The 72089-nt window shown below is 38.2% G+C and overlaps 1 protein-coding gene and 1 pseudogene across 2 annotated transcripts; one reads left to right on the plus strand and one right to left on the minus strand.

Moving 5' to 3' along the window:
- The first annotated feature begins 17387 nt into the window (after nucleotides 1–17387).
- Nucleotides 17388–20849, plus strand: LOC143566024 (protein TIFY 5A-like). Its single transcript, XM_077052815.1, has 3 exons — nucleotides 17388–17505; nucleotides 19108–19207; nucleotides 20588–20849. The coding sequence occupies exons 1-3, from the start codon at nucleotides 17432–17434 to the stop codon at nucleotides 20765–20767; spliced, it is 354 nt and encodes a 117-aa protein (XP_076908930.1). The 5' UTR covers nucleotides 17388–17431; the 3' UTR covers nucleotides 20768–20849.
- A 24105-nt stretch (nucleotides 20850–44954) lies between these two features.
- LOC143566030 (cell division cycle protein 27 homolog B-like) lies at nucleotides 44955–54283 on the minus strand (annotated as a pseudogene). Its single transcript, XR_013141172.1, has 16 exons — nucleotides 54170–54283; nucleotides 53779–53851; nucleotides 52709–52817; nucleotides 52471–52517; nucleotides 52017–52114; nucleotides 51130–51434; nucleotides 49904–50065; nucleotides 49628–49829; nucleotides 49340–49554; nucleotides 48536–48601; nucleotides 48343–48462; nucleotides 47366–47442; nucleotides 47146–47265; nucleotides 46820–47039; nucleotides 45883–46163; nucleotides 44955–45268 (listed from the first exon to the last, which is right to left on the minus strand). The product of XR_013141172.1 is annotated as a cell division cycle protein 27 homolog B-like (transcript).
- Between the last annotated feature and the right edge of the window lie 17806 nt (nucleotides 54284–72089).

Here is a 72089-nt window from a genome sequence, read left to right on the forward strand (position 1 = left end):
ATCAGGTACCACAATAAACATCAGTCGCCGTCAGCTTTCTTCCTCAACGAGTGACTATTTTTCATTCCTTCAATCAAGCGAAACCATCATGTAATCCAAGTTTCCATGGCTGGAATTGATCAAAATTATCTGTAGTAGCATTTACCAAATGTTTATGATCTTATATATTCGATCTTCAACCACCCCGTCTCGAATCTGAAAACTAGACGGATGGATCTAGGGTTTGGGTAGATAGAAGGAGTATAACTTCAGTAGCCCAGGTGTGGTTACGTGGAGGCCATGAAACCTTAAGATGGTGATCGTGTCGGTAATGAATAGGAGACCTGGTGGTTGGCCGCCGACACAGATCTGAAACAGAGACATCGACCGTCAGATATTTGTGTTATGGTGGTGCCGGCCATGGCTGTTTGGTGTTTGAGGAGTTGTGTTGGTGGTTGTGTCAGGGGAAGAGATGGTAGGTGTGAGAGTTAAACAGCAAATGTTAAGTGGAGGGCTACAATTGGGGTGAATCGTCACACGTGGCGTTTAGTCAGTATGGAGTGGAAATTTGTTTTTGGATGTAATGGTGTAGGGCTTCAAGTTGGGCCCACCGTGTGTTTTTTTATTATTTTCTTTTTATAACTAAACTAATTATTAAAAACCAATTTATTTAAATAATTAAATAAAAATGCATTAAAATTAAAAAGAAATACAAAAAAAATTAAAAAACATAACTAATAATGCATTAAAATTAAAAAAATACATAACTAAAAATATTAAAAAAACATAACTAAATAACATACTAATATCCATAATATTTGCGCATTTTTTCAATTCGTTGTCGTTGCAATAATGCGACCTCTTCGTGTGACCCGGCCGCTTCGAGGAATTCGTATTTTTCACTCAATTCCCGCAATTCCAACATTTGGTCAATCTTTTCGTGTTGTTTGTTGGTTTCGTTCATGACACCGTTGAGTTCCTCGACACATTTTTTTGTTTTTTGATGATTTCTCTCATGATAGCGGCGACTTCCACCAGTGTCGGTTGGTTCGGGTTGTTTGTAGGATTCATTTTGCTAAATTTTTTGAAGAATTTAGGTATGAATTGTGTATGAAATGGATATAAAATGAAGAAGAAGGGTGTATGTTTATACATATATATACTTATATATATTGTTTAAATTAAATAATTATTTTTTTTATATTTGTCCGTCGATTAACGGTCATAATAATATTATATTATTATTTTTCACACATAATAATATTATATAATATAAGTGAATGGATTAACATCTTTTTCTAAATAATTTAACTTTTTAACTATAACTTGCTTATATTGGTCACGCTTTACAACATCAATACGAGTTACGAGTTTCTTTTTCCTCCTTAACACATGCATTTTTAGCCCCGGACGAATTTCTTTTTCATTTAACACGTGCATTTTCAGCCCCCGCAACGCGGGGGTCAAAAAAACTAGTTGGAAATAAAATAATCTTTCATTATGTGTATTGTTTGACAATAATCTCACTTTTAAACATCTCTGCCAGCGGTCCAACATTTCGACTATTTTACTCTCAGTGGACTTACGTTGTAAATACTTTAACGCCATTTACTTTTTTTTTCGAATTTCAAACCGATATTTTAGGGCATTTGATCAGAAGAATGATACGAATTGACTGATGTAAAACTTATCTCAAAACGGTGATCTAAACGACAAAACATTGTTTTAATTCGGGTGTGAGATTTTTCAATTAACAAAAATCAAGCCATTTGAATAACCATTTCGAGATAAGTTTTACATCAGTCGACTCGTATATTTCTTCCGATTAAAAGCTCTAAAACATCGATTTGAAATTCATAAAAACACTTAACGACATTAATTTCTTTTTATGGAGGTCCCTTGAGAAAAAAATAGTCGAAATGTTGGACCGTTGATAGAAAATTTTAAATGTAGAATTATTTATTTTCAATTTGCCTACTTCGTACACGAATGTCTGTAATTATCTAGAGTAAATTACACTATAGTAGGTTAAATTTTGCTTTTAGTCCAAAACCTCAAGAAATTACTTTTTTACGTGTTATTTCTCAATCATCCTTTTTTTTGTTGTTCATGTGAGTTTTTGCGTGGAATTGTTATGCCATTCACAAGTCAATAATAATCATACCGAGAAAAATTTTACTATTAGCTTTTAGGAAATTGCTTTTAGGAAGACTCTCATCTACATAAACCATAAATGAAATTGCTTTTTTTAAGTTGAGACGTCGTATGCGCACCATATCTCCATTTTAAAGTATAGATAAATTGCTTTTAGGAAGACTCTCGTCTACAGAAACCATAAGACTATAAGGTGTGGCTACCATTTTGCTTTCTATTTTACACTGTCACATCAACGTCACATCACACCCCATCTCACCCCGCTATACAATAGAAATGGTTACCAATTCACCATTTCACTCCCTTGCTAAATAAAATAATAATATTTATATAACTAAAATTAATTTAATAAAATTAACATTTAATATACTAAACTAATATCACATAAAAATACTAATTGATAAAAAAACAATGATTTATAACTAGTATATATGAACCGAAGTTCTTTTTTATACAGTTTTAGTCTAAAACAAATAAATAAAAGGCCCAATTAATTGATAAATAAAATTAAGTGAAAATACAAAATAGGCCACTATTCAGCCCAGCCCATGAGACCTCATTATATTCTTCATCTCTTCACTACAAATCTTAACAGGTACCAAGTACCAACCCTAAAATATCCAGCCGAAACAAAGACAAGATCTGGTTGGAATATCATATTTAACTTAACACCTTTTTCAACCACCACATGCATCTTCTTCTCTCTCTATGATTTGAGCGGTGTTTTAGCCGGTTATTCACCACTTTCTTCACCGATGGGCGGCACCAACAAAGGCGGGGTGGTAATTGCCGGCGGCACCGCCCGCCACCTCAGCTTTTCAACGGCAAAATGGTTTCCATACCACATAGCCTAAATAAACCTGTAAATAATGATTAGAAACATAACCCTTATGCAAAAGTATAATGAAAACAAATAAACTATATATCATAAAGAAACAACGGCAAACGGATGGAGAAAAAAAAAGGTATCTGAGCCAACTATTAATTATTGTAGCTCATTTGGAGCAACTGGATTCTATCTTGTGCTGAATCCAAAGAGCGTTGGGTATACATTAAAAACGTTTTCTCTTTAATTCTCTATTATAAATAAAAGAAAATATGTAATAGTAGTTTATCACTTTATCTTTTACGGGGGTGTTTGGTACAAAGAATGGAATTGTAGAGAAATGGAATTGCAGAGAAAGGGAATTGGTCTGGAGAATGAGAATTGACTGTTCTGTTTGGTAGTACAGAGATTTCAGTAGAGAAATATAGCTGAGAATCATTTTTCTTGTTTGGTACATAGAAAATAAACAGAGAATTATATCAACTTTATCATTAGCACAAGTATTTTTTTCATAACAAATATTTATTAAAAAATAAAAAACATATAAAAAAATGCATAAATTCCAACCAAAATATGCATTGATCAAACCAATTCACATACAAAACATAGTTTTTAAGCAAAAAACATCAACCATAGTTAAAACCAATTCACATACAAAACATACTTCAACCATACACAACTATCCCATTGAACCATCGGTATACAACTCGACCATCTCAATTTTCTCTTCTATTGTCAACGCAAGAAAAGAACGTCCTAGATCCACATCTTTACCAATCAAATGAGCTGCTTTGAACCGTTTTTTCGTAGTGATACCTGGTAAAGCTTTCAACTCATCACTAACCTTTTCATAGATTTCACGAGCCTCCATACCTTCTTTGCTAAGTTGTTCACCCACCATCTCCCCAAATCGAAGCAAAACTTCCTTGATATCTTTGCAAGACTCTCGATATATCTCATCTGCATCCGTGCTTCTACCTCTTTTGCGCTTGCTTGTTACACTTCCTGTTTGTCTTTCAGATCTATCAACATTTGGAAAGGCTTCATCAACAAAATCAAAGTCTTCAATATCAACATGTGAGCTTTTTTGCGTCTCTTGAACAACATCTTCTTCTCCAAGGTCAACTGCTTTACTACCAGTAGCTCTATCCTTACCAATATGGTACACAATTTGTCATAGAAAGGAAATGACTTGTCACGAAAATTCACAGCACCTTTGTAAGACTACAAGACAATTACAAATAAATTAGACTAAAATTTTAAAATCTAAAAAATATATTTTTTAGAATATACCTTCACGTATTCATTCCAAACACTATCATCGACAATAATACAACATTTTTGTTCATCCCAACCAAACCCACTTGTATGCACCATATCATATACAACGCTAAAGTGTGTCTTCCATGTCTTCATCCTAGACTTTATATGTGGTTCTGCTTTGAGGCCAGAGTTAGGAAGACTTACATCTAGCAATTGTTGAACACCATTTAAATAACCTGGTTTGAATCCATTGTCAGCACCAGCATACTTTCCGGATGCATGTATCTCCATTAATGCATCAATTAGCTTTGCATCTTCATCATTTGTCCAGGTATGCTTGCTCCGAGTAACTCCTCTCACTATATTTGAATCTGCCATGTCTACGTACAAATGCATAATTATACAATTAAAAATCATAATTCATGTAGGATTGAAGGAGAACTCACAGGTTAGGTTTGGTGATGATTAAATGATTGATAGAAGCTGATTCCAGGTACGGCGGCGATGCTGATGGATGTTAGTATGATAAGCTAAAACACCATAACCGAACTCACAGTCATGTTCGAATTCACAGGTTATATAAAATGTGCGACTCCAAACATGACACATTATATCACCTCTATCTACATGTTGCATGTACAAAATTATCCCAAACCACCCATTTATCAAACAATTCGAAATCAACAATTTTTATCTTTATTAAATTAACATTCTTAAGATAACTATAAGTCTATAACACACATCAAATACAAAAGTATGAAATCAATAATTTTTATCTATGACTCATACCTTTAATTGCAAATGCTGAATTTTCTCACAAATACAAGCTTAAATGAAACCTGCATAATGCAACACAAAGAAATGAATAAAGAAAAAATTAAAGGAAAACAAAAGTTAGACAGAAATATCAAAACAGTTAACCTAACAATTAGTATAAGAGGGAAATGGACAACTACTCAAACAAAAACCCCCCATAAAGATATTACTCATGTGCATGTTACATAAAGTAAATAACAGTCAAGCTGTGACAGATAAGAAAAATAGTTTTCAAACACGATAGTTTATACATTAAAGTAGCCCATTCCCTTCTATGTTCGATTCAAACCAACGAACCCAACTTTTGCTTAGCATCATGTAGAGCCATATAGACACACTACTTAAACTGAATCAAAATTAGCATAACAAAAAGACCCATGCTTCCCTTCTATGCACAATTTTAAGTTTTAACCCACTTTACCCAACCCTTTACAAACAATAGATACCATTCTTTAGTTACATTGCAGGGTAATAAAGCTGGAAAATCGTAAAAATAAACCATAATTGAACAAAATTAATTAATTAATTGCAAGTTAGTTGGAATAGTTGAAGAGCGATACAAGTTGTTTGTCAAACACATTAGTGGAACTATTTCTAAAGGGCAATTTGCCACCACGAATCAGTCTTTAAAAAATTAAACTTAATGATATTATCAAAAAAAGTAGCAATCTATCAAAGGAAAAAATCGACAATTAGCAATCAAACTCAGTATGGATTCAGATTGAAGATAATAACATACAGAAACATTAAACCTAACTTTACCTTCTTTTGAAAACTGCTAGCGAACAACCAACGGTGAGAGGGACGAGGGTGAATGGAGCGTCGACGAGAAAAAGGCGACGATGACTGACGAAGAGGATAGACATCAGCCAAAGCTGACGGCGAGAAGAGAATGGGCCGTCGAGAGGCAGTTTTTTATTTGAACCTACAGGTGACTGCCGCTGTGTTCCTGAGTTCTATACACGGAGAGAAAAGAAAGAGTTTGAAAGGAAAAGGAGGAAAATGGGAGAAATGAAACCCTAGAAATCCAATTCTCCGCTTTTTTTAGAGAAACAAAATCAGAGAAATGGAAATGGTTTATTTCCATTTCTCACCTCTTTCTTTCATAAACAAACAAGAGAATTCTTTCCAATTCCATTTCTCACCCCTCAATTCCCTCTACCAAACACCCCCTAAGTGTTTTCCTTTACGATGGAATAAGAACATGTTTTTATCATATCTATCTTACCTTGTCAGAAGAGTATTGGAAACGCAAAGAGTATGGTCAAAGATTATGCATAAACACGTTTAATCTAGGACATAAACACAAAATGGTCAAAGATTATGCATAAACACGTTTAATCTAGGACATTAAAAACTAAATATGATATATTTTAAAGTAATAGTTTTAACCGAAGAAACTTTATGCTATAATTAGAATTGCTAATTATGAGATATTTAAAGCGTGTTTACTATTAACACACAAAATACAAATTGCATTAAGAAACTACCTCTAAACTTAATTAGAGTGATGAAACTAAACATTACGATTTATATAGACTAATCCAAGACACGTTATACTATAACTTATCCTAACGACTTAAACCCTTGATAGGTTTAAATAGTAATAGCCTTCCATATAACTCGTGTTTGGTTCGCCAAGTTATCTTGTCTTTCACACCAAGACACTAATTCGAAATTGCCAACAAACTCAAGTCATATAATAGTTTTCATTATTGTGAAAGATCTTCCACATCGATTTGTTCGTTATGTGATGATGAAGTTCAAAGGTTCGGTAATTTTCTTTTGTAGTATCTTCTCATATTCCCTAGAATTAAAAAAAAATCAAATTCCAATCAACCTAACGATGTGTTCTCAAGTCTCATTAACAAAGATAAAGGAAAGGACATGGAGGTGTTTCCTTTCCTTTTTTTTTTCTCTTTCTTTTCCCATCTCTTTCATTTTACTTTATCTACTTCCGATTCTTTCCAAATTGAAAAGAAACCAATCTCTTCCATTTTACTCTTTTATTTCTCTTCTTTTTATTTTCCTTTTTTTTTCTTTAACGAAATTCGTGAATATTCTTCAATCTTTACCTTTCTCTCCTTAAATGGAACTCGGGAACACGACCATCTCATTCTTTCCATCCATTTCCTCTAACTGAAACTCGAAATGATTCAATCAAGTATCAAATTAGAACTATCAAATAATCTACACATTCAACAATAATCAGCATTCAAGTTAAATTTGGACAAGGGAAAAATACACAAAGAAAGAGGTCTTTAGTGAACCTTTGAGCTTATTTAGATGTCTCTGGGTTATTGGTGATGAAAAATGGGCTTATTTGCTAATTTGAATATGTTTAATAGTATGTTTATTTGTTTTTTTAATGTGTTTAAATTTGTAAAAATGTTAAATATTCTTTTTGTCACTGGTCATAGGTTGTTTTCATGAGTGCCATGTTATAAAACTAGCAAGTAACAATACTATGAATTTTTCGGGTCTCATATGGCAGTGGTAAAAATAGTAAGAAAGACATCTGAGTTTTCATGTTCATTTTCATTTCCCTCATGGGTTGGTACTTTTTCCGTTCAAAATCATGTGTAATCATGTGTAGGCCTTGCTTTTAATTTCCCTCATGGATAAGTGCTTTTTCAGTTGATTATACACTGGTTGGATTCTTGAAGGCTGCAACCTTCAATACATTTCCTTTTCTCAATAAGCCAGTTGTAAAAGTAGTAAGAAAGACATCTGAGTCTTCATTTTCATTTGATCCAGGATTAATTTCTGTCTTCACCATTTAGTTTCGGTGGCACCTTTTGATGATGGAAGACTAGACTAATACTCAATGATCATTAGTTCGATTTTTAAACTGAACGAGTTTTATCTCACTGCATTGTCGTGCATTCGGACGAGTATATCTTGATATGGTAATTATGGGTAGCCTATTTAAAAAATTTGTTGATGGTTCATAAAATAATAATATATAAATAAATAATAAAGTTAATTTTATAACGTTAAAGAGATTATAACAAAACTGAGCGCCGCTTTCCCAACCTTTTGTTTGCTCACATGGCATTATATAAATAGTTCATATGGCTTTTATTATTTTAAAATTTATTTATTTGTACTTAACATTTTTATGGTATTCATTCTACTAATTTCATTTTATACAAAATGATTATGTCTTCCAAAATATGCATTCTAATGATATTATTTATAGTTAAAACATTATCATATATAAACAAAATTAAAAAATAAAAACCAAATATCATTTGTAGCTGAAGAGGTAGGTCCCAGCAGAGCCCAGTTGGACCCGTAAGACTCACCTCAAAGAGAGACGTCTGCGCAGTTGGACCCGCAAGACTCACCTCAAAGAGGGACGTCTGCGCTAAGACCAAACTCGCAAGACTCACCTCAAAGAGAGACGTCTGCGCAGAAACCAACTGGATCGGCAGGACCCACCATGCTCAGAGACGTGACGTCCTTACGCGCAGTACGCAAGCTGTTCCCGCAGGAAACGCCTCCCAATGGTTTCCAAGTACTCCGCCTGTTCCCGCAGTTACGGATACCAGCCATCAGGGAAGGCTACCCGCACAGCAAGGCTACACGCACAAGGCTTAACTCATAATAATTCAGTAGTCACCTGAAGAAGGAATGAGCAAGCCGGGAATACTCCCGCCCAAATGAGCCAGTCCGTACGATACTGGAAGATCTTTTGTACTGTACCTGACGAGGTATGGGCAAAAGATCTGACCAAAGATACGACAGCTCATTGACAATAGTATGGCGAGCAGCATGCTCTTGTACTGTATGTCACTATTAGCCGCTACCTACTCACCAACTCCTGTCATACCACGTGCATAGCCTGTAGTTGGTGGAAAAGGAATAGTACACAGCAGGCCTGGTCACTGTCAGCCGCTGCCTACCCACCAACTACCAGCATGGCACGTGCGTAGGCCACAGTTGGTAGAACAGGAATACTATTCAGCCGGCTATACCTTCTTGGAAACCTACATTCGGCTATAAATACCCCAAATGGTATGATCATCTCATCTTATCTTGTATCTTACATCTTATACCTGATATCTGCTCTAGCAATCTCTTAATATACACTTATATTCAAGAGCAATCTAGTCTGATTCTCACGCCGGAGGGTGGTCACAAGGAGGTACCCCCCCCCTTCTCAGTGACGAGCTCACGGTGTCTGTTTTGCAGGTCATCAGAAGAACCATCTTTTCCGGACCTAACCCCTCGTGGGAAACATCTATTTAACCCCCAGATTATCCGTAATCTGCCCGGGGTCGATTAGTGTTTCTTCATTGGCGCCATCCGTGCATAAAAGCTAGAACTAATTTTTCTCCAGTTTTTTCAAAACTTCTGGAAAGATGGTTAACGTTACTCCGGTCCCAAGGCCAACGAGTTACCAGGAAGCCCCGGTAACCACAACCCCAGCTACTGGGAGGAACACCGGCGAGCACACAAATTTTACGAACACTACCCCGGTTACCCAAGCCGGGGCAAGTGCAGTAACTTTTACGAACACTACCCCGGTTACCCAAGCCGGGGCAAGTGCAGTAAACAACCATCCCCTGGGATTCAATAATGCCCAGGCGGAAAGACAACAGACGAGACTCCCCCGCCAAACACTTGAACAAGTTAAAGCGTGGGCGGAGGCACGTCAGAAGGAATTCCAAGCTGAGTTGGACGAACGCTTGCGTTCCGTCCAACAGGCTGACGAATTTGGAAGCACTCAACAGCTCAACATGAGCAGTGAGTGCGAGTCCTCGGACGATGATCGGGAGGAATCCGACACCGACGCAAACCCTCGCCTTAGGGCGAAAGGGAAGCGTAAGGAAACGGACTTCCAAACGAGAAGGAATTTCGGAGAAACCTTCAAACAAAGGAACACGGGGGGAAACCCACGTGACTTCTCCAAAACCTTCAGACCAACTGCTGCAAACGCGGGAACATCCAAGTTTGCAAGGGACATTGCGGAAGCAATCGCCCCGAAAAGTGCCAAGCAGATGCCCAACATCGGCACTTATGATGGTATATCCGACCCAGATGATCACCTGAACAGATTCATAGCGGGGGCCACCGTCAGCAACTGGACGGAACCCATGTGGTGTTATATGTTCCAGATGACACTGGTTGGAGCGGCTAGAGCGTGGTTTGACCGTTTACCGGTCCACCACATCTATGATTAGGCGGACTTCCAACACAAGTTCAGCCAACACTTCAGTCAACAGAGGAAATATATTGAAGAACAGTGGACGATCCTCAACTGCGTTAGAGATAAGGATGAACCTTTACTAGACTTCATCACTCGCTTTAACTCGAAAAAGCTGAGTCTGGGCGTTATAAGCGAAGACCTTGTTCGCACCACTTTCATCCAAGGCGCCGAATACCCAGAGCTTATCCGCACGTTGACGGGTAAAGATGGCATGCCATCCACATGGGATGCCATCATGACGGCAGCCAAGCGCTTTGCCGAAACAGAAAAGCAATTGGGTGGGGATCTGCCCCAGACTACAAACTTCTACACGCAGAGGACTAGAGAAAACAACGTCCAAACCGCCCGGCAAAACAAAAGGAAGAAGCCAAGCATGTGGCAGTCAAGGGTAAACTTTGACACCTCATCCAGCTCTCGCTCCCTAGTATGCGGAAGGGGTAATACACACCCATCAAGCCGACACCCCAGGTGGACGCCGCTCACCAAAAGCGTCACGGAGATATTTGCCATTGAGAAACTCCCATGGTCAAAAGCTCCAACGGTCCGGCAACGACCTGACGCGGATCAGAGCAAATACTGTGACTTCCACGGCACAAAGGGTCACACCACTGAGAAGTGTTCATCCTTGAGGGATATTATCGAAACATTCGTCAAGGAGGGCAAACTTACACACCTGGTGGCATCAATCAGGAATGGATGGAAGAATGACAACCGATACAAAAGCAACGGACGAAAGCCCGTTGACATCAGCATTCACATGGTTCGTGGTAACATCAGAGGAAGAAAAAGACGGACGACAGAACCATGCGCATGGAAAGAAGCTGAGGTGCGCTTCCCGCGAGTGCCAGGAGGACCCAGCAAAGAAGGCCCTATCGTCATCAAAAGCCAGCTGGGGCACTACATCACTTCCCGAACTCTTGTTGACAACGGCGCCTCGTCAACGGTTATGTACAGGCAGTTCTTCGACAAGCTAGATGATGAAGACAAGGAACGCCTGGAAACGGTCTACGCCTCGATGGAAGGGTTCGACGGCAGCACAAACACCCCTCTGGGTATCCTATCTTTCCCCGTCACTCTCACAGACGGAAAACACTCCCGCACAGAGGATGTGGACTTTGTCGTAATGAGGAAGCCACACCACACGTACGACATTCTCTTCAGGAGAGACGGGATGGCAAGATTCAATGCCGTGGTATCTTCAGTCCACGGCATGATGGGATGGCCAACAGCTGAGGGCGTGGCGATGGTCACCGGTATTCCCCAGGTATGCATCGCATCTGTCTCATCAACACCCAAACCAAAGATGGCTAAACCCACCATCACCGAACCAGAAGAATGGGCTTTCAATGGCAAATACCCCGACCAGGCGGTTACCATTGGCCCAACAATCACTGATCCTGCACGCACATTAATCAAACGCTTACTACAGAAAAACGCTGACATCTTCGCATGGAAACCAGCAGACATGACTGGTGTACCTCGAAGTAAGGTAGAGCATAAGCTCAAGTGTGACCAGGCTTTTACGCCGGTCATACAAAAGCGTAGAGTAATGGGGGCGGAACAAGCTAACGCGTGTAGAACCCAAGTCAAGGAACTCCTTGACGCGGGCATCGTACGCGTTAGCAGATATCAAACTTGGGTTGCAAATCCCGTTATGGTACCGAAGTCTAACAAGCAATGGCGCATGTGCATAAATTTCAAAGACTTGAACAAAGCATGCCCCAAAGATTGTTACCCGTTACCCGAAATTGATCTTAAGGTAGATTCGTTAGCACCGTTTCGCTTAAATGCTTCCTTGATGTATAAAGGGTACCATCAAATCCACATGGCCGTTGACGATCAGGACAAAACCGCATTTCGGACGCCCGATGGCACATTCTGTTATCAAATGATGCCATTCGGACTTAAGAATGCCGGGTCCACATACCAAAGCCTGATGGACAAAGAGTTTCATGCACAAATTGGGAGGAACTTGGAAGTATACATGGATGACCTGGTCATCAAAAGCCTTGACCCAGAAGCGATGTTGAAAGACATCGAAGAAACATTCAACACACTCAGAAGGATAAACATGAAGCTCAACCCGAGCAAGTGTTCCTTTGGGATGGAAGAAGGGAAGTTCTTAGGAGTCATTGTTACAAAAGATGGCTTCAGAGCGAACCCTGAAAAGGTCGAAGCCATTATCAAAATGGAATCACCTACTACCATCAAGCAAGCTCAGACACTGAACGGACGCCTAGTTGCACTTAACCGCTTCTTGGCAAATCATGCGGATAGGTCGTTCCCATTCGTGTCGACGCTGAGAAACTGTCTAAAGAAAACGCACTTCCGCTGGACACCAGAAGCGGAAGCAGCTTTTCAGGAAATTCGGTCACGCTTGATCGAACTCCCAACGCTCACAGCACCAGAAGCGGGAGTGGAATTAATCCTATACCTCTCCGCCACAGATAAAGCAACCGGGGCCGTCCTGTTAGTCGAGTGAAAAGGCATCCAGATGCCAATCTACTATGTTAGCCGTCTCCTAACAGACGTCGAAACTCGGCACTCTACCCTAGAAAAATTAGTCTTAGCACTTGTACAGGCTTCACGCAGACTAAGACGATATTTCCAAGGTCACCCAATCACTATTCTCACCAACTTCAAACTTGCAAACGTTTTAGGCAAACCCGAACTTTCGGGACGCCTAGCCAAATGGGCAATAGAATTGGGAGAATACGCGATAAAGTACAAGCCAAGGCCAGCCATAAAAGGTCAGGTCTTGGCCGACTTTATTGCCGAAGTCCCCGCATCGCGGGAGAAAGAGTGCCAGGACGAGGCTCAACCCTCTCCAGCACAAGACATCGATAATGTCTGGCGACTTTACACTGATGGAGCGGCCAGCAACGAGGGCTCAGGCGCAGGGTTAAAACTTACCAACCCAGCAGGCCAAGAATACACTTACGCTATTCGACTAGACTTTCCAAGTACGAATAACGAGGCTGAGTATGAAGCATTCTTGGCCGGGTTGAGGATTGCACGTAAAATGGGAGTAAAGAACTTGGAAGCCCATGTGGATTCCATGTTAGTAGCCAATCAGATAAACGGGACGTACACGGCCGTTAACGACACAATGGCCCTGTACCTCGCTCAAGCAAAAACCCTCATGCGCGATTTTAATGATTGTAAAGTCATACACGTCAAGCATAGCGAAAACAAATCTGCGGATGCGTTAAGCAAGCTTGCGTCATTAGCTTTCACCCACTTGGGAAAGGACATCCGCATTGAACTCCTTGGAGCACCATCAGTCCCACACAAGGAAGTCTGTGTCATCCAAACCGGCACAGAAACATGGATGACACCAATAATAAATTACCTTGCGGCGGGTATACTACCAGAGTCAAAAACACAGGCAAGAAAACTACGCTGTAAAGCACTGAACTATCAACTCATCGATGACATCCTTTACAGACGTAACTTTCTTGGCCCCCTCCTCAGATGCGTTGACGACCAAGATGCCAACTACCTCCTAAGGGAAGTACACGAAGGCATCTGTGGGATATATGCAGGTCCACGCGCAGTTGTAGCTAAGCTAAACAACGCGGGATACTTTTGGCCGGGGATGCATACGGATGCGCTGGCGTACATCAGAAAGTGCAGGTCTTGTCAGCTCTACGCACCCAACACGCATCGCCCGAAGAATGAACTTGTTCCAGTCACCTCTGCATGGCCATTTCAGAAGTGGGCAATCGACGTGACAGGCCCATTTCCCACAGCTGCAGGGAACGTCCAGTTTCTAGTGGTCGCCATCGACTACTTCACCAAGTGGATAGAGGCAAAACCCTTAGCCCAAACGACCGCAAAACATATCAAAAAATTCATTTGGGAATTTATTATTTGTCGTTTCGGGCTTCCACAGAATTTGGTGAGCGATAACGGCACCAACTTTGCTGACAAGAAGCTACAACAATGGCTTAAAGAACTTCAAATCACCCACACCTTTACCTCAGTGGCGCACCCGCAGGGTAATGGTGAGGTGGAAAGAGCAAATAGGAGCATCGTCGACGGCATAAAGAGAAGACTATTGGAACATAGATCCGGCTGGGTGGACGAAGTTCCACACGTACTTTGGGCACACAGAACGATGAAAAAGGCAAGTACGGGAGAAACCCCGTTCAGCCTCACTTATGGCACTGAAGCCATGGTCCCGGTCGAAATTGGTCTACCCTCACCAAGGGTCATGATTCAATCAGAGGACAATGATGCGGAAAGACGGTTAGACCTTATGCTAACCGAGGAACGCAGAGAGTTAGCCGCAGCGCGTGAAGAGAACTACAAACGACAAATGCAAAAGTACTACAACACGCGGGTAAAACTCTGCAACTTCAACGTAGGAGACTACATATTGCGTAACAACGAGGCTTCGAACCAAGAGCGCCCAGGAAAGCTGGTCCCTGTCTGGGAAGGTCCGTACGTTATCAAAGAAGTTCTGGGAAAGGGCGCATACCGGCTCAAAAGGCTCGATGGCACTCCCGTCCCAAGAACATGGAACGGAGCTCAATTACGCAAATGTTACATGTAGATCAATTCCAAATTCGTAAAGAAATGGCCCAGAGCCACTTCTATGGAAATGATTCTCCTTAGAACATCGACGCTGATGATTTTACATTTATATTTTTAACTTTCCACACGGATATGCCGGTCTTCACCGAATACATAAGTGTGAAAGCCGTTGCGTGGGGAAGGCGGTAAAACCCGCATAAACCCAAAAAACGGCAAACCTTCACGCAGGTCAGTTAAAGGTAAAGTTCAGTCATCCCACTAAATGAAAGTGCCGGTCCTAACCGCACAAATCATGAGAGGAAACCGAACCTATTGACAACCGCGCGTCGAACGGTTAACTTATCCAAAACACTGGGAAAATTGCTAAAAAAAAAAATATATATGCATGCGCAAGTCATGTAACGTTTATAACGCAAGTCCCAAAGATTCAAAAGTAAGCGGGAAAATACCCCTTACCTTGGCAACCAAGTAACTATAAGACGGGTGCGGGTACAGTGTTAAGGCAAAACCCTTCACATACTTAGCACCCGCAGGGAATTGAAGCCAAGAATACCTCAGCAACCAAGTAACTATAAGACGGGTGCGGGTACAGTGTCAAGGCAAAACCCTTCACATACCTAGCACCTGCAGGGAATTGACGCCAGGAATACCTTGGAAGTAAAGTAACTATAAGACGAGTGCGGGTACAGTGTCAAGGCAAAACCCTTCACATACCTAGCACTCCGCAGGGAAATGAAACCAAGAAGGATCTTCTGGGCCATGCTTGCGAAAACGGGAATAACATCCCCGCATAGCAGGAACGTCGAGAACTAGATTGTTTGAAGCTTCAAGATGGAATTGGTGGTTTTAACATAATTGATCACTATGTTCAAATTTACTAAAACCTCATGGAGAATCCACACAACTAGGACTCAACGCTCCTGACTTGCGAGGAGGTTACAGACCTACCCGCATCATACCCAAAGATCAAGCAGGAAAGTCGGGAATTTCTGCAAGTGACATTAGGACTTCCGCGGGAAGAATCCCCATGGAAAACCTTAAAACTAAACCCTTTTCAAAAACCCTTTGCTTAAGTCCAAAAGTTCACCTCACTTTATTAAACATTCATGAGAAGAACATGGACTGGGGGGACTTGAAGAGGTAGGTCCCAGCAGAGCCCAGTTGGACCCGTAAGACTCACCTCAAAGAGAGACGTCTGCGCAGTTGGACCCACAAGACTCACCTCAAAGAGGGACGTCTGCGCTAAGACCAAACTCGCAAGACTCACCTCAAAGAGAGACGTCTGCGCAGAAACCAACTGGATCGGCAGGACCCACCATGCTCAGAGACGTGACGTCCTTACGCGCAGTACGCAAGCTGTTCCCGCAGGAAACGCCTCCCAATGGTTTCCAAGTACTCCGCCTGTTCCCGCAGTTACGGATACCAGCCATCAGGGAAGGCTACCCGCACAGCAAGGCTACACGCACAAGGCTTAACTCATAATAATTCAGTAGTCACCTGAAGAAGGAATGAGCAAGCCGGGAATACTCCCGCCCAAATGAGCCAGTCCGTACGATACTGGAAGATCTTTTGTACTGTACCTGACGAGGTATGGGCAAAAGATCTGACCAAAGATACGACAGTTCATTGACAACAGTATGGTGAGCAGCATGCTCTTGTACTGTATGTCACTATTAGCCGCTACCTACTCACCAACTCCTGTCATACCACGTGCATAGCCTGTAGTTGGTGGAAAAGGAATAGTACACAGCAGGCCTGGTCACTATCAGCCGCTGCCTACCCACCAACTACCAGCATGGCACGTGCGTAGGCCACAGTTGGTAGAACAGGAATACTATTCAGCCGGCTATACCTTCTTGGAAACCTACCTTCGGCTATAAATACCCCAAATGGTATGATCATCTCATCTTATCTTGTATCTTACATCTTATACCTGATATCTGCTCTAGCAATCTCTTAATATACACTTATATTCAAGAGCAATCTAGTCTGATTCTCACGCCGGAGGGTGGTCACAAGGAGGTACCCCCCCTTCTCAGTGACGAGCTCACGGTGTCTGTTTTGCAGGTCATCAGAAGAACCATCTTTTCCGGACCTAACCCCTCGTGGGAAACATCTATTTAACCCCCAGATTATCCGTAATCTGCCCGGGGTCGATTAGTGTTTCTTCAGTAGCCGTGGAAGTAAATAACCTTGACCGAACCACTTAACTTCTTATGTCATGTTTATTGCTTTCGTCTGTGTGAGAGATAATGAGATATATACAAACGGATTTATTTCTATACTTTATTAATGTTCTCATTGTATTTAGTAATCAATTAATGAGTTAAGGTTAGAAAGTAATGAGAATAATAATAATAAGATATTAATTGTAGTTTGTTGACTTTAATACGAGAAATTGGTCGACTAGAAGGATAACAAGATTGGTCTGGGAAGTTGCAAAAAGGTGGTGGCGGTGTTACCAAAATCATTTTAAACGTGTTTTCTTATTTTCTTTCTCTCCACGTACACCACACCCCACCACAGCCGCTTTCTTCTTTTTCGTTTTTTTTGGCATGCCATATGTATTTATATATATACATATATCATCTTCTTCTTTAATTCCTCATCTGTACGAATAATTAATATTTTCACATAATATGAGCAACAGCTGCAACTTGGAACTCCGCCTTGTGCCGTCATCCCCGATTCACCTCCCGCGACAACATCCAAGGTAATTAGATATATGTTCCTGATCGAACGGTTTGGTTTATGGTTTGACTGGAAACGACCATAACAAAAGCAAACTACAGACGAAAAACATTTTTTGCTATGTTTTTTTATGTTAATTTATTGTTTAATCTTCAAAAACTTTACCACATAATATTTGTGAAGATTAAGCATTTCACATGAGTACATTGTTGATGATCAACTTGTTTAATAATTGTTGATTTTGGAAAAAAATATTTCCAAACTTGATTCTCTGATTCGTTTTGATTTTATAACTTTATCTTTCACCATAAGGCTGGAGCCCGACCTTGGTTCAATTTGGTTTGGTTTTATCTTTCAACGGTTCAATTTCGTTTTTGGAGATAAACATTGTTACTAACTGTGTGTGGCTCACGCTATGACTTAAAACTCGTCAAAACTGGACTATGAACTACATGTAGTGATTCAACTTATGTTAAAAGTTCAAACAAACTTTAAATCCTCCATTTATTTTTAGCTTTTCCAACCATATAAAGACAATGTTAATTATAATAACATATACAGTGACCAGTCTCAAGATTTTATTTTATGAAGGGCAATAAAAGCTTTAGCGTATGAATAATAATATTTTTTATGGAGGGCGGTTGCACCCAATGTTTTTAAATGGTCCACCAAGTATAATGCCGCGACAACAAACTTTTCTTGAGTCGGGTTAGGGGTGTGTTTTTAGACCGTACCCGAATACCAAACCTGACCTGAGGCAACCCGAGAGCCGAATAACCCGACCTGAATCTATCCAACCCGTTTAAACATCTAACCTGAACCCGAACACGGGGATCAATTTTTTGGGTTGGTATTTGGGTTGAAATTCTCACATTCAGGTTGACCCGAATAAACTGAAGTAGGGTTAACCAAGGGACGCAACGTTGTTATAACTTCAGCATGTGTATATCACTGTACCACCATTCAAGTTAGTATTACTCGATATACATTAATCAACGTCACAAACAATTGAATAAACCCTAAATACTAAATAGTATTTACATCAATTTACAAGTATTGATAATTAGTCGTTTATTTTCATTTCCGCTAGAAGCAACACAATCACATTAGAAATTTCATAGAGGCTTTGATTGGTCGTTCTAATTGATTCAATAATAATAATAATAATAATAATAATAATAATAATAATAATAATAATGTATTCAGTTATGTTCTATACTAACTATATATGCTAACATGTTTTATAAATGAATATCGGATGTTCTCTAAACTATAATATATTATTGATTTTATATATTTATGATATTAAAGCTGAATAAATATTTTTTGTACTTGTTAAACCGGAAACCCGACCTGAATTTACCCGACCCGTTTGACCTGAAACCCGAACAAACCGAACTTATTTGGGTTGGTTCTCAGGTCAATTGCCTTTAAGTTGAAACCTGAATAACCCGATCCAAACAACTTGAAACCCGAGAAAAATACACGAAGAACACCCCTAAGTCGGGTTACCATAGCTAATAAAATCCAGTAACGCAGAAAGTTTAAAATATAGCTTTGAAATATGAGAAGTTATTTCTAGGTAAATATTAAATTACTAATTAATATTTGTTTTGAACATTAGTTACGACATAAAGATGTCTGGTGAAGACTTGAAGGAGAAGCAAAAACTAACGATTTTTTATGACGGAAAAGTCAGCGTTTGTGACGTTACAGAGCTTCAGGTAATTAATTAATTAATTTTCATGCATTTGCTTCTTTATTTTGATTTCCTCTTGTAAACTGTCGTCAACTAATTAAATACCTGCCTAACTTATGCTTTATCACTATTATTATTAGTATGAATTTAGCAAAAAGAACTTGAAAACTATATTTTTTTAATATATATTTTTTTTCATTTTTATGTTATTAATATGAATTTAGCAAAAACAAAAGAAAAAAAAAATGTGTGTAGTTCGCAAAATTACGTATATGTCTATCTCGCAATCTACATATACTTACCTCGGATGAGATACATATATATGTGTAACTTTGGAAAATACATGCGTACTTCCGCATGTCAGTCACATATACATGCGTACTAAAAATATATTAATTTAATACTGTCGCAAAATTGATCGCAGAATATTTTTTTTTCTAATATTAGGAAACCAGCCACGAACGATTTAGAAAGAAATAGATATACTCAGGGGCGAAGTTCTTTGGGGACCAGGGGTGGCCCCGGCCACTGCCGTTTTCTCCGTTAGTAGGGTAAAATTCGCGATTTTTCTCAAAAGTTTTTATAGGTATTACATGCGGTCACCCCCGATATATTTTTTCAAAATGCTACCGGTCACCACTGATTGTTTTCTTTAAATATAATACCCCATCATTTGTTTTTTTTTCTAATACCTCGCAGTGTTTATAACAAAAGTTACACAATAGTAGTCGAATAGTAAAATATTTGTTTTTATAAATATTTTAGGTCTTTGCAATTCTTCTTCTAGGTATTCACCCTTATGGATGAGATCGGTACCGTATCGGTACCGGTACCGGTACCGATACCAAATTATTTGATTCGGTACCGGTATTTAAGGTAAAATTTGAGATATACCGGTACCGAAACTCAAAACTTTGGTATTTATTCGGTACCGGCACCATATTTTGCTTATCCTTACTCACCATTCATCTTGCATTATTATGAATATTTTAGGCATTTGTTGGTTAAAAAATTCGTTTGTTTTTTTTTATTATAAAACAGTTGTTTAAATAAATGAAGAAAAAATAGATATATAGATATCATATTGTTTGATCTGACCCGACCCGAATCACCGACACGAACCGAATCGTCGATCCGAAGGTTTTGAGTCCGTGACTTCGGTCACCCCGTGACTAAGCCCAAGATTCGCCACTGAAAATACTCTTGTCACATAATCGGTTGTGAACTTTTTAAATAAAATAAATATATCTCCATCTTAAGAATTATCACGTTTTTTTACTTCAAAATGATTCGGCTCCAAAACTTATATGAAAAAAGCTAATATACAAATACTATAATTGTAAATGGTTGCTTTATAGTAATGTTTATAGTGATGTTAAGCATTTGAAAATATATTTCATGGCAGGCAAAGACAATCATAAAGCTAGCAAGTGAAGAGATGGATGAAAAATGTAGAAGAACACCAGGCTCAACGCCGTCTTCATCGCCATTAATGTCCGGTGGGCTTTCCATGAAAAGATCTCTGCAAAGTTTCTTACAAAAGAGAAAGCACAGAGCTCAAGCAACTTCTCCCTACCATCCTTAGCTTTTTACTTCAATTGTATGTCATGTGAATTATATGTGTATCACTCCATGGTATTAAATTGGTTTCTTTGTTTGATTTTTGTGTGGGGAGCTTAAGAAGTACAAGTCTTTGTTAAATTAAAAGTGGTTTCAGACTTACTATTATTATGATTATTGGTCGAAGGTACCGTTCTTATGATCACGCGTCATGCCTAGACAAGTTGTAGTTGAAGAAACGTGGATCGACTCACTGGTAGACGATCTACTTTCCTCGGGTGTGATTATGCTATTTCACCGATGGTTCTCTGGGATCTGGGTTCTTCCACCTACAAAATGAACAGCACCGTAAACTTACCCCTCAGAAAGGGACAGAGGGGTCCTCTTTGGGATAACCCTCCGGTGTGAGAATAAGAGTTTGTAGGAGAAGATAATAATATGAGAGTAAGGAAATTGGAGTGTATTGCTTAATATAGCTGAATACTGTGTAATTGAGTGTGTCTCCTTGTGGAGTTGATGTGGTATTTATAGTGCTAGGGTTTCCAATGATTGGGCTCAGACCCAATTAGGGCCTTGTTGGCCTCCTCCAATTGCTTTGCGCCACGTGTCCTTGGGACACCTGGTGCTTTTTCATTGGTTATAATCACGTGGTAGCACATGGGTTTTGCTGAGTTGTCCACCTTTCACTGGCAGCTGTCAACATCAGCATATTCTTATTCCTTAAAAAGATACCTTCTGGAAGGTTGTCTGACGTGCACAATCAAGGTTGCCCTAATCCTGATTTGGATAAGGACGAGGTTGATTATGTGCATGTGTGATATGCGCCTATCCTGAGGATGCGCGAGGTCTTCTCTTTATTCTCACGCGCAGATGTTTCATGCGCAAATGTGATATGCACGAGCATGTGATATGCGCCACGCGCGGATGCGCCACGCGCATATGTGATATGCGTGAGCATATGTGATGCGTGAGCATATGTGATGCCTGAGCATCTGTGGTGCCTGAGCATATGTGATGCCTGAGCATGTGATGCATGAGCATATGTGATATGCGTGAGCATATGTGATATGCGCCATGCGCATAGGTTTTGGCTTTGTGCCTTCATAATGTCTTGATTTCAAGCCTCTTGTCTATATCTTGTGGGTTGACCCGCCTCGCTCGGTGTTGAGGCGGGTACATACCTCTTCAAGCCCCCCCAGTCTAATGTGTGTCTTGTCTCGCGCGAGCGAGATAAGATAGATATTAGACTTAATAGTTTGCTCTTTTAGTAGGGGTTTGTCTTTTTCTTCTTATTAATCATCGTTGCGCGAAATTCTATCCTTTTGGTTGAAAACGAATCGTCCCTGTACGTGGTTGGTCGTTGCTGACATGCGTCAGTGATGGAGACGTGTCAGACCTTTCGTGTGCTCGAGGTGCTACAGTTGCCTTTCATGTCCCCTCACATAGTGTCAGGAACACGTGTCGCGCTCGCGTTGGTCCGTACCTGCGAGTGGTGGCGCGTGAACTCTGGCAGCACCTGTATCGTTTCTTTTCGTGTCCCCTCACACAGTGTCAGGGACACGTGTCGCGCTCGCGTTGGCTTACACCTGCGAGTGGGGGCGCGTGAAGTTCGATTAGTACCAAATTTTCTCTCTCCTGGGCCTATAAAAGCAAGCCCTTAGAGTTTTTATTCTTCATCTTCTTTGTTGTTTATTCGAAGCTTTCCTTTCTTTCATTCTATTCCGATTAGCTGTCTTCTGCTTCCAGATCTCTGTTCTTCAGATCATCCTTTGTCCGTTTTTACAGTTGTATGTCTGATAGCTCAGACAACACAATCTCCCCTATCCATCGCCGTGTTAAATCGTTAGTAATGTCTACGTTGAAGAAGACCGGCAAGGGGAAGAGGGCTGCTGAGGCCTCATCGGAGGAGGTAGGGAGGACCAAGGAAGTGAAGAAGTGGGATGAGATCCCCTGCAAACTGAGGCAGGCCGATTTTGACAGCCTTATCGCCTCTCAGGGTTTTCTCCCTGAGTATGGCTGCATGCTGCCGGCGGCCGGGCAAACGGCGGCGGACTCGTCTACCGGCTATATATCCCTTTACTGCCATTTTTTCACCCACTGCAACCTTCGTCTCCCGATGACAAGGTTTGTGGGTGCGGTGCTTAGGTTTTATGGGATTCATATATCCCAAGTCCATCCGTTTGGACTCGTGCGCATGACTCATTTTGAGTTTATGTGCAAATCTCAGCGCGAGGAGCCCACCCCTCGGCGCTTTCAGTTTTTTTAGAAGCCCAAGATCCAAGATTCTTGGTTCTCATTTATTCCTCGCAGTCAGAAGGTCAAGTGCTGCACTGTTTCATTCAAGAGCCTTCATGACTGGTCTGAGAGATTTTTTTACATTAAGGCTGGTGTGATCCCCATCCGCATGACCATGCGCGCGATCTCTTCTGCGCCTGCGGATGTGGGTGTCTTCAAGAACCCAACTGGCGCCTGGGTAAAAAAGTTGTCTGCCGAACCATCCCCCGCCAAGAACATTTGCGAGGAGGCGCTGGTGGGGGTTGGTATGAGCAGGAGGTGGGCCGACAGCGCGACTGAGCCCGTTATCCAAGTTGACGGCTTGTGTAAGTTAATCTCATTGCCTTACTTCTGCGCGAATATAATTCGTTTTGCTGATATCATTTGACTTGTTTTGTGCAGTCAGCAAGGAGTATGTCCACGCCGCCTATGATGAGCATATGGAGGGTGGCTCCGTCGCGCTGGGCGCTGGGGAGGTTGGCTTCCCCGATCGCTTCGATGACATGTTCATCCCTGTTGATCTGGGATTTCTCTTTGACAGCGATGCGCCTGGTAACCCTTTGTACTTATGCTTATGCCTTTATAATACCAGATTTGGCTAACCTTTCTGTTGCGTGTATTGTAGACGCGCTTGAGAACTACGAGCTGGAGCTCGCGGAAGAGGAGGAGGAGGAAGAGGCGCCCCAACTAAAGCGTAAGGCTAAAGGGAAAACTGGCGCAGGGGCCAGTAAAAAACAGAAGAAAGGTGATGCCCCTGTTGTTCAGGATCCTCCTACTCAGGCGAAGGGACTTGAGAAAACCCAGGGGTTTACCACCAAGTTTTCCCTGTCTTCCCTGCCTCAAAAAGTGGGCAGACCTCCTGTCCACACGAGGTATGGTGCCACTACCTCCTCCCTTCGCGCGTTGGAAAAGGGAAGCGGCGTTGCGCCTTCGACAGGTATACTTTGCTTATCCTTTGGTTATCTTTTATGGTTTTATGAGCGCGATTCTGATAGAATTACTAATGAATCTTTGCTCACTCAAATGTTTGTAGAGCCGGCGACCTTGGTGGATCAACCTCAAGCGCAACAAGATGCCGAGGCTGCGCCGGAGGTCGCTTCGAAGTCCCCTGTTTTACCCTCGAAAAAGGGTAGAATGGACTTTATGGCGATGTTTGCCTCGCGAACGGAGTTGCGCCAAGGTACGTATTGTGCTTTTATTTTCTGACTTTTTTCTTTTAGATCAAGTCATGAACCATTTCTTTTTGTTGATTTTTTCATAGGAGTCATAGCTGGCGTACAAGCTGCTGGCGGCACTCCTGGCGCCGGTGCCAGCGCCGTTGGTTCTGCTCCTGCTCCTGCAAGCGCTGAATCTCCCCTCATCGGGATTACTAAGGAGCAGGAGGCCGTTTTACGCGCCGACCTGGCGGCGTCGAGACCTCCCTCACCTCCTCCTGCGCACAGCCCTCCTCGCGAGACTGATTTTGGTTCTAGGTCGCAGGAGAAAAGGCCTGTTTCAGAGGAGGATGAGGAGTTTGATGTTGAAGACTCCGACGGCGGCCGCGCCAGCCCTGCAGCGCCACGAGATCGCGCACAGTGTGTGCAGTGTGAACAGAATGACCATCTTCCGGCGCGCGCGCCCTTTTTGTTCCATGAACGTTTTGCTTGTCAAACGCTAGCCTTTGTGTTAAGTCGGCTGACTTTTTGTGTTTGACCAGCTCATTGTACTTGTCCATTAGACGTCGTTGCTCGTTTATGAGCCATTCTTTGGGGTCATTGGTTTCATCTTCTGGACCCATTGGTCCCTTTTGTTTCGCGCCGGCAAGATTTTGGAACGTGAGATCGTCTGGAGGAGTTTCAGTCTGGCCATGAGGAGTTGTGATGAAGGGACGGTTACTGGTGGTGCGCGTAGAATCACGCGGCACCCTCAGAAACTGCTGTCCCTCATTAACATCCTCACGTTCAATATTCTCCAGAACTTGATCAAAATTACGAACGCCAGAAACCATGGTGAAAATTTGTTTTTTTTAGAGATCTGATGAGATCTTGTTGCCGTTGTAACAGGTGATGGCGCCAATGAAGAAACGTGGATCGACTCACTGGTAGACGATCTACTTTCCTCGGGTGTGATTATGCTATTTCACCGATGGTTCTCTGGGATCTGGGTTCTTCCACCTACAAAATGAACAACACCGTAAACTTACCCCTCAGAAAGGGACAGAGGGGTCCTGTAACGATTCCGGCAAATCCAGGTATACCCTAGCCGGAATATACTATTTACATGTCATTTAATACTGATTATATGGGTTATAGTACGTTTAAACGAGTATATATGATTCATAGTACGAATCATACTCGATTATATAGTGAATCGTATTGGAATTACAATTAACCAATGAACGATTATTGAAACCCGAACGAATCGGGAATTTCATTATAGACGATGTATATAATGTTTAGTGATATTTACGAAGTATTAATGCTTCGGGATAGGTGAATTATAGCACAGAAAAAGGATTTCGATTTAATGGTACGTCGGTACGCTAAACGAAACCTTTAACACCAAACCAAGCAAGAGACGATCAATCAAGCCGAAAAAGATGCGTAATTATTAATAATATGATGTTTTAATGTCATGGGATAAGTTTTTTAAAGTTTTTAAATCAGTTTTATATAAATTTTATTTTAACCCGAAAAACAACCATTTTAGGCTCGTTTTAAGCCGAATTACGAGTTTAAACGAGAAACGAACTGAACCAGATTATCCACAACACTATCCAGATTGTGTAATCTAGATATGTGGCCATGGTTTGAGATGTGGGGCCCCCCACACCCCCTCACATGGCCGGCCATATGGTCAAACACACACACACTTCATATTTTTTTCTTTTACACCCAAAAACACAACAAATTCTCTCAAAATCTCTAACTCCTTCAAGGGTTCTTGCAAGATCATCCATTTCCTTTAAGTATTAACCAAGATTTTGAAGGTATAAACATGTTATAATACATGATCTTTGGTATTATTTACTTGGTTTGATTTGTTTTGCAAGAACAAAAAGGTTCCAAGTGACAAATGGGTGAAAACCCGAGATGGAACCGGTTCTTGTGTGATCAAAGGATGTATACAAGTTATACAAAGGATCTTGATCCAAGTAATTAGTTAAAAGTGTTTAGAATAGATTTTTACGGTTAGAATCTTTGTTTTTACATAAAAACCGACACTAGGAAAGAAATGGCTTGATTGTTGGTAAAGTTTGCTTGGTGTGGTGTTGTTGTGCTTGAAAGTGTTGTATCTAGCGGCTAGCAAAGGCTAGAAACCGAGATCCTTGCGATCAAAAGCTAGAAAACACAAGATAGTTCGGTTTTTGTGTGTTTATGAAAAATGGACAGATTGTTGTGTACTTAGAGTTGGGTCACGAAATTTCACAGAGATGATCTACACATGAAAATATGAGATCTGTGAATTTTTGGTAATTTTTGGATAAAAGATGAATATTTGGTGAATTTAATGCTCGGTTTTGGCCAAAAATAGTGAAAAATAGCAAAACATGATGAAAAATTCCGGAAAATTTAAGATAAGCTTTTTATAACATATAAAAGTCACCCACAAAATTTGAGCTCAGTTGGAAAAGTCTAAGTAGGCTTTTCGGTGATACGAGTTCTAGGGCTTTCTAGCTCGGTTTTGGGTGAAAATGGCTTGAAAAATAAGTTTTAAAATCTGGGAAAATTCCAGAAAGTTATGAGGATGATAAAGATCATCCCAGAAAAATTTGGGATTTTTCTAAAAGTGTTTTGGTATTTTTGATATATTTAGTGTTTTAACAAGATTTAAAAATAGATAAATAAATGTAAATGTAGGAAAATAAATCTGGGAAAATTCCAGAAAGTTATGAGGATGATAAAGATCATCCCAGAAAAACTTGGGATTTTTCTAAAGTGTTTTGGTATTTTTGATATATTTAGTGTTTTAACAAGATTTAAAAATAGATAAATAAATGTAAATGTAGGAAAATAAATCTGGGAAAATTCCAGAAAGTTATGAGGATGATAAGGATCATCCCAGAAAAATTTGGTATTTTTTCTAAAGTGTTTTGATATTTTTGACATATTTAGTATTTTATAAAGATTTAAAAATAGATAAATATATGTAAACTTACAAAAATAAATCTGGAAAAATTCCAGAGAGTTATGAGAATGACAAGGATCATTCCAGAAAAATTTGGGATTTTTCTAAAGTATTTTGATATTTTTGATATTTTTAGTGTTTTTAATGAGATTTAAAAATAGGTAAATAAATGCAAATATAGGAAAATAAATCTGGAAAATTTTATAAAATTTTCTTTCTGTCAAAATAAGTTTTGAGTAAAATTTCAAGACCCGAGACTAAACGGGTAATTATTTGTGCTAAAATGAACATAAAAACAATTATTTAAAGCTTAAAACGTGTAAACCGGCAAAGTTCGCATAAGCGAGCTGACTGGTACACGAAAACTTTAAAATAGACTATTTTCATAAATCTAAGTAACTTAAGTAAAAATAAATCATCCGAAAATAATTCGGATGATTTGGGTAATTTTACCCGATTTTACCGTTTTCGGCACCGAAAGACCGGAAACGGGCCCCACGGCCAAAACGGGGTGTCAAACCGAGCTATAATTTCATCACTTTAATTGACTATCAAACTCTAAGCAATGTCATAATCTGAGTCCTTAGAAGTGTCACGGGGTTAACATTGTCCCCGAATCGAGTACAGTACTGGGTTAACAGTGTTCCCAGATGTACCGATTTATACATATTTAAGTTATGAGAATTGTATAGTAATGGCTAGATATTATATTACAGATCCAGGCACGTAGCTGTTCCTTATATTACTCATCGACTCACCAAAGGTGAGTTTTCACGAGCCCCTTTTAATGAATTGTTTTAATTATATTTTCCCGGGGCGGAAAACATGTCTTATTTAAAGTATTTAAGTACATACCGATCGTATGGAAATACTTGTACATTTATATATATATGGACTGATGCATAGAATATATAAAATGTTTATAATGTGTTATTGTTCTGGGGTAACATAGTTCCCAGGGGTTATATTGTTCTGGGGTAACATAGTTCCCAGGGGTTATTATTGTTCTGGGGTAACATAGTTCCCAGGGGTTATATTATTCTGGGGTAACATAGTTCCCAGGGGTTGATATTATGCTGGGGTAACATAGTTCCCAGGGGTTGTTATTATTCTGGGGTAACATAGTTCCCAGGGGTTGTTATTGTTCTGGGGTAACATAGTTCCCAGGGGTTATTATTATTCTGGGGTAACATAGTTCCCAGGGGTTATTATTATTCTGGGGTAACATAGTTCCCAGGGGTTATTATTGTTCTGGGGTAACATAGTTCCCAGAAAGTTATTGGAAATGTTCTGGGGTAACTTAGTTCCCAGCATGATTATATGGTTAATAAATGATTATTAAAAATGATTTGTCAGTGTTTATTTAAATTAGTGAAACTCACCAACTATTCGTAGTTGACCCGTTTTCTTTACATGTTTTCTAGGTATGCCCAAGTTGGAATGATTGATATGTGCTTAAATATCTGTGCTACCTGTTGGAAGCTTGCTGCTCTATGTTTTGTAATGAACTTATTAATGTTTTATTGGTAATATATGTGTGTAACACCTAGACAGTAACGCAACTCGCAACAATGTAATATGTTATAAATTAATGTAGTGGTGTTTTCTTTATAAGCAATGCTGTTGATATCAGATGTGTCTGTTGCATCCCGTGTACGTTTCCGCTGCGGTTACGGGGTGTTACAGAACTTGGTATCAGAGCCATTGGTTATAAAGAATTAGGATGTCTTTAAAAGATACCTAAAATATAACCAGTAGCTCAAGTATTATAGGATCTGAATATCAACTAATAATATATTGTGACGAGATCGGGATGAACTTGGATGGACAAGTGGGTTATTATGGTCCGGAACATAATAACAGACTTGTCTGCACGAGTGAATTCAGGGGAAGTCACGGGGGACTTAAATAGGTAAAACTGGCAACATATGTGTAAATGTATAATAATATTATTATGTGGCTAAATTGTATAAGTAGTGCATGATTTATTTAATTATGAATTACACTATGGAAAAGACTATATGTTTGTTAACTTGTGTGCAGGTAATAATGGAAAGAAACCCTAGTATGTCGACGGAAGAGGACCCGGAAGAGGTCAGTTCCGGGGCCTCTGGAAGCCCAAGTGAAGTACCCAGCTCCGAGCCTTCAGAGGCTAGTCTTAGTGCCTCTAGGCAGACCACCCCAGCTAGGAGTGCTAGTATACCCTCCCCTGTTAGGGTTACCAGGTCTCCTACCCCGCCCGCACCACAGACTGGCCCGATTCCCCTTAGGCGCGGTCCTCGCCTCACGGCGCGGATCAGTGCCCCATATATTCCGCCCACTGTTACCCCACCCCGATCCACTTACCATGTGGGCGAGTCTTCCCGCCCTCAGCCCGAGCCTGCAACCCTACCTGTGTGGGGTCTCCCAAGGCAGGAACGGGACTTGACGGGGTGGCTACGTGTTCTCACCGAGCAGGTGAACGAGCACTCTGCTGCCCTGGTCGTGGGGGTTCAGCGGCGGGCGTACCTAGGGGACAACATACTGGACCACCAGTATGCTATCAACCAGTTAAAGAGGGAGTGCTCATACTCCCACTGGTTGATCGAGCGGATGGAAACCCGAATGCGGGTTATGGTGGCGGTGTTGGTGGCGCTGGTGGCGGTGATGGTGGGGTTGGTTTACCACCATGTGTAGATGTGTTGATAGTAGAATCTTGAACCGCTTTTTGATACTCCGTGTAAGTAGTTAGTGGTGATACTAACACGGAGTGAATCTTGTTTAGTTATAGTACAACCACTGGCCCATAGGGGGTCTCTTGTAGGGCATATCATTATCGATACTTTTGGGTATCATTCAAGCACTGACCCATTGCGGGTTATGTCGAGGATGATACCAACATAGGCCCTTTGTATTAAATCTTAGTTGTGTAATGTTGACTGAAAGTATGTAAATTGATGTTTGTGTAATATGAATCAATGTTTATTAATGAATGAAGTATGTATTGTGTTTTATATTTTGAGATGGTATTGATTATATATATTTCTTTGATGATTGTGTAGAATGGCACCGAAACGATCAACGAAAGTATCGGAAGTAGATGTGAGCCGTTTGATTGCTCAACAGTTGGAGGCGGCGATACCGGATATAGTATCGCGCATCGCCGCCAGTATTAATAACTCGACCAATCCAACCCCTCCGAGCAATCAAACGCCCATAAATAATGATGGGGAACAAAACGCTAATCCTCCAAGGAATGACAACACTATGCCGAGTACTGACGCACCGCCTACGGTGGTCGCTACCGACAGTAATGGCCCAATCCCTACTGTAGAGACCAACCGCACTGGACCATCCAGGGGTTGTTCAATCAAGGACTTTATGTTATGCAAGCCTTTAGAATTTAACGGGTCGGAAGGACCGAATGGTTTAGTGAAATGGTTAGAGAAAATAGAATCAGTGGTAAATATCAGCAACTGTCCCGATGATTGTGTCGTTAAGTACGCCACCTGTACGTTCACAGACCATGCCTTGACATGGTGGAACACCATAGTACAGACTCGAGGTCAGGCGGCGACAAACCGCATGACATGGGCAGAGCTTAAGGATCTTGTTTTGAAACATTTCTGCCCAAAGAATGAATTGCAGAAACTGGAACATGAGTTGTGGAACCTAGAGATGCATGGGGCGGACCACTTGGGATATACCAACCGGTTTAATGAACTGTCACGATTAGTGCCGTGGTTGGTCACCCCAGAGTCAAAAAGGGTGGAACGTTATATTTGGGGACTTACTCCAGTAGTGAGGAGTATAGTTAACGCGGGAGGGCACCAGACGTATGAGGGTGCAGTGACACAGGCTGGTATTGTCACGTATGATTTCTTAAGGAGCGGATCGATAAAGGCGACGGGAGAGTCGGCTGGGGGAAAGCGAGGTACGTATGACAATAGGATCCGAGAGAAGCAGCAAAACAAACGAGCTAGGCCCGCTGCCCAGAGCTATGCCATGACTAGTTCGGGCGGAAGGCAAGAACCGCAGAGGGGAACGTTTCCTAAATGCGGGAAATGTGGTTATCACCATAGTGGCGTGTGCAAGGAGGTGGTGTGCCACCGGTGTGGCAGGGTTGGACACTACGCACCAAATTGTAAGACAAATCTGAACAATCTGAACCGTCAACCACAACCTATTCGGGCGCAACCATTTAGAACTCAACCAGCCCGACAGCAGAACACGCAAGGAAACCAGATGGTGACCACTAGCCGTGCTTGCTACGAATGCGGCGGCACGGATCACTTCAAAAGGAACTGCCCGAAACTGAATCAGGGAGGAAACGGGAGACAACTCGCGGGTCAGCCATCGTCGTCCAATCCGGCGCGAGGCCGGGCATTTGTGATGGGAGCGAACGAGGCGCGCCAGGACCCCAGCGTAGTGACAGGTACCTTCCTCGTCTCTGATCATTACGCTTCTGTATTATTTGATACAGGCGCCGATAGAAGTTTTGTCTCCGTTAGATTCCTTTCGATAGCAAACCTTCCTATTGGTGAAACCATAGAACCCTACACCGTAGAGGTTGCTAACGGTAAAACCATGATAGTTAATCGGATTGTTCGGAATTGCCCTTTTATTCTAAGCGAACAATCCTTCCTGATTGACTTGTTACCGGTAGAATTGGGTAGTTTTGACGTGATAGTGGGAATGGATTGGTTGGCACGTAATAGGGTAGAAATAAACTGTGAAAAGAAAACCGTCAAGATCCGGGTGTCGGATGACGAGGAGGTATTAGTGCAGGGAGAAAAATCCGGCACCATGATACCATTTATATCCCACCTCAAGGTGTTGAAATATATACGTCAGGGATGTGTGGCGTATCTAGCGAGCCTGACGGCCGCTGATTCTGAGGAAAAACAGGTGGACGATATTCCCGTGGTGCGCGAATTTCCACAAGTTTTTCCAGAGGAACTTCCTGGATTACCGCCAACCCGACAAGTCGAATTCAGAATCGACTTATTACCTCAAGCCGGCCCTGTTGCTAAGGCCCCTTACAGACTTGCACCGTCCGAGATGCAAGAACTATCCAACCAGTTGCAGGAATTGTTGGATAAGGGGTTTATACGTCCCAGTTATTCCCCGTGGGGTGCACCTGTACTATTTGTGAAAAAGAAGGACGGGAGCCTTCGAATGTGCATTGACTACAGGGAATTGAACAAGTTAACCATCAAAAATAGGTATCCTCTTCCCCGAATCGATGATTTGTTCGACCAACTACAAGGTGCGAGCTATTTCTCAAAGATTGATCTTAGATCGGGATACCACCAAGTTAGAATTCAAGAGGAGGATGTCCCAAAAACCGCGTTTCGGACTCGCTACGGCCATTACGAATTTTTAGTTATGCCTTTTGGGCTAACAAATGCGCCGGCGGTATTCATGGATCTCATGAACCGAGTCTGTAAACCTTACCTCGACAAATTCGTCATTGTATTTATTGACGATATTTTGATATATTCAAAAAGTAAAGAAGAGCATGAGCGACATTTGAGGTTAATTTTGGAGCTTTTGGATCAGGAGAAGTTATATGCAAAATTCTCCAAGTGTAACTTCTGGTTACAAGAGGTGCAATTCCTCGGTCATGTTATAAACCACCAAGGAATACACGTTGATCCGAGTAAGGTTGAAGCTATTAAGAATTGGCAAGCGCCTAAATCTCCGAAAGAAATTCGCCAATTCTTAGGCTTAGCTGGATACTATCGTCGATTTATAGAGAACTTTTCCAGCATCGCCCAACCTTTAACCCTCCTGACTCAAAAGGATCGGAGATATGATTGGGGTGAAGAGCAGGAAGCGGCGTTTCAAACGCTAAAGCAAAGATTGTGCCAAGCGCCAATCTTAAGTCTCCCCGACGGAGACGATGGATTTGTTGTATATTGTGACGCATCCCGTAAAGGGTTAGGGTGCGTGTTAATGCAAAATAAAAAGGTCATAGCCTATGCGTCTCGACAGTTAAAAGTTCATGAGAAAAACTACACTACTCATGACTTGGAACTGGGAGCAGTCATCTTTGCACTTAAAATTTGGAGACACTATCTCTACGGTACAAAGTGCACCATATTCACTGATCATAAAAGTTTGCAACACATATTCGATCAGAAAGAACTGAATATGAGGCAACGAAGATGGGTCGAGTTGCTGAGTGACTATGACTGTGACATACGATATCACCCCGGCAAGGCTAACGTTGTAGCCGATGCCTTGAGTAGAAAGGATCGAGTCAAGCCACTACGTGTGCGAGCCTTGGGGATGATAGTCCAGTCGAACCTTTCAGATATGATTCGAGTCGCTCAACGCAAGGCGTTGAAAGAGGGCCAATTGGATAAAGAAGGACTTTACGGGAATGAGAAGAATTTCGAACAGCGTGTGGACGAAATTCTTTATTTCAAAAATCGGATTTGGATCCCGACCCTCCATGACCTTCGTGATTTGATCATGGATGAAGCACATAAATCGAAATATTCCATACATCCGGGATCAGATAAAATGTACAAGGATGTGAAAGAATTTTACTGGTGGCCAGGAATGAAAAAGGATATAGCCACATACGTCGGCAAGTGTACGACGTGTGCGAGAGTTAAGGCGGAACACCAGAAACCCTCGGGAATGCTACAACAGCCGGAAATTCCGGAATGGAAGTGGGAACAGATCACAATGGATTTTGTGACACATCTCCCCAAGACACCCCGAGGTCATGATGCGATTTGGGTAATCGTGGATCGGTTAACCAAATCGGCACATTTTATTCCAATTAGGAATACTTTTAACACTGAGAGACTTGCGCAAATTTATATAAATGAAATAGTGTCTCGTCATGGCATCCCCATCTCGATCATCTCCGATAGGGATAGCCATTTCACCTCCAAACTTTGGCAAGCTGTCCAAGAAGCATTGGGAACACGTATTGACCTAAGCACAGCTTACCACCCTCAGACCGATGGTCAGTCCGAGAGGACCATTCAAACATTGGAGGATTTGCTTCGTGCCTGCGTACTGGACTTTAAGGGAAATTGGGATCAACATCTCCCACTCGTTGAATTTTCCTATAATAACAGTTACCATAGCAGTATAAAGGCAGCACCTTATGAAGCATTGTATGGACGTAAGTGCCGATCACCACTTTGTTGGTCTGAAGTGGGTGACCCGCAGATCATTAGATCGGATCTGGTCCAGGAGACGACCAGCAAGATTCTTGAAATTAAGAACAACCTAAAAGCCGCACGGGATCGACAGAAGAGTTATGCCGATACCCGTCGAAAGCCGTTGTCATTCGAGAAAGGTGATAAGGTGTATTTGAAAGTATCACCGTGGAAGGGTGTGGTCAGATTTGGAAAGGCGGGGAAGTTAGCCCCGAGATACATTGGACCATTCGAAATAATTGCAAAAATCGGTCCTGTAGCTTACCGATTAGAACTGCCTGAGGAACTAAGTGCAGTTCACAACGTGTTTCATGTGTCAAACTTGAAAAGATGTCTGTCGGATGAGACATCGGTGTTACCCTTAGAGGGTGTTCAAATAAGTGATAGGCTCAGCATTGTAGAGGAGCCTATAGAAATAGTAGACGGGAAAATCAAACAACTTAGACACAATAAGATCTCGTTGGTCAAGGTTAGATGGAATTCGCAACGAGGCCCAGAATTTACTTGGGAACGAAAGGACGAATTTCGGAAGAAATACCCCCACCTGTTTCCTCAAAAGGAAGTAGTTGTCGCGTAAAATTTCGAGGACGAAATTTTTATAACGGGGGGAGAATGTAACGATTCCGGCAAATCCAGGTATACCCTAGCCGGAATATACTATTTACATGTCATTTAATACTGATTATATGGGTTATAGTACGTTTAAACGAGTATATATGATTCATAGTACGAATCATACTCGATTATATAGTGAATCGTATTGGAATTACAATTAACCAATGAACGATTATTGAAACCCGAACGAATCGGGAATTTCATTATAGACGATGTATATAATGTTTAGTGATATTTACGAAGTATTAATGCTTCGGGATAGGTGAATTATAGCACAGAAAAAGGATTTCGATTTAATGGTACGTCGGTACGCTAAACGAAACCTTTAACACCAAACCAAGCAAGAGACGATCAATCAAGCCGAAAAAGATGCGTAATTATTAATAATATGATGTTTTAATGTCATGGGATAAGTTTTTTAAAGTTTTTAAATCAGTTTTATATAAATTTTATTTTAACCCGAAAAACAACCATTTTAGGCTCGTTTTAAGCCGAATTACGAGTTTAAACGAGAAACGAACTGAACCAGATTATCCACAACACTATCCAGATTGTGTAATCTAGATATGTGGCCATGGTTTGAGATGTGGGGCCCCCCACACCCCCTCACATGGCCGGCCATATGGTCAAACACACACACACTTCATATTTTTTTCTTTTACACCCAAAAACACAACAAATTCTCTCAAAATCTCTAACTCCTTCAAGGGTTCTTGCAAGATCATCCATTTCCTTTAAGTATTAACCAAGATTTTGAAGGTATAAACATGTTATAATACATGATCTTTGGTATTATTTACTTGGTTTGATTTGTTTTGCAAGAACAAAAAGGTTCCAAGTGACAAATGGGTGAAAACCCGAGATGGAACCGGTTCTTGTGTGATCAAAGGATGTATACAAGTTATACAAAGGATCTTGATCCAAGTAATTAGTTAAAAGTGTTTAGAATAGATTTTTACGGTTAGAATCTTTGTTTTTACATAAAAACCGACACTAGGAAAGAAATGGCTTGATTGTTGGTAAAGTTTGCTTGGTGTGGTGTTGTTGTGCTTGAAAGTGTTGTATCTAGCGGCTAGCAAAGGCTAGAAACCGAGATCCTTGCGATCAAAAGCTAGAAAACACAAGATAGTTCGGTTTTTGTGTGTTTATGAAAAATGGACAGATTGTTGTGTACTTAGAGTTGGGTCACGAAATTTCACAGAGATGATCTACACATGAAAATATGAGATCTGTGAATTTTTGGTAATTTTTGGATAAAAGATGAATATTTGGTGAATTTAATGCTCGGTTTTGGCCAAAAATAGTGAAAAATAGCAAAACATGATGAAAAATTCCGGAAAATTTAAGATAAGCTTTTTATAACATATAAAAGTCACCCACAAAATTTGAGCTCAGTTGGAAAAGTCTAAGTAGGCTTTTCGGTGATACGAGTTCTAGGGCTTTCTAGCTCGGTTTTGGGTGAAAATGGCTTGAAAAATAAGTTTTAAAATCTGGGAAAATTCCAGAAAGTTATGAGGATGATAAAGATCATCCCAGAAAAATTTGGGATTTTTCTAAAAGTGTTTTGGTATTTTTGATATATTTAGTGTTTTAACAAGATTTAAAAATAGATAAATAAATGTAAATGTAGGAAAATAAATCTGGGAAAATTCCAGAAAGTTATGAGGATGATAAAGATCATCCCAGAAAAACTTGGGATTTTTCTAAAGTGTTTTGGTATTTTTGATATATTTAGTGTTTTAACAAGATTTAAAAATAGATAAATAAATGTAAATGTAGGAAAATAAATCTGGGAAAATTCCAGAAAGTTATGAGGATGATAAGGATCATCCCAGAAAAATTTGGTATTTTTTCTAAAGTGTTTTGATATTTTTGACATATTTAGTATTTTATAAAGATTTAAAAATAGATAAATATATGTAAACTTACAAAAATAAATCTGGAAAAATTCCAGAGAGTTATGAGAATGACAAGGATCATTCCAGAAAAATTTGGGATTTTTCTAAAGTATTTTGATATTTTTGATATTTTTAGTGTTTTTAATGAGATTTAAAAATAGGTAAATAAATGCAAATATAGGAAAATAAATCTGGAAAATTTTATAAAATTTTCTTTCTGTCAAAATAAGTTTTGAGTAAAATTTCAAGACCCGAGACTAAACGGGTAATTATTTGTGCTAAAATGAACATAAAAACAATTATTTAAAGCTTAAAACGTGTAAACCGGCAAAGTTCGCATAAGCGAGCTGACTGGTACACGAAAACTTTAAAATAGACTATTTTCATAAATCTAAGTAACTTAAGTAAAAATAAATCATCCGAAAATAATTCGGATGATTTGGGTAATTTTACCCGATTTTACCGTTTTCGGCACCGAAAGACCGGAAACGGGCCCCACGGCCAAAACGGGGTGTCAAACCGAGCTATAATTTCATCACTTTAATTGACTATCAAACTCTAAGCAATGTCATAATCTGAGTCCTTAGAAGTGTCACGGGGTTAACATTGTCCCCGAATCGAGTACAGTACTGGGTTAACAGTGTTCCCAGATGTACCGATTTATACATATTTAAGTTATGAGAATTGTATAGTAATGGCTAGATATTATATTACAGATCCAGGCACGTAGCTGTTCCTTATATTACTCATCGACTCACCAAAGGTGAGTTTTCACGAGCCCCTTTTAATGAATTGTTTTAATTATATTTTCCCGGGGCGGAAAACATGTCTTATTTAAAGTATTTAAGTACATACCGATCGTATGGAAATACTTGTACATTTATATATATATGGACTGATGCATAGAATATATAAAATGTTTATAATGTGTTATTGTTCTGGGGTAACATAGTTCCCAGGGGTTATATTGTTCTGGGGTAACATAGTTCCCAGGGGTTATTATTGTTCTGGGGTAACATAGTTCCCAGGGGTTATATTATTCTGGGGTAACATAGTTCCCAGGGGTTGATATTATGCTGGGGTAACATAGTTCCCAGGGGTTGTTATTATTCTGGGGTAACATAGTTCCCAGGGGTTGTTATTGTTCTGGGGTAACATAGTTCCCAGGGGTTATTATTATTCTGGGGTAACATAGTTCCCAGGGGTTATTATTATTCTGGGGTAACATAGTTCCCAGGGGTTATTATTGTTCTGGGGTAACATAGTTCCCAGAAAGTTATTGGAAATGTTCTGGGGTAACTTAGTTCCCAGCATGATTATATGGTTAATAAATGATTATTAAAAATGATTTGTCAGTGTTTATTTAAATTAGTGAAACTCACCAACTATTCGTAGTTGACCCGTTTTCTTTACATGTTTTCTAGGTATGCCCAAGTTGGAATGATTGATATGTGCTTAAATATCTGTGCTACCTGTTGGAAGCTTGCTGCTCTATGTTTTGTAATGAACTTATTAATGTTTTATTGGTAATATATGTGTGTAACACCTAGACAGTAACGCAACTCGCAACAATGTAATATGTTATAAATTAATGTAGTGGTGTTTTCTTTATAAGCAATGCTGTTGATATCAGATGTGTCTGTTGCATCCCGTGTACGTTTCCGCTGCGGTTACGGGGTGTTACAGGTCCTCTTTGGGATAACCCTCCGGTGTGAGAATAAGAGTTTGTAGGAGAAGATAATAATATGAGAGTAAGGAAATTGGAGTGTATTGCTTAATATAGCTGAATACTGTGTAATTGAGTGTGTCTCCTTGTGGAGTTGATGTGGTATTTATAGTGCTAGGGTTTCCAATGATTGGGCTCAGACCCAATTAGGGCCTTGTTGGCCTCCTCCAATTGCTTTGCGCCACGTGTCCTTGGGACACCTGGTGCTTTTTCATTGGTTATAATCACGTGGTAGCACATGGGTTTTGCTGAGTTGTCCACCTTTCACTGGCAGCTGTCAACATCAGCATATTCTTATTCCTTAAAAAGATACCTTCTGGAAGGTTGTCTGACGTGCACAATCAAGGTTGCCCTAATCCTGATTTGGATAAGGACAAGGTTGATTATGTGCATGTGTGATATGCGCCTATCCTGAGGATGCGCGAGGTCTTCTCTTTATTCTCACGCGCAGATGTTTCATGCGCAAATGTGATATGCACGAGCATGTGATATGCGCCACGCGCGGATGAGCCACGCGCGGATGCGCCACGCGCATATGTGATATGCGTGAGCATATGTGATGCCTGAGCATCTGTGGTGCCTGAGCATATGTGATGCCTGAGCATGTGATGCCTGAGCATGTGATGCGTGAGCATATGTGATATGCGTGAGCATATGTGATATGCGCCGTGAGCATAGGTTTTGGCTTTGTGCCTTCATAATGTCTTGATTTCAAGCCTCTTGTCTATATCTTGTGGGTTGACCCGCCTCGCTCGGTGTTGAGGCGGGTACATACCTCTTCAGTAGTCAATGTCGTATGTTAGATGCATGTATTGTTATAATTGGTTTACACGTACCATTTTAATTAACTGATAATCTAATTTGGATATAAGCTTGTAATTTGGCAGCCTATACCGGTAATTGTAACTTGATTAGACGCTAACACGAGAGGAATAAAGAAATAAAATGAATAGATACATTTTAGCAAACATTTGATAAAACCTAAATAGGAGAAATTTTATTATTATATATCAGACATTGTTTTGTAAATTAAAAATGGTCATCTATTTTTAGGATACTCCATTAGCCTACACAATAAATTGAGTCAAAGTAGCCGATAATTAGTTAAAGATATGACATGACAAAGACCATAACCTAAGGTGTTGTTTGTTTTTTCAGAGGTAAAACGTCTGCAGCCTGCGGACCACATCTGCAGACATCTGTAGCAGAAGAGGTGGACCAAACCTCTGCAATCTGTAACAAAAAGACTGTTTGTTTTTCAACATCTGCAAACTGTTAAAATAAACTGAAATTCAAACTTTCTAAATTTTCTACAAACTAATAACTATATTCATCAATCCTAAACTTTCTATTTCTATAAACTAATAACAACAATCTAACAAAACTAACAATCTAATAATAATAATAGTAAAACTAACAATCTAATAATAATAATAATAATAATAAAGTGGAGCAACCATAAAAATTGAAACGTGGACAGAAGACGGCAAAAGAGTCAACATGATTCCATTTCCAAATTGCTATCAACAACAACTGGATACCCAGATGCAATAGCCAACGCATCGGCTTCACTTTTAGCGAGGCTTGGCGGCGGCGACGGAGATAGGCGGCGGTGTAGAGAGAGAAGGAGGCTTGGCGGTGAAGAGAGAGAGAAAGGCTTGACGGCGGCGACGGAGATAGGCGGCGGTGGAGGAGGAAGGCCACCGGCGTGGAGGAGGTGTAGCTAGGGTTGGGGTGGAGAAGGAGGAGGGTGGAGTTATGTGGTGTTGTTGATAATGAAAAAAAGAAGAAGAAGATGAGAAGAGGTGAGAAGTGACAGGGGCAACACTTCTAGGAGAAGAGGACGCGCAGACGTTTTTTAATGAAACGTCTTCGCAAAAACAAACACACTGCAGAGCCCAACGTCTGCGCGGCGCAGACAGAAGAGGTGCAGAAGTGCTTTTGAGGAAAAACAAACAGCACCTAAGTATTACTCGGTCAATATTTTAAACTTTAGTTTAAATAAATAATAAAAACATGATTCAAACTAAAACCAAATAAATAAAAAGTGATTCTATGTCGTCGGTTATTTATTTCTTGAGTTGTTGACCCATATTTTTTCACTTTTCTTTCACATTCTGATTGGTTCAAATATGAGTCGACAATATGACTAATCTCACATAAATCTTCCTCACTTGAAAGAACTCGTTCAAGTAAAGAGTTTTAGTTGATAAGTTAATTTGTTTCTCTATTTTCATAAATTCTCCACCGTTACCTTTCATTTTTACTTTTTCAACAAGTTTCAGTTTTGTTCGTATTTCAATACCCGTATAGGGATACAAATGATGCCATTAACTTTTTTTTTTTTTTTGTCTTTGTACGCTCTTCACTGCCATTTATTTCCTTTATTTTTTTTACTCTATCATAGTTGGAGTTTCTTTGCGTTTGTTATCAACCTCTATATCTTGACGTAACACATCATCATTGTTGCGAGATTCATCACTAGAGACGTTTGAATTATTATCAATGTACATCTCATCAATACATCAATAGAAGTCAGAGTAAATGATTGACCTCTTCATGTTGACAAGATGTCGATAGCCACGTCTAGTGCTAGCATCATCTCATTTGCTCACAATGGGATGTTGAATAACTCCATAGTGACTACCCTCATGATTTTTATGGACGTCTTAGTCACCTACAATCATAGTATGTGGTCTTCAACGGTTATGTACGTTGAGTTTGTTTTCTTTAGTAGAAAGATCCTCTAACACACCCTACAAACCATCAAATCCCTCGATCTCCATTAGGGGGGAGTTGATTTACTCCAACACGGTGCGCCACCCGGATGCTCACCTGGCTTTGATGCCACCTAACGCATGATAAAGCGATAAAAATACTTGGATACGTTCTAGCAAACAATTATATAAAACCTATTTAAAAGAACTTTTTATTAATATATATTAAAAGTTGCAATAAATATTACAAAATAATCCTTTACTTATAGGTTTTAAAACTATGCTACACATTAAAATTGGTCAAAGTAACTCACATAATTTACTAGACATAAATGAGAAAGACCATAACAGAAGTATTGCTTTCGGTCAATACTCAAGACTTTAATTACTATTAAATAATTAAATAAAAACCAAAATAATTATAAAGTATACATGTAGGTTAAAAGATTGTGTATTTTAGGTTATGTGGTTTGTTGTTTGTTTATGTAAGTTAAATTTTAAAGATGATATATCTGCTAGAATTTTAGCATACATATACACTTTTAGTTTTTTAGGTCAAATACTTGAAACCTGATTAACTCGTACTTATAAAGCCCGAACTCGAGTAACCCAAACCCGAGTAACCCGGGAGAGATTAGGGTCGGTTATGAGTACTCAAAATAAAATTTTCAAACCCGAGAAACCCAAAACCCGAAAGTACAAAACATCCCTACTCCCACCGATACATGTATGAATATATTAATATGGTTATCAAAATCTATCAATATTCTACTAGCATACACTATAAGTCAATGAGCTTCCTATGAATTAAAGATAGGTCTTTGACGAGAGTTAGTAGAGGTGCCCTGCTGCTTTTTGTAGTGTTGTTGATTTGTTTATGAAGTTCAGTTTTCAAAAAAAAAAAAAAAAATTACACAATAATTTGATCAAATAATTAACTAAAGAAATAAATGACAAAGACCATTACCGTAAAATTAATTTTGGTCAGTATTTTAAACTTTATTTCAACTAGGTTATCAAAAAAAGATAAACCAAATTATCAAAAAGAGATTCTATGTTAATTATTTATTTGTTTATCCTTTTGGGTTTAATAGGCGGTTCAAAAGAGACATACACTTATGAGCACAAAATTCATATTTGATGGTTAAGTTAGTTGAGTATGAGATTTGTAGGTGTGCAAGAGTGTGTTGTCGACAACAAATACATAAAGAAACATGAGTTAATTGTATCCTCCTTCACCACAATTTTTTATTCTCTCTTGATTCGTGGTGTTGTTAAAAAGTAGGAGAAAGTATAGTTTATAACCATGTTATGCAGTGTCGCTGATTGATGACTCTTAACAGTTTTCGAATTTTTAATCGGATAATTTAGAAAGAAAAAGAAAAGAACAAATGCCTTTTCTTTTGGGAAACGTCTGTATCCAAAACGTTACCTAAAACCGTCTCAAAACCTTCCTTATTTAGGTGGGATCATCATACCATTGTGTTGATCAAACGACACAACTTTTTATAAAAGAATATGTCGGTTGACTTTAAAACATTAAATCGTTAACACTTATTTGGTTAAACTCGTAGTGAATGTATGCTTTTATATTGATATTAAGATAAATATCAACCGTATGCGGATAGAATTACAAGAGGTTTTTTATATTGTTGGAGATATTTTATATCAAAAACTGTTGGTAAAATATTAGTAAAAATCATTTTTCTCTAATTTTGGATAATAAGTAATTGTATTTATACACGGGTTATATCGATAATTATTTATGAGTTAATGTGCTACTATGCGAGAGTTTGACAGACAAACCAAACCACACTCAAATTAGAAGCTAAGATGAATAAGATTTCGATGCTCAAAGTTGAAGGGTTGATTTGAGTATTTCCAGACAACTTCATTAGAAATTTCATCTTCCTCATAAAAGGGTTGTTATGGGTTGGCTCTTTCAATAATTATTTTGAGGGTTTTGATTAAAGCTCATAAACTTAATTGTCATTAACATGCCTTGAATACGAATGTTTTATTTGACTAATAAAATTACCATAACTGTCATATTATGTTTAAATAATATATAATTAGCATGAGCTTTGGTATGAGTATAAGAATAGAACCTTTTTGAGTTTGGTTCACTTCTATAGCATACCAAAACTGAGATAAAAATGTTAGTGTAATCTTACGTAAGTGTGGGGATCAAGTTGTCGTACTTACAACGTACAAATCTATGGGGTTTTTGAGTTGATTTTTCTCCTCTCTTGTCTAGCAAGGTATTGTAAGGTTATAAATATGGGTTATTTGTAATCAAGTAAACATACCTGGACATTAATAATCAATACAATCAAGGTTTAGACTCGAAAATCTTATTGTCTTAAAAAATAAAGAGTCACCAATAGAGAGGACTCTTACAAATTCTTCCATCATCTTTTTATTTTTCACAAAAGTCTAGAACACCAATTTATCGGGTGATTCCTCGGGTGTGAGACTCATCTCCTGCAGTACACATATTGTATCGATCTTTGTACCATAGAAGACAGACGCGTTCAACTAACAGGAGACACGCAATCTGTTTTAAGGATACCCGTGTTGAACACAAATCCGCAACTAACGCTAACGAGCTTATTTTGTTTAAATGTCGCGGTCAAGAACAAAAACAAGGACACCTGTTGTAGAGAACAGGTTGTATTATTTCACATGCAAGTTAGTTTTATTTATTTATATATACTTGTTTTACATATACAGTATAGTACTATACATTCTCCATTAGAGGTGCACAAATCAGGTTTTCTAAATATTCGGGTTCCGGTATAGAATCGGGTTCGGGTATGACCGGGTACAGGTATGACCGGGTATTGGTAATAATCGGGTAGGGTTCGGGTCGGGTATTGTCTCTAAAAATCATACCCTATGCATCGGGTTCGGGTAGGGTATAGAACCGGGTATTCTAAAACTGGGTATTTGAATACCCTATTATCGGGTATTGAAAAAACTCTATTTACGGGTTTTTTTCGGGTATTTTTTTATATAGATTGGATTTTTTTAAAAGTTTACACTTTTTAGGGGTATTATTCGGGTATTTTTAAGGTATTTTTTGGGTATACATCGGGTATTTGAAATACCCGGTTTCGGGTATTACCGGGTACAAATCGGGTTTTCGGGTATTACCGGGTACAAATCGGGTCCGGTTCGGGTTCGGGTTCGGGTTTTAGTGCCAAAATGCATACCCTATCCATACCCTACGGGTAGGGTCGGGTTCGGGTATTAAAAACCCGGGTATTAGAAAAACCGGTTCCGAGTATTTATTTCGGGTCCGGTTCCGGGTTTGGGTTTTTTGTGCACCTTTATTCTCCATACAATAGAGTTTCTTTATTTTATTTTATCATTTTTTAATCAAAAGTGAACTTATGTCCTACGAATAAAATAGGCAATGGTTATTCACACACCCTTTTTTTGATATTCATACACCCTTTTAACACACATTTTATCTTTTATGTACACTCTCTCTAAAGAATTAAATAACACATCCCTATAAAATATCATGTAACAGATATAAAAGATATTTGACTCGATAAAATATCCATAAACCATAGGACAAAATCGAACTCGATGACTGGTGAATGAATCTAAAACAGAACCTTTTGATGCCATTCATGTATTCTTAAAAAATCTCCTTTGATCACATAATTATCTTTGTCTCGTATAAAAAACGATTGGATTCTTATCGAGACAACCAAAGAATCCGATACCAATGATTTGATACATCTCAAGAACAAAGTGAAGTACAAAATAATGAAAAAGTCGATCCTATGACTGAATACAATGTAAAGGGGATAACTAATGTTCAACTAGACGGTATCATCAATCTTCAACACTGTATGTATCCTCAATCCAACGCGTATATAGATTCACAACATGATCTAAAGACGTGCCGTCCATAAATGGTATTATACGGAAACAGGTTTTGAGGGGACTTGCATACACACTCTATAAGCTGTCTTCTAATTCATCAGGCATATGTAACTTCTCAATAGCAGCCTACATAAAATAAAAGATACAATAACGTTCAACTCGCTATAAAGGTTAAGAGAAAAGGTGTTTTGATAAAACCGGGTCCTTCAGACCCGCCCATTTGCTATTAAAATAGGGGTGTAAACAAGTCGAGCTACTTAAACAAGCTTTATCTAAAGCCCGAGCTTCACTTATCGAACCCGAATAAGCTCGCTAGCCTAAACAAGCCTTCTATTTATATAATTTATTTAAATGTAATTATATATAAAATTATGATAAAGAAACTAAATAATATATATTATGTCGTATAAAAATTATAACTATAACATGTATAAAAATTATTATAACTATAAACGTTATTTAAATATTAGATATAAAAACATGATAAAAATAACTAAATTATAGATATATATATATATATATATGATGCTATATACAAAATTATAATTATATAAATGTATAAATAAGTTAACAAACTAATTAATAAATAAAAACGAGCAGAGCTGAGGCTTTTGAAATATAGCTCGAATGACTCGAGCTCAAGTTCCCGTAAGTTAAACGAGCGGAGCTCAAGCTTAGACGAGCTCTGGCTCGGCTCGTTTACACCCCACTATTAAATAAGCAAGAAAAGAGAATTTGACCTTGATTGTAGCCGCATCAGTTGCAGAAGGCTTCAAATCCAAGCTAGACCGAAATGAAGCATGGCCATGTCGTACATAAGGCAACGTTTATATATCTTTCCCATTAATGCATATACACTGCTTTCATGAGGCGCGTATTCTTTAAGTTCTTGTAGAACATTTAAAGCATCGTCAAACTCCTGCATCGTTACAAGGATAATTGCTTTTTGATACATGGGTAGAGGATTCTTCTTATCTGCTATTATAGCCTTGTCCATCATTGCTAACGCTTCTTCATTTCTCTGACAATTTCGTTTAAAAAAATGATAAGTATTTTAAACTTTTATATAATTGTGAGAACCTGTTGGATAACTCGCAGGCCCCCACCAAGGCATGCTAGCTAATGGGTCCATGCAAAACATAGTTTGCGTTTGGTAGGTGGCTTTCAAGCAGGGCTGTTATAAAAGCTAGCGCCTCGCTCGAAATTGGCTCGTGCTAATCGAGCCAAGGTCGGCTCGACTCGTGGCTCGTGCGTTAGCCGGCTCTTTGGCACGTTTAACTTAAACCCCAAATTCACATGTGAGCGCACACACACACACATATATACACATTAATAAAAAAAATTAAAAACTATTGAAAATTCGCTTAATAATGAAAATTCCCATCTGGCTCCTTTAAAAGTTAAAACCAAATTTTAATATATACAAATTATGTATTCTGTAGTTTATAAACTTTGCATTATTTATGTGTGTATGTATAATATATCAACATGTGTAAATAAATAATTAATAAACAAACTGGCTTGACCCTATAAACGAGCTGTGCCCGAGCCCTACTTTCAAGGGATTGAAGGCAAAACCCGGTGGAAGTACCCTCACCCCCTGACAGCTGAAGATTTTAATAACAGTAACATGATAAAGTTTTTTCAATTTTCATGTGAAAGTATATAAAATCAAACCTTTAACGCATGCAAGGAAGTCCCGAGATAAGATATTATAACAGAAGATCGAGCGTTAATATTCAAAGCCCTTTGGAAATGATGCTTCGAGAATTCGTATTTCTCCTGGCGAAGATATATCATTGCAAGACCATGCCATGCATTATAATGCCTTGCATCTATCTGAAGGGCATTTTGGTAACTTCTGATTCCGTTCTCAAAATCCTCCAAAGCCACATATCTGTAAATAAAGATAAAATCCATACGCAGATCATCAAAGGTTTATATTATGATTATTATATTGTAATTTATATTCAAAGTATAATGAGTTATAATCAAAATCATACTCATGACCGCAAAGAGTGTGAGCATAGACGAATCTTGAGTTTAACTGCACTGCTCGTTGAAAGTTTTTTAGAGCGGTTTCATGGTCTTTCTGCATGCTATAACAATTTCCCATTGCACACCTGACATATTTGAAGTGAAAATATAAATTGTAGAAAAAAACAAATATTCATGGAGCATAACTTATATTTTTAAAGGTTAAAAAGATTTAAAAAAACTTACCATGACTGAGGGGCTAAGCGGTCTGTTGATATTAGCTCTTGTGCCAAATAACTAAACTTCATATCCTCCTTCAAGTGCTACAATATATAAGATCAAAGATTTGTAGTTAGTGGCGTGAAATTTTGACACGAAACTTGCGGGTGTTGGTTTAGCCTAAACAGGTCGGGTCAGTTTTGGGTCAAACCAGTTTTGGTTTAGCTAAACGGGTGTCGTGTTCGGGTTGGCCTGACGGATTTGCAGATTAATCCTTTGACTTTTTATTTTAGAAAAATGTGCTTTATCTTTTATGGCATAGCTTAAACCGAACGGGTAGCTCATGCCAAATTTAGAAAGATAAAAGATAATGAGCAACAAGTTTTATAGTTTAAACGTAATTATTTTATCCACACTTATCAATTTGGTTGTAAATATTAAATTTTAGGCTCAACCTGTGAAAAGGATCGTTTGTAAACGAGCTTAACCGAACCCGAGCGAGGGTTGGCTCAGATCATATCAGCTTGTGGTTCGCTCGATGGACTCATTTAAATTAAACCTAAGTTTTAAATATAATAACGTATACAAGTATTGAAGAAAATAATAATACGTACAATATTTTGAATCTGCCACGATTTTTAGAAATATCTAAATAAAAAAACCAAGAATATCACGTATAATTTTGTAAATTCTCTAGTTTGATTTTGTATTATGTGTATGTTACGAAATTATTTTTTGGTCTTTTATATATCAATATGTGTAAAATAAATTAAAGGAAAAAAATTGATGAACCGGCCCGTTTAAGTTTGAACTCGAGCCTGGGCCCAACCTGGCTCGACTAAGATCAGCTCATTGGCATGATTGGGTTCGGTTTGATTTCAACCCGACAACCCACGAACATGACCCGTTTAACATCCCTGATTGTAGTCTCATTCATGTATAGTTCACTTAATATAGTGGCACCAATAGTATTGTAAAGATTAGAAAAGTACAAGAAAACTTACATATAGAACAGTAGAATAGATATCCATTCCTTCTAAGCTATAAGGGGAAGCCAACCGAGCATTGCTAAACGCACATTCAGCTTCTAGATAATCCACCAGCTCAAAATAAGCTTTTCCAACCTGCACTCAAAATTACCATATTTAACAATTCAATAAGTTGAAAATATGATATTAACATTAACAGTTAACTTACCTGAGAGAGCACCCAGCCAGTGTTGTAATGCTTATGAGGAAGTTGCATAAATACATCCAATGCATCCTGTTTTAAAAAAATTAAACAGAAGTAGAAATCAGCAAATTGTATACATAACCACAAAAGTGGATCTTTTCATAAAGCCCACGACTCGTGACTCGCTCGAAATCGGTTTCTTGTTTTACGAGCTTTCCCGAGCCAAGGTAAGACCAGCTTGTTGGCTGAATTTTAAGCTCGTTTAGCTGGTTCATTGGCTTGCTCGTTTAAACTAAACCCATACTTCAGTACAAATCTGTAATTTTGTGTGGTTAAAAATTATTATTATTATTATTTATATGTAAAAGTATAAAATTGAATCTTTTTTCTAAATGAACGAGCTGGCTTGAGCTTTTTACAAGCACTCGAGCTCAACATTTCAACTCGAAGACAAATGAGCCGAGCCTGAGCTATGGTAAGCTTGCCTCATTGGATCACTCGTTACGCTCATTTTGCTGGCTCATTGGCTAGTTTAAATTAAAGCCAAATTTTTAATACACACGCATACATTAAATTCCATAGTTAATTAATTATGTGTAATGTGTATGTTAAAAATATATTTTTCTTATTAAAAATGTAAAAATATAAAACCAACTTTTTTAAATAAAATAAACGAGCTGGCTCAAGCCCACAACTTCAGCTCATTAAGATAAACAAGCTGAGTCAAGCCCAACCTGGCTCGGTTCGGCTTGTTTACAGCCCTACACAAAAGTAGTAAAGTTAAATAATCTTACACAAGGGTACATTCAAGTTTTCATGTTAAAATACCTAACACCTGCACAGACAAGAAAGTCTGTAACCTTCACCAACGATTTTCAAAAGGGACAAAATGTCTAAAGCACCACTAGCAACTTTTGATACACTCATGGAAGCCCGAGCCATTGACCCGTCATGTTCACAAGATCTAGCATCATGTGGTGGGGATGAACCAGAACTCGTTGTAGTGGTGTTTGAATGAGTGTAATCAAGGTCAGACCGAAGCCCTGAAAAACCAAGATTGTGGTTTAGATAACCTAAGAAAGGAATAATAGTATTATTTTTTAAAGTGATTTTGACCTTCATTAAAAGTTTCAGTTGACCAAGATTGTCCTTTTCTAACTGTAACAGAACGAAATGCTGCAGATCCTAATTTAGAAATACTCGGGTATTTAGAAGAATGATTTGTTCCATTCCCATTATTATTTGTCGCAGGCCCACTTTCTCCAGCAAGTCTTGTGCTTCTTCTAGGACCAGAATCTGAGAACAGCCTTCCTGATATCTGGGACAGAACACAAAAACATAATATGAATATCCAAAAAGATGACCAAAAATAGATTATAACAAATTAACAACCTTTCTTAGTTTCCCCTCATCTACAAATTTTCTTCTAGGAGCTTGAAGGGTGGATTTAACAGTTGATCTTGGTGACACGTCAGCACAAACAGAACTAGAGGGTGGACCATTTGGGAGCATGTTTCTACCTATTGGTGGTGGGGAGTGGGACACGCCTGACAACTATAAAAAATGACACATATAATGATGTGTAAATTCACCAAACTTGTGATCCAGAAATATATAAAAAGAATTTATATTGCGCATGTTAACGGAAATTGTGAAATAACTCAGCATAACAAGAAGGCAGTATTTCACCTAATAGTAACCAAGTTACGTTTATTGTTTTGCTACAAAAACCACTCAAGTTTCAATATTGTTGAATTGTTGTTTTCTTATAGATGTTAGAATTAAGTGACCTAAATGGAACAAAAATGAAACTTGGTTACTATCTACTAATTATTATTTTCAAGTTGTTAGGTAATTTTGAAGAAGAGCAATGAACAATAACCAAGTTTCATAGTTGTTCCATTTAGATCATTCAGTTTAAACAATTATGAAAAAAGTCACAACGATAGAACAGTATTAAAACTTGAGTTGTTCTTTACACATAGAACAAAGTATTAAGTGACTTTATTGGAACAATTTTGAAACTCAGTTACCATTTACGCCCATAAACGAACATGAACAATTCTTTTTGTTCATTTAGTCAAACAAACGAACATGAACAGAGCCCCCATTCGTTCATTCATTCATGTTCGTGAACGTTCGTTTACGTTTCTTCATTTAAGTCTGTTTATACTTTATATATTCACTTAACTTTTTAGGCCCGTTATAATTTCATCTGGTTTATGAAATTAAAATATAACCATTACAGTTTAGTCAAGTTTGTTTTTTATTTTTTAGGCCTACCAGATTGATGTTCAGTTTACTTTTAATTGATGTGCACTCAGTTTTGTTCGCTAATCTATGTCAGGTATATCCGTTCATTTACATTCATGAACCGCTCATTTATACTATTAACGAACGAACGTATTCATTTTCTATACAAACGAACAGAACAAGAAAACATTGTTTGTGTTCGATTGTTTGTTCGGTTAAAGTTAAATGAATGAACATGCGCATGCTCTGTTCGTGTTCTTACTGTTCATTTGCAAGCTTAATTTAATCACAAAAGTTAACTATAAGGAAAACAGAAAAAAATAGTAAATAACTTGGTTAAATGAAGACGAGTTCAATAGTTATACCTGCATAGCCATCGGTGAAGGGGTATTATAAAATGGAGTGCCAGCATGGACACCATTATTATTGGGTTGGCTGGCAGCAACACGGCCAGAAAAAGCTGCACCATTATTATTATTTAAGGAATTACCCTTAATGTTATTGCTATGCAATTGTCTCAATTGTCTTGGGCTAACACTTTCAGCCACTTGTCGACTAGAAACTACACTATGATCATCACGCTGGGGACCCACGTGATGACTCAAGTATTGTTTTTGTATGCATTCAGCAGCTGATTCCCCAAACACTGATGCTGCTTCTCCAGCAGCTCCTGAAAACACAAAAGATGAAGTTAAATACTAATGAATATAGAAAATCCTATTGCTCCATAAAATGTGATTGTAATAAAGTCAAATGATTACTACACAAAAGATTAAATAAATAAAGAGTCATGTTGAGTAGGGGTGTGCATGAAACCGAAAAAACCGAACCCAAACAAAAATCAATGGTTTTTGGTTTTGAATGTAATTAAAATTAAAAAAAAATCGACCCAAACCAAATTTATGTATTTTCATTTTTTCTATTTTGTTTGTTAAGTAAATTATATGAATTTAATAAATAGTGCAACCCAAATATTTTAGGCCAAATGGTATAATAATCAATTAATCATAGCTGAAAAAAAAGATTTAGGCCCGAAGTTTTAAGCCATACTTCATTTCTGGGACCAAATTTCAAGACCAAATCGTAAAATTGACAAAAAAAAAAAAAAAAGCCAAACCGAAAAACTGAAACGAACGGTTTTCAGAATCTTAAAAACTGAACTTTCAGTTCCGTCTGAGCCCAAAACCGACCCATGCACACCAAGTAACAAAAGCGCTTTTAAGGCGAATGGTAAAGAAAAAATCTGACTTACCTAGTTTACACAGCTCCTCATATGCAGACCACAACAGAGGATCTTTTGACAGAGCCTGGTTAAACTGATGAGCAGCATTTTTCAATCTATCTGTGAATCTGAAAGAAATTATGAGCCAACTGGTTTAGAAATCTTAACTTCAGACACAAATGCAAACACATATTTGACCCGTTTGACTTGTTTTCTTAATAGTTAATAGCTAAGTTTGCCTATTTTAACCACTTAACCCATTAAAAACAGCATACAATCTAAATTGACCACTTTCATATAAATGGATTAAAGTTGCAACCTTTATGTACACTTCCTTAAAAGGTGGACTATGTTCAAGCTCAGTAAGAAAAAGAATAAGAACTACAATAGACAACCTTCTTGGAGTTCTTTTAAATAACTATGCTTCTTAAGGGTAAAAACGTAAAATAAAAGGGACAACTTACAGAAATTTAAGGCCATTTACCTGTATATGAGCCCAATAAGATAATGACCAGCCGCACCATTTGGTACCTGAAAGAAAAAAAGAAAATGCAATGAGCAAGTGCTCTTTAAATCTGTGAGTAATAGTGTCATCAATTCATCGTCTAACACCATTTTTATATAACTATAACTGGAAAACGTAAAAAAACATATGTGTAGACGCGTTATGCTTTAAAGTTCAAACACAGATTAATAAGGAAAGCTTGAATGCATGTTATTACCTCGGCATTAGGTTCATTAGAAGGGCATAATGCTACTTCTGCTCATTGAGAAGATCCATCTGAAAGCATGATAATGCAAACAAGTATCTGGACTGAGGCATTTGTGTTCCTTCAGATTAAGTGATTGAGAAAAACAGATTAATAATTTAATTGAAGAATATATATACGGAAAATAGTTGGGTTCATAACATGTTACATTTTGTATGAACCTTCAGGTACTAGCAAAATAAATTTTAATATTCAGAGTTTCAGACTGTCTTACTATTTAAGTTCTTTTTCATGGTACTACCAATGGATAGTATTTTATTTTTATTTTTTTATTTGTGTACGATTAGAACTAAGTCTTATTTATCACTTTGAAAAAACAGTGAATCGGGTGCAATCAGACAACATGAAGGAATATAAGTATATAACTGATGGCATACGACAACTATGCACTTCACTAACACAAATAAAACTAATCCTGCATAACCAGAAAGCTTTAACAATTCAGTTTATTGTCTTCGGTTTCTACATGATGTTAGATGAAGCAGGCAAAAGAAGGTTAGCCAGAGGTAAAAGAACACTTTTTTTATAATTTCTGGTTTTCTAAAATAGAGGATTGTAGTTATGTATCAATGATTTTCATAATTTCCATTTTGCACTAGAAAGATTGCTTTGAATCTACAGAAGTTGTTTTTATACATACAAGTTTTCACCAAATTGTTCTCTAAAACTACAATAAAGATCTTCATTGTAGAATAATAGTTTTATCCATTCGAATCACAAAATATCAAAGGTCAACACTCCAACGGGTCTAAATCATATTGATGCAGACCAATAGTTAAGGGTTTTACTTTTTAGATTTCATAGGCTCAGGCTAAATATCATGAAAGCCCTCACAAGAGTCATCCACAAGAATATGGATTGAAGCATCTGTGTTCATCTGGATTAAATGATAGTAGAAAAGGAAAGAACAATAAGCTTCCCTTCATCCAATATACACTAATAATAAAATAGACTGAGTCTAATTCAGATGATATAGCAATGACGCTACTCTAAACATGAAAAAGAAACCAGGTTGAACATACCTTTCAAAATATGGTAAGCCGAGTAAGCTTTATTGCTTTGTAAGTAACATGCTGCTAACAATTGCAAGTTTGTCTGCATTGACAAAATAAGCAAAGAAAGTAATAAGTGTATAGAAAATGATATGCTATGATTGGTGCATTGCAAAAATGAAGCTATGAAAGAACCGAGTGTTGACTATTTAAATATGGCAACGTAATAAATTAGAATCTACTTGCTTTTGCCATAAACCGAACTAAGAAAAAGTGAAATCTCGAAGTCCGCTTATTATCTTCTATCAACTAAATTTTCCGCCAAGACTTGTCTTTGATTGAAGCACGAGACTCGAATCTCGATAATACTGGAACATTATAAAGAAGACATTCCAACTTAATTAATTAGAGGAAAACATACCTCCGAAGGAAACTCGGAGCAGAGGCGTTCGCACATGAAAATAGCATTGGAGTATAACAAATGTCGCAAACTATTGTGAACACAGTCAATTAACACCTCCTCCATAGTTACAACAATAGACACCGGATTTCTGCAAGAATCATATATTAAAACCGTTCAAAAGCAACAAATAAACATAATCACAACATATAACAGACAAATTGAGACTTTAATACAACTCTCCTTAGAGTTGAAACCCTAGAAATTATTCCTAAAAATAGTCTATTTCATCGACACAGTTTACGAAAGTTCAAAACCTAAACACCAAGGATGAAGTCGAATCGAAACCTAAAGGTGCGAATGAACTCTAATTCATCGACACATACTGTTTGTTAATTAATTTAATTAATTCATCATCCGCATCTAAACTGACAAATTAAGAGCATGTATATAAATAAAATTCAAAATCCGTAACGAAAGCACAACCGAATACCTAGCTGTATGTGAATTGACGACGGAGTTAACAATGACCTCTAAAACTCCAATTTCGTAACCGATTTCAGATCGAAGAAGTTAGTTAGTGTTCCTCACCAGCCAGCGGCAGCAACAATTGCATTCCAGATGTGTGTGTGAGAGAGAGAGAGAGAGATTCAAATTTGTAAAATAATGTATAGGCGACGAGAAGAGAAGAGAAGAGAAGAGAAGAGAAGAATTGAGAGGAGGGGTTTTGGGGATTTTGAATTTCGGGTAAAAACGGTATGGTAGGTATATAATTCAACTGTAATTTCTTTAACCTTTACTTTTTACTCCTTGAATTTTTATTTTTATTTTTATTTTTATTTTTTCTATCATCTTTTTTGTATCAAAATAATATGAAAGAAGAATGCAAATATCTAAATGATTAGAGAGGTTGTCTGCTTATTGATGGATCGACTTAATGCAATTGTAGAAGGGTTTCTTATTGAATATGTTGTAGGGTGATTGTGTGATACGTGAAGATTTCTTATTGAAGATTTCCTTTCAGGAGAGCATTAAGAAGGTACTGATTATTATGATCTATAGAAAAGTGCTTGTTAGATTATGAATGTGAAGAGAACGGAGTGAAGTTAAAGAGCCATGAGTTGTGACATAAGAAGTGAATATAAATAGAAAACTAATAGCAAGACTTAAAACTAAAGAAACGTGTTTGAAGAAATCAAACACTCCTGAAAAAACTTTTAATTTTTTGTAAATCCACATATTGTTATACATTCTAAGGGTAATATAATGTCACAACATAAAGAATTTGGTGTTTGGTTTGCACTTGCGTACTGTTGTCCTAGTCCATCAATATGTTTCGATGTTGGTGATCAGTAAGTGGGATCCCATCAATATGACAATTGTGTATGTGAGGAAGGTGGCACAGAGATGAATTAAATGATATCAGTATCCCATTGGAGTTGTTGCAGGTTAAGTGATATTAGTAACTTAAATGGGTGATTTAATGAACATGTACGACTGTGTCGGGTTTCTGTAAGTGTGAAGATTTCTTATTGAAGATGTTTGTAGAGTTTACATTTGATACTTGAAGGTTTCTGATTTGAAGATGTTGCATGGTTTCAGATTCAGGATGTTGCAGTGTTTCCAATTGTGTGATATCTGAAGATTTCCATTCAAGTAAAGACGTCTCAAGGTTTACTTTGTGATACCTGAGGATTTCCAATTATGGACATGAGATGTTGGAAATCTAAAAACATTAAGAACACTAAACTAATATAACCGCAATTTTCAAATTAGGAGAGCAATAAGAACACTAAAACTCGTAATCGACCGATACATACTTGACTGATTGTGAATGTGAAGAGGAAGGAAGGAAGCAAAAGAATCATCTGTGGTGACCGAAGAAGTGGAGATGAAGAGATAAACACTGGTGAGACTTGAAATTTAAAAAATAAATGTTTGAAGAACTCTACCATCTTGACAAAACTTTGAATTTTTGTAAGTGCCCATATACACGGATAAAATGATTACTACTGTGATTATGTTTTCCTTGTATAGCATTTAGGCGGTTACGTTTTCCTGTATATATGTTAGCCAATAGTCCAATAAAGAAATCATTCAGAATCAATTTACTTTCATGGTATCATACGCCTTTCCCTAAACCGCTAAGGATGATCCGACCTTTGATTCATGGCAAAAGATAGATTCCATTGTGTTGCAACGGATTTATGGGACACTCTCAGATGATCTTCTTCTCCGTGTCTTAGAAACCGAGTCCACTGCCTTTGAAGCATGGACTCGCCTCAAGAATATTTTCCACAACAACAGGGGCTCGCGGGTTGCGGCCCTAGAGCAACAGTTTGTTAATCTCAAGCTTCGACAAATGCCGTCTCTCGAGGCGTATTGTCGACGTTTGAAAGAATTGGGCAATCAAATAGCCGACCTCGGATCTCCGATGAACGAACAGAGGCTTGTCCTCCAGTTGGTCCGCGGTTTACCACGCGAGTTTGATGCCACTGGAGCATTAATTAACCAGCAAATTCCCTCATGGGAGGATGCTTGTGACCAGCTCCAGTCGGAATACGACCGACAACATGCCGCAGACTCCGATTCTCCGGTCATTGCAGCTGCTATTTCTGATGACCAAACCAATCGTCGACCTGCTCGAAATGATTCTCATCGAGGAAATCGTGGTACTAACCGTCGTGGTGGCGGTAATTCTCACCGCCCCAACCCTCCTACTCAGTCGGCTCATTTCCATGGAGGATATCGCCAATCTTTTTCTCCACGCCAACAGCCCCATGCTCATAACTGTTATCCACCAGGCCCTTATTCCGCCTGGCCTAACTACTGGCAAATGCCACCTCCACCACCCAGCCCATACCCGACTCAACCCGGTTGGGCTCCCTCACCTTGGGCTCACCCCCCACCCACTACTCAGTCATCTTCTGTGCCTCCTCCAACTAATCAGCCGGCTCCCACCCCGGGTCAACCTGCTCAAGTCAACTTAACTGAATATGATGCACTTGACCCGACTGACCTAAGCAATGCTTTTGCAGCTATGAACACAGATGATTATAATGGGCAATGGCACATGGACTCAGGGGCAACATCGCACATTACAGGTGACCAAAGTAAACTTGATTCCCCTTTGTTATCTAGTTCAATCAACTCTATACTTGTCGGTAATGGCCAACGAATTCCAATTTTGGGTACGGGTAACAGTACCTTGCCAACCAACTCAAAATCATTGCACCTAAATAATGTTCTTTATACACCTCATATTATTAAAAATCTTATATCGGTCCGTCAGTTTAATATTGACAATTGGACATCTATTGAATTTGACCCTTTTGGCTTTTTTGTGAAGGACTTCACGGATGGGAAGATCCTAACGAGGCATGACAGTGACAGCCATCTCTATCCGATCACCAACAACACAGCTTCCGTTTTCCATCTCTCCCATGATCAAGACTATTGGCACAATCGTCTTGGACATCCAGGCCTATCCGTTTTTAATTCTCTTGTTTTGAATAATTTTATCTCATGTAATAAACGTACTCGTGAACTTGTTTGCAATTCGTGTCAACTCTCCAAGAGTAAACGATTGCCATTTTATGTTTCTATGTCACAAACATTATTACCTTTTGATATTATTCATTGTGACTTGTGGACATCTCCTATCCCGAGTAGGTCCGGTTTCAAGTATTACATGGTTTTGGTAGATGACAAAACTTAATATACGTGGATCTTTCCCTTAAAATTTAAATCCGAAACTGTTGAAAAATTTGCTAAATTCCACAAATATATTCTCACGCAATTTCAAGCTCACATAAAATCTTTTCAATGCGACTTAGGGGGTGAGTTTGACAATCACACCTTTAAAAACCTTGCCACCAACAAAGGTTTTCAGTTTCGCTTCTCGTGCCCTCAAACTTCCCAACAAAATGGGAAATCCGAACGCATGATTCGGCGCTTTAATGAAATCATGCTTACACTACTAACACATGCATCTTTACCTCCAAACTTTTGGGTCGAAGCTCTTCATGTCGCCGTTTACCTACATAATATCTTACCTACCAAATTACTCAATTATCACTCCCCTATGGCCGGCCTTTACCAACGCCATCCTACATATGAACACTTACGTGTTTTTGGATGTGCATGCTATCCTAACACCACGGCCACCCGCCCACACAAACTTGCCCAACGGTCTTCTTTGTACCTCGGTTACCCGGCAAATTTCCGAGGATACCAATGTCTTGAATTGTCAACGGGAAAAGTCTTTTTGTCTCGTCACGTGGTATTTGACGAAACTAAATTCCCCTTCCAATCCATCTCATCCATAAACCCATCTGATTACTCATTCCTTGACTATGATGAGCCCACTCCAAACAACAACTATTCTTCCCAGTCCACCTCCAATCAACCCTCATCCTCTCGGCCCACATATCACACCAGATCCTACTCAGTCCGCCCCTACCCCACCTGTCCCACCACACCCCATGACCACTCGTCTTCGTGCAGGTATTAGTAAACCAAAAATACCACTTAATCTTCACACCAACTCTATTTCCCCCATTCCCACCTCTCACCTCTATGCCCTATCCGACCCTAATTGGAATGTTGCCATGAACGATGAATATAAATCTTTGATGAACAATAACACTTGGGAATTAATCTCACGGCCTCCGAACGCTCATATTATACGGTGTATGTGGATATTTCGCCACAAGTTTAATGCTAATGGTCACTTACAACGATACAAAGCTCGGCTTGTAGTTAATGGAAAATCACAACAGGTTGGTATTGACTGTGATGAGACTTTCAGTCCGGTCGTAAAACCAACAACCATTCGTACCGTGCTCAGTTTAGCAACTTCCCGTTCTTGGCCAATCCATCAGTTAGATGTCAAGAACGCGTTTTTACATGGGGATTTAAAAGAGACGGTCTACATGTTTCAACCTCCGGGTTTCAAGGACCCGAAATGACCAGATCACGTTTGCAAATTACAAAAGTCGTTATATGGTTTAAAACAAGCACCCCGCGCATGGTTTCAACGCTTTGCAACATTTATTACCCAATGCGGATTTAAAAGTGCTGTCTCAGATTCATCTCTCTTCATTTACAAAAAGGGTGACCACTTGGCGTATCTATTACTCTATGTAGATGACATCATTCTCACCGCCTCGCACTCAACTTTATTGCACAGCATCATTAACTCTTTGTCAAAAGAGTTTGCCATGTTTGATCTTGGCATTCTTCACCATTTATTAGGAATTTTAGTGACACATAAAAATGATGGTTTTTTTATCCCAAGAAAAATATGCCGGAGATATTCTTGCACGAGCCAACATGACAACTTGCAAACCGGCTTGTACCCCTGTTGAGACCACGTCAAAACTAAGCCCCAACACTGGCCCACCGGTCTCCGATCCCACTCTATACCGTAGCCTAGCCGGAGCCCTCAATACTTAACATTTACTCGCCCGGATATTTCATTTGCGGTACAACAAGTTTGCCTATTCATGCACGACCCGCGTGAACCCCACCTTCACTTTCTCAAGCGAATTCTTCGCTATCTCCGAGGTACCACGTCTCACGGCCTTCATATCACTCCTTCCTCATCGACATCCCTAACCGCCTATTCTGATGCCGATTGGGGCGGATGCCCCGACACACGCAGGTCTACTTCTGGATATTGTGTATTTATGGGCACCAATCTAGTATCTTGGTCTTCGAAACGTCAAGCCACTATCTCAAGATCAAGTGCTGAGGCTGAATATCGTGGTGTTGCGAACACTGTTGCTGAAACGAGTTGGTTGAGAAATCTTCTTCTCGAATTATCTGTTCCCACTCGTCACGCCACTATCGTTTATTGTGATAATCTATCTGCGGTCTACCTTTCTGAGAATCCGGTTCAACACCAACGAACTAAACATGTAGAGATTGACATACATTTTGTTCGCGATAAAGTTCGCGTCGGCGATATTCGAGTCCTCCACATACCAGCTGACTATCAGTATGCCGACATCTTTACGAAAGGCTTGCCACGTCCACTTTTCTCCAAGTTTAAGTCCAGCCTTTGCGTCCGCCTAGCTACCGCCAAGACTGAGGGGGTGTCTTAGTCAACGTATTGTTTATGGAAATAATTTGTATTCATTATGTATTTATTTTGATTACTACTGTGATTATGTTTTCCTTGTATAGCATTTAGGCGGTTACGTTTTCCAGTATATATGTGATGTGGGGAGATCAAAAGTTTACCAAATAATGACGAAATGAGTTATGGAGTTACAAGAGTTTAAAATTAATATTTTATGTCTTTTGGTTTAATCATTAGAAGCCCAATGGTTTTCTGTTTCTTTTAAATACTTGAGATTTGTAATGTAAAAAAAGAAGTTTTGGAATATATGAAAAAAAATCATTTCCAATCTATCACAGTGTGTGTTAGTGTGTGAAAGACCTAATTATCGGTATTCTTTGTGAATCAACGATGGTTGGAAGAATTGATCCTGGTATTCGTGTGAATCAACAGGTTCAACTATTTATCTTATTTACGATCTACGTCTTTTCTGGAAGTTCGGGTAAGTTCTTCACAGGTATTCTTAGAATCAACGTGTTTGACTTCCAATTTTATCATTTTACCGCTGCATCAGTTGGTATCAGAGCCGAATTCCTGGCCCAGTATGGCTTGTGAGGGGGACAATATCTATGATTCCTGGCCCGTGTTTGATGAATACGAGGACGAGGAATGGTATGTTTGGGCAACCGGTGATGTTCTTGAAAGTTTAAAAAGAAAACATGAGTGGTCTACAATTTATTCATGTATTTTTGATGAAATTTTAAGGGATGGTACGGTAGAAAATGGTGGTGATATTGTGGTTAATGGTGATTCGAATTTGTTTTCCATATACATGATATCTCTCACTATTTTGAAACTTCATATTAATGAGTTAAATGAAGATGCAAATTTTAAGAAATTTCCTACCGTAATTATCAACTATTTCCCACATTCGATGGACAAATAAAAATTTTTTATGTTTGAGCTTGATACGGTGGGCCTCAAAGTGAATGATGATTACATGAATATAAAAGAATTGCATGAAGTAGTAATTATTTGGGATGGATCCATACACATAACTCTTAAAGATGAAGGTGTGGTGATAGTATTTAACATGACTTGGATGAATGGTCCCTTTGACCCAGGTGGTTACGGTTCAAAGACAAAACTCGAGGGCGAGTTTTTTCAATGTGGAGAGAATGATGTGGGGAGATCAAAAGTTTACCAGATAATGACGAAATGAGTTATGGAATTACAAGAGTTTAAAATTAATATTTTATGTCTTTTGGTTTAATCATTAGAAGCCCAATGGTTTTCTGTTTCTTTTAAATACTTGAGATTTGTAATTTAAAAAAAAGAAGTTTTGGAATATATAAAAAAAAATCATTTCCTCTCTATCACAGTGTGTGTTAGTGTGTGAAAGACCTAATTATCGGTATTCTTTGTGAATCAACGATAGTTGGAAGAATTGATCCTGGTATTCGTGTGAATCAACAGGTTCAATTATTTATCTTATTTACGATCTACGTCTTTTCTGGAAGTTCGGGGAAGTTCTTCACGGGTATTCTTAGAATCAACGTGTTTAACTTCCAATTTTATCACTACGTTGCGTCAATATGTTAGCTAATAGTCCAATAAAGAAATCATTCAGAATCAATTTACTTTCAGCCACGTGATATTGTTATACATTCTCAGGGTAATATTATGTCATAGCATAAACATTTGGTGTATAGTGTGCACTTTTGTGCCTTTATCATAACCCATCAATAAGTCTTCTATGTAGGTGACCAGCAGGTGGCATCCAATCAATATGTTTATTATGTAGGCGAGGAAGGTGGCATGGAGACGAATTAAGTGGGATTAGTACTCATTAGATGTGGTGTTTAATGGGAAGTAATTAAAGCGATTTCCATACATGTTATTCAATCTGAGATTTTTATTTCCACTCTTACTGTTTGTTTTTTAAGAGGTAAAACGTCTGCAGTTTGTGGACCACATCTGCAGACATCTGTAGAAAAAGAGGTGGACCAAACCTCTGCAGTCTGTAAGAAGAAGACTGTTTGTTTTTCAACGTCTGCAGATTGCTAATACATTTAATGTATAACTTATACCAAAAACACAAATTATCCAACAACAATTAATACATAAATCCAAATTTTATACCAAAAAATACAAATTATCCATAATTAAAAATACTCACAATATCAAAATACATAATCCAAGATTAACATGTATGAGAATCATTAGGTCTTACAAACAATCTATAAATTCCAGCATTATTCTCATAATCAAATCGTCAAGTTCCATCAGTGTAGCCATTGTCAAGTCTTGCCAAATCTAAATAAACAAACAAATAAATAAATACAAGTTATAATAACCCAAACAAACCAAAATAACCCGAACTAACGCAAACAAAAACCAAACAACATGACGCAAACTAACCCAAACACGACCCAAGCTAACCCAACCCCTAACCCAAACATTTATTCTTACTTTTGAACACCAAAAAAAACTAATCATCTTTTTATTAGTTCATGTAAGCCCGAAACCGTATGACCCGAACACTTTTTTTTAATTATATTTGAACGCAGAAACCGAACAACTTGAACGCTTTTTTTTCATTATAACTAAACCCAAAAACCATACACCCGGACCAAAACCCGAACAACAAACCCAACTTGATAGTTCAAACATATAATGTACTAAACAGAGCATATAAATATATAAACTACTCACAAGGTCGGGTGATTTTAAAACATATAGACACCGTGTTGCCCTCATTCGTACGTAATCATAACTGCACGCTTTCTTAATCACCGGTAGAACTTAATCTAACTGGTATATACAGAATTAGCCACACCAAAACGAAATCTGAATCAAGAAAACAAAAAACCATCAACAATTTAATTTAAAAAAACGAAACTTGAAAGAGATGGAAACATATGGAATTAAAAGATTAAAACTTTACAAAATCTAACATAATCTAACAAATTTAATAAAAAACTAACAATAACATAATCTAAATAAAAGGAAGAAACACAACCCAGAAAGAAACCAAGCATCCAAAGCCAATTGTTAGATTGCAATAATCAATTCACAGATTCACTAATCAGACTGTCTGTTCATATGTTTATTATTATTATTATTATTATTATTATTATTATTATGTGAAAGAGATACAAATTGGAATCCAAAAAATAGTTGGCGACGGAGAAAACTTATTAACTCAAAGTTAACAAAAAACTAACAATAACATAATCTAACAAAGTTAAAACAAAAGGTAATTAGATAACCTGTTGGAGAGAGAGAGAGACGGCGATGGATCTGTGTTGGAGAGAGAGAGAGAGGCAGCGGAACTTTGGATAGAGAGAGAGAGAGAGGCGGACTGCGACGGATCTTTGGAGATAGCCGGCGGCGGTGAAGGAGGAAGGCCGGCGGCGGCGGCGATGGTGGAGTCAGCTAGGGTTGGGGTAGAGAAGGAGGAGGGTGGAGGTCTGCTAGTGTTGTTGATAATGAAAATAAGAAGAGGTGAGAAGTGACTAGGGCAACACTTCTAGGAGAAGAGGGCGCGCAGACGTTTTTAAATGAAATGTCTTTTAAAAATCAAACACGCTGCAGAGCTTAACGTCTGCGCGTGGTCTGCGTGGCGCAGACAAAAGAGGTGAAGAAGTGATTTTAGGAAAAAACAAACATCACCTTAATGTTCATAAGATAATCTATAACTACACTATACTTAATAAATTATGCATTTGTAGCTAGTCATCAACAGACTACTATCCTATCAAAATCGTGAATGTTTGTATGGCATACGTTAACTGTCTCCCATGTGATTGGTTCATTCGTTCAATATTTTGGCTAAAGATTCATAAGTAGCTCCAATTGACTTAGTATAGTTTTCAAGACACAAAACCTATCAACCTCAAACTCATTTTTATAATGAATAAATATTTAACTTAACGCGTGTGTTATAAAGGTCGTGAATGGGCGAGAAATGCCCAACGTGGCACGGCGTGTTGGTGAATACCACTACACCAAATCAATGAATTGGCAAAAAGAATGATTTCGGCCATAAAATAATGAATTGATCTGTTACTTTTTGTCCAATACTTGTGAGCTGACTCAGAAATATAATGTATCTTTTCAGTCCATTATCCGCTCACATTTTTAGTTCAATTATGTATTGTGGCTACTTGTTTTGCACTGCTATTTTGTTAACTTTTTGAAGAATATTCAAATATTTATTATTACTTAATTAGAAACTAGAGTAATATATAAATAAAAATAATTGGGTGATTGTTATGACTAATATTTATTTGGTTATCAATATTGTTATTAATAATGTTTATGGCACCATTATGTTGTAGTATTTTCCTAGCCCTATAAATAGTAGCATCTTGTATTTGATATGACACACCTAAATTGAAAGAGTATTTCCATTATATTCTCTCACTCTCACTCTCTCTCTCTCTATATATATATATACATATATATATACATGTATGTGTGTGTGTGAATCTGTTCATATACTTTCCATCTTGAATATTGCTTATGGTTGTTGTTTTAAAATCCGTTATTAGCATGACATGAGTAAAGATACATGTTTAACATAACCACAACATGAAAGTTGTGTAGTTCTAACCCATTCCCTGAGGTGTATGTCATGATATTATGATTTTTGTAAAAGTCTTGATCAATTAAGTAATTACGGAAATTGTAATGATTCTAATCCATTCCATGAAGTGAATGTGATGATATAATGATCATTTTAAAGGCCGTGGTCATGTAACTAATTGAGGGAATTGTAATGATGCTCACGTTAATAATATGATTGACCATGTTAATAGTGAAATCGACCACAAAAAGTGGCAAACTAAAGGACTGAATATGATAACACAATGTGAAAAGATTTAACATGATAGTTTCAAATGATAATGATTGTTCTCTCATATCTTATATCTTGTATATTAGCCTAACTACAACTAATACAACAAGATCATAAACTAGAAGTTTATGGATCACGTTTATTTAGCTAACTGGCATGACCGGTTAAGACCATCTCGAGTCATTGGCGATGCGAAATGCATTGAAAAACCAGAAGATTCTTTCTGATAATTAGTCATATAACGTTTGCTCTCAAAAACGTTTACCAACAAAAATAGTGGATGAATTCCTAAATATTTTGTAAATGGTTAAAGAATAGTCTTAGTCAACCGACTAAATATGTATAATATATTTAACAGATTATTGTATTTATGATTGATTTTTAACCTTCCTCACATATATCAATGGTTGTTAGGTTCTCTGTATATATACCCCATCAAATGTACATCATCGAAACATTAACTTACTAATCTAAAAAAGCAGGACAATGTGTACACATGACATCATTCTAGGGTGTTCACCTAGATGCCAAGTCACATATTTCTTTCATATTAATGACAAATCATCTCATTCCCATTATATAAATCTTAAGATTGTAAACCCTAATAATCATTTTAATTCAACTTCTCTCTCTCTCTCTTTCTTGCAGATTACCTTATCTACCACCTCTGCCGATTGCGTATTACTTTTTTTCGACAAGTTATTTTTTATACTCAAATGGTCGTTTCTCATATTATTCATTATTTTCATTGGAAATTCATTTTCTTTGCCGGTTTTTGTTTTTATTGATTTTAATTATTATATTGTTTTCATATAATCTCTTTAGGTTATATATCAATCCAAGATGTTATCGAATACAGTGAGTGGTTTATTTAGCTTGTAATTTCAATTGTTATCGAATTTATTATGTTAATTATTCCGGTTATATCCATTGGAAGTTCAATTATTACGGTTATTGTTAATTATTCTGGTTACATCCATTAGTAATTCATTTTTTCAGGTTATTGGTAATTATTATGGTTATACACTATGACATCAATGGTAGATTTGTTCACATAATTAAAATCTACCATAATTGGCAATTCCGTTATTATGTGATATCAGTTGTTATCGGTTTTATTGGTAATTATTCCAGTTACTAACCAAAATATAATTTATTATTTTACCAATCATTTGTCCCGGTTACTAATCAATTGTTATATGTTGATATCAATTTCAGGTTATGACCCCCAATCTGGTTGAATAGCTAATGCCATTGATAGAGTATTTGCTGCAAAAATGGCTTTGATGGAGTGTTGATGTTATTTTATGATTATTATTGTATTTATGTATTCTACACAATTCATGTAATTTAATTGATTTGGACATTCAAATCCATTTAATATATTTCCAGAATTTTGATTCTTTGTCAAATATGATTTAATATATTTCCATGATTTTCATTATTGGTCAAATTCTATTTAATATATTTCCATGATTTTAATTACATAAATACAACAATAAAGTTTTCATGATTTTCACCTATTTTCACATTTCCATAATTTACATTATTGGTCAAATTCTACTTAAAAGTTTATTCAAAAGTTTCTTGTATTAAGTGAAGTTGCCCGGGTGTTTTAAAATTATATATTATCTATATATTATTTCATATTAATATTAAATGTATTTTGTTAATATACTCGTCTATTAAGTATTAGTTTTATTTGGTTAGTTTCTTCATATGGTAACCGTTACTAAATTAAAAATGTAATGACCAACATTTTTAGTTCACGTAAATCATTGCAAATGAAATTACCTTTAATTCAATTTATGACAGATGATTTTTGTTTAAAGATATTTAAGGTAATTAAGTTGTAAGGCCCCGTTATTGGTGCCCAACATTGGACGTTGGATTTACTTATAAACACAGTTCTAAATATTAGAGTTAATTAAAACTTTCGCGGAATATAAAACTTTCATTAAACATTACATATTACTTCATAAAAATGTCTTAACAAACATTCTTGTCTTTCAAATTAAACATCAATAAACATAAAAACATCTTGAGTCTTCGGATGCCAGTCGCTTATTCATCTGCCATGTGCCCATCTCAAGCTAGCTGCCTCATTCTACTCACATATGTGCGTTAATTATACAACATACCACACATTCATAATTACATACTTTCATTCATACTTTATGCGTTCATACATTCGTTCATTATACACTTACTTACCTTCATACTTTCTTTCTTTCATTTTCATACCTTACTTTTAAAGAGCATTACGCCCTACTTTCCTCGAGTATTATTAGGGCCCGGTTCCCTCTTGCCTCAAGTATTATTAGGTCCTGGTTCCCTCTTGCCTCGAATATTAATAGGGTTCGGTTCTCTCTTGCCTCGAATATTATTAGGGTTCGGTCCCCTCTTGTCTCGAGCATTATTAGGGCCCGGTTCCCTCTTGCCTCGAGTATTATTAGGGCTCGGTTCCCTCTTGCCTCGAGTATTATTAGGGCCCGGTTCCCTTTCGTACTATACCACCATACCTTACCTTTCTTTGTCATTATCATAATAACATTCATACATTCTTTTCATAATATCATACATGCAATATTCATACATACATTCTTTCACATACTCATTTCATACTTACTACACTATACCTTCTTTAAAAATACGTGCAATATACGAAAATCGTTCACGTACTGTCAAGCATTCATTCATAATATAACATAACTATCAAATTCATCCTTAAGACATACACTTACCATTTAAGGTAAGTTTATTAACATTCACATTGAGTATGCACACAGCCCCGAAAACATAACAAGGAAATGGGGCTAGAAACTCACCTGGATCCTGTTACGTTCGCTGTTAACGGTTAATACCTTATTTAACTGAGCTCGGCTAACTGTACATTAATTACGTGTATTAATACTTGTCCTAATCACATTGTTCATGTTTTAGCCAAAATGGCTAAGTCTGGTATATTCTAATGGCTTTATAAGGTATTGTATTCATAAGCATGTCCTTATATTAGAATAGAATTTACTTAGAATATAATCAAACACTAATGTATTCAAATACTTTGTATTCGAATGATGTGTGTTCCTTTCTTTCTTTCCTTTTGTAATCGAATACTCAACACTCGCTAAATCTTTCATTCTCCTTTTATGTATTTGAATGGCAGTTTGGAATACAACTTTGTATACGAATACAGTGTATTCGAATACTCATTGTATTCGAATACATATATTGTATCCGAATGCTTATATGTGAATCATTCATTGTATTCGAAGCATTCCATGCATTCGAATACATGTAATGTATGCGAATCTGGCCATTGTATGCGAATCTGACCATTGTATGTGAATCTGGCCATTGTATGCGAATCCGGCCATTGTATGTGAATCTGGCCATTGTATACGAATCAGCTGCTACTGTTTGGTCCTTTATTCCTATTACCCTAACATGTTTTAACATTTATACCCTCCCCCTCATTATGGTATTGTATCAACCCATAAACGTTTCCCATTCCCATTTTCGGCCAAGACGTAGCCCGTTTATCCATAAAGCTTGAACCTTTATGGGTTTAAAACGTTCTTAGGCTAGATCTAGGGTTTTCTTTACGAACCGTATATATCCATGAGTTCTTAAAGTCCATTTTAATCATCAAGTTTGTAACTTTATGGTTCATCTAGACCCGATATACTCTAGGGCTAAGTTCTAGGATAAACCGTTCATAAAAACATAACCTTTAAGGATAAAGAACATACCTTTATGCGTTTTAGGCTACGGTTAGCTTTGATATTTAACAAGGATCTTGTATCTTGCTCGTATTGTCAAGATCTATCAAGATCTATCTCGGTTTTGATCCTGGATCACTCTTCTTGGTCACAACCGTGGATATAGGTGTGTGTGTGTGTGTGTGTTTGAGAGTGTGTAGAGAACTTGAAAGATAAGAAATGAGGGTTTTAGGGGTTTTGGGAGGTTTAAGGGAGTATTTATACTCTCTTAAGCCCATGGACCTAAGGCCCATCCCATCCCTTATTCCATCTTTTCCACCCAAGTCCATACTCTTTATTATATTTAATCTTAATTAAATATTGACACACATCAAGCAAACATAATTCCTTTTATTTATTAATATCAAATTTAGGATGTTACAAGTTTTCCCTCCTTAAAGAGGCTTCGTCTCCGAAACCTAACTATCACTAAAACAAATCTGGGTAAAACTTGCGCATCTCTTCTTCAAATTCCCAAGTAGCGTCTGATCCCTTGCGATGCTTCCATATCACTTCCACTAAGGGTATAACCTTGTGACGGAGTTGCTTTTCCTTGCGGTCAACTATCCCTACGGGCTGTTCAATGTAGTTCAACCATTCATCAACCTCAATGTCTACCAATGGCACATGAGACGTGTCATCAGCCAGACATTTCCTCATATGAGAAACATGAAAGGTTGAATGAATTCCTTCTAACTCCTCGGGTAAATCTAGCTTATATGCCACTTCACCTACACGATCCATAATCTTAAATCTAGCTTATACCAGTGAACCGAACCTGAATCCTCTACCAAACCCATTGCTCTTCACCCTATATATACGATTACGAACATCTAACATAAAGTCTAATTGTTGGATGGAAAAGATGTCTCTTACTCTTCGTGGGTAAAGTTGTTTAATTAAGCTTCATGCTCGTGGATATGTTCTCATATCAACAATATTATGCTATAACGGATCTATGGATTTTATTCAGGTTCTCAAAACAGAGTCCACAGCTTTCAAAGCATGGAATCGTCTAAAACATATTTTTAACAATAATATGAGATCCTAGTGTGGCTGCTCTTGAAACCAAGTTCATGAGTCTAAAACTTCGCATTAATAAAGGTCTCTTGAGGTTTATTGCCAATGCCTCTAAGAGATTGGGTGTCAACTTGCTGATCATGATGCTTCAATGAATGAAGAATGGTTGGTCCTACTATTGGTTCGTGGTTTACCATCCAGGTATATTTTTACGGGTGTTCTCATTAATCAATATATACCCACATGGGAGGATGCTTGCAATATGCCCCAATATAATTATAACCACACAAAAAATCTCTTGAAAATCCCACTCCCATGACAACACCGGATATCCATGACAACCACTATGCTCATCGTCCAAACTAGAACAGACCTAAATATGCTCTTGGAGGGCCACACGGCCAAATCAAAAGACCAGACCCAAATTACCGCAACCAATCTTCGTCAGCTAGACCACCCGTGGTCAAAATTTAGTATAGTCAAGGCAAAATTGTGGCCCAAATCAAATCGCCCTCTCCGGTAGTATTGGCAGTAACTAGGCCCACAACCCTCATAGCCCAACTATTAGAACAATCCCCTCCTCCACCTCATCTATACCCAACACAGTCCAGGTGGGCTGCCCCCCCCCCCTTAAGCCATTCGCACAACTCTTGTAACATTCGGCCCCTCGTACCACAAATATTATCCCCTTTGCCATCAAGAGCTCACATATTTGTTTTTGGTTGCTCAGGTGGAAACTTCCCAGGAGGTCACCCATTTAGATACTACACCCACTGAGCACATTTAACTTTGGAGCTCTCCTCTTGTCCACTAGCACTAAGCCCAAAAAGGAGTGGTGATTTAAGAGGCGGAACATTACTTATGAACAAAAGATATCTCCTGTCCATGGTCGATGTTATATTGGCCTAGGGTGTTACAACTCTACTAGGCTTTCTTCCAAGCAACAACCTACTATTAATAGTCCAAGCCTATCGGTCCAAGCTCATTTGGCATAATGCGACACGATCGACACAACGGACTTGAGCAATGCATTCATGACTATTCACATGGAACCAAGATGGTTAGTGGCTTATGGATACAGGTGCCACATCCCATATCACAGGTGACAAAGGTAAACTTGGTTCCCCTTTATTTTCAAGTTTAGTTACCTCTATATTTGTTGGAAATGGTCAGTTAATTCCGATTCTTGGATTAGGCAATTGAACCTTACCCACTTCCACCAAACCTTTTGATGTAACACAAAGTGTACAATTTTATTCATCAAAATTAAACCTATATATATAGAAAATTTCATACATATTCGTGTATTTGATACTTATTTAAGTTATTTGTGAATTAGCAGGCCCAAACATCCAACTGACAAGAAATGACGAAAAAATAACGCTTCGGGGCAAAAATCTGATTCTACCCAGGCTGCACTACCATGTAGGGGAAGAGCATGACCATGCCGAGGTGCATGACCATGTTAGAGAGGTGCATGATCGTGCACGAACCAAGACCTGCTAGTACATAGCAAAAAGTTGGAGGTGCATAACCATGCCAGACCCCTGCACGACCGTGCACCTGATGTGCATAGCAATGCACGTGCTAGTACCAAGCTAGTGCGAGAATCATCCCTAAGTTCATGAACGTGCCAGAATGTTGCATGATTGTGACAACCTTCTTATAAAGTGATTTGGACTTTAACCGAATATGGCGACTGCAATTCTCGTTGGGCAAAAACAAAACATTGACTTACTAAATCGGTGCATGACCGTGCACTTTAATGTGCATGGTGCACTTCATAAACACCCATTGCCTTCATTTTCAAGAGTGGAGCTTTGGATATTCTCTCTTAACCAAGTGCAGAAAATTCAAGAGATTCTTGGAGGCTTCTAACAACACAAGATCCTTCATTCCATTCTTTATTCTTTACTTGATTTTGGTTTGCAAGTCCTTGTTCAAGAATATGTTTTGTAAGCTCATTTTGAGTTTTGATTTTAGTTGTATCAAGCTTTATGGGCTAAATTGTAAGACTCCGGTCCCGGTGCCCTACATTGGCATTGGATTTACTCATAAACACAGTTCTAATTATCTGATTGAATTAAAACTTTTCGCAGAATAATTAACAGTCAAGCATATATTACATAACATTCAAATCTTGTCTCAATCAATACTCAAACTAGTCTCAAAACAAAACATGAAATAACATAAACTCTTCTTTCCTTCAATTCCAGACCTTATTCATATGTCATA

The sequence above is a fragment of the Bidens hawaiensis genome, unplaced genomic scaffold (genome assembly GCF_021521415.1).
Source record: "Bidens hawaiensis isolate Kalapana, Puna unplaced genomic scaffold, B.hawaiensis_p1.1 tig00022676_1, whole genome shotgun sequence".
NCBI lineage: Eukaryota > Viridiplantae > Streptophyta > Magnoliopsida > Asterales > Asteraceae > Bidens > Bidens hawaiensis.

What these genes read in the sequence shown, in the direction of transcription:
- LOC143566024 (XM_077052815.1), top strand. Translation starts at nt 17,432, where the DNA reads ATGAGCAACAGCTGCAACTTGGAACTCCGCCTTGTGCCGTCATCCCCG. An exon ending in CTCCCGCGACAACATCCAAG is followed by an intron (nt 17,506 to 19,107) that starts GTAATTAGATAT and finishes TTTGAACATTAG; the next exon opens with TTACGACATAAAGATGTCTG. An exon ending in GTGACGTTACAGAGCTTCAG is followed by an intron (nt 19,208 to 20,587) that starts GTAATTAATTAA and finishes ATTTCATGGCAG; the next exon opens with GCAAAGACAATCATAAAGCT.